Below are 72,089 nucleotides of genomic sequence, written 5' to 3' on the forward strand. Positions count from 1 at the left end.
CTTGTTATTTGGTCTTTTGGGAACCTAGTGGTTGGACCAGGTATGAGACTGGTAGTCTCATAGAGGGCTTGGGAATATTATATATATCTAGTTCTAGTGATGGATTGTAAGGAATCAGAAGATTTTGGGCATAGTGCAAGTGCAGATTCGTGAATCTTGGATTATGAGTGAAGTATCGAATTGGTTTTAAGTAAGATCTCGAGTCGAGTATCGTACGTGTTTTTTGACGGGTTTTTCATTGCAGTGGAGTAATAATTTTGGGTATCATATGCCAATGGCATCAATTGCAGGGTTTAAATGAAATGAATGGTTTAATTTTGATGGAAAATGAGCTATTGTATGGTGTCGTGGGTTGGTCCTGTCTGTGGAGGAGCCACTGTGTATTCGGAATCGGGAGAAGGTAGGTTGTTGGGGACTGGCTAGGATATGAGACTGCGGTGGGTCTTGTATCATTCATTATTTTAGTAAAGGACTTGGTGAAGATGTGTTGTGGACAAGTTTTGTCAGTCAGGATTCTCTTTCGGGAGTCGCATGGGGCTGCTGCGTATGTGTGTCTTTTGTCTCCGTTATCGAGTAGGAGTCCGGTTTTTCAGGTAGTTGGCGGACAAGTTGGGACCAGGTAGGTCTCAGTTACTTTTGTAAAGCATCCAATTGGCGGCAAGGTGTGATGAAGTGGTTTCAGTAATTTGGGATTTATGTGTCGAGTAGCTTGTATTTCGGGGTATATGATAAGCCGCTTGCAGGGGATTAAATAGTCTCAGAGTGGTTGATTTGACTATGTTGCGCAACACTCGTCTGACTCTAACCGTTGCAGGGATGGATCTCCTACTTGAAGGATTATCATGGCCTTTTGTCGAGTAAAAGTGTTTTGTAGCAGTATTTGGTCAATGACAATGTTCCCTTGGAAGTAGCGATGTGATCGGGGATCGGAAGCATTTTGTTGGTACAAAACTCTATGAGGATTGGCATATTGGCAGTTCGATGTGAGAGGTTTGACAGGGAGTCAGGCCATCAAGACTTTAGGTTTCGGACTCCAGGTAAGCGGGGTTGGTTTTTATTCGAGAGCTTGAGGATTAGTTCTTCATCGGGTTTGGGGAATTATTCTAAGTTTGGTTTCGGTAGATCTAGATAGATTATTGGTGGAAGTATTATGATTGGTTTCCAATTCGTTGAAAGTTTAGTAAAGGGTTGTTTTAGCACGGGCGAGCTGTCACGAAGTCAGGTCATTGTTGATTTCAAGTCTCAGAAGGTATATGTGGGTTGCAAGGGTTGAAGGTTTGGGTGTTATTTTTGGGATTGAAGTTTCGGTTTGAGTTTCGGCTGCCTTGGGAAGGTTACTTTGTGTGCAGAAATTCCGATCATGATCATCACGTTGACTATTTGGGTAGGAGTGTTAATAAGGAGCGATTTCGAGGACGAAATCTAATTTAAGTGGGCGAGAGTTGTAACATCTGGAATCTAGAAGGTCAATTATGGAAATATACCGTCTTTGCTAAAGGCCAACTCGTCGAGTTTTGGACTGAAACTCGACGTGTTGGAAAGATGTGTCACGCGCGTTTTTGAAGATCAAATCGATGAGTTGGAGAGAACCAACTCGACGAGTTGGCCGTGGTTTGAGAAACCCTAATTTCAGGGTTTTGCACCCTATTTAAGCACCTTAAGTGTCAGGTGATGGCCTCATTTCCAGCCTCTATTTCACCTTACCCTATTCTTAAAACCCTGGATCCTTCTTGAGAATTTGTGAGTGCATTTTGGTGTGTTGGATGCTTCTTGAAGGAACGGGAGCTTGGTGCAAGGTGGTGATTCAAGAGGGAACTTCCAGATCTCGTTTCCTTGCTCCATCTCCAACATATTTCTTGTATAAAGTCTCAATATTGCTTATCATATGCTTAGATCTCCTTGTTAGGGCTAGTTTCCATGGTTTAGCTTAGTTTGAATGGTTGATGGTTGTTGGTCGTCACAATGGAGTTATTCTTACAGATCCATGGTTCTTGGGTAATCTTGTGGCATAAAGGTGCCAACTTTATGGCCCTAAGAGTTTCATGCACCTTCTAAGCCCTTGTTTTGGTCTCTTAAGCATCATATGGCCTTGCATGGGAGTAAAGTTGGAGACTTTACATGACCTTTCAGCCTTTAGGGTCCAGATGCATCTATGGGCTTTGTTTTGTTGATTTGGTGATTATTGGGTAAGCCCTTAACCTCTTAAGCTTAGCGTTTGGGTTTTTGATATACTAGAATGGATTCTTAAAGGTAAAGTTAGAAACTTTACCCTTCTAGGTGATATTTCAGATTAATATCTTAGTGGTGGAGCTTATAGTTTCGATATTGGTGACTTAATGGGTTAAGAGGTATTGTTGAATGAAGAACTCGACGAGTTCATGGGTGAACTCGGCGAGTTGAAATGATTTGTCCCGATTCTGATGAAAAGGAGGAAAACTCGACCAGTTGAAGGGAACTCAATGAGTTGGATCGATTCTTTGCAATTTTGTGGTTTGATGAGAACTGGGCGAGTTGAAGGACCAACTCGGCGAGTTGGGTCACTTGGACCGTTGACTTTGGCGTTGACTTTGACTTTTGACATATGCGTTTGACCAAGTTTGTCCCATGGAGTGTTTGAGATAACCTGAAGTGTATTCGAGGAGAATATGGGCTTAGGACAAGACCCATATGGGATTGGGTCCAATTTGTAAAATTGAGCCATTGGTGGGCCTTTATGGATCTTATAGTTTTGGGCCTTGTCGGTTTTGGGATTGGGCCTTAGTTATGAATTTGATGGGTCAGGGGTAAAATGGTCAATTCACCCCAGGTCTAGATTATGGATCATGGTTTGGGACCCAGTTGCTAATTGGGTGATATTTTGTTATTGTTAGCTCCAAGAGTTGTCAGGGCAACAACTAAGGATTTCCTATAGTGAGCTTCAAGGCCGACCCATGTTATTTAGCGGTAGTGGTTATTTGCGAATGGGTTATCAATGTATTATGTATTTTGTATGAATACCATGTGGGGGTTCCCATGGCAGATTGATAAGACCATGTGGGGGTTCCCATGGCATATAGTTAAGACCATGTGGGGATTCCCATGGCACCCAGTGTAAGACCATGGAGGGTTTCTATGTCATCCTATCTGTTTGTATGTATGGCTTATGTGGATTCTTGATGTTGTATGTGGCTATGTTTTGGGAACTCACAAAGCTTTGTGCTTACAGTTTGTGGTTTATGGTTTCAGGTACTTCCGTTTCGAAAGGAAAGGGCCCGGCTTGATCGCGACGCATACCCCTTTGTTTTCCACAATGTGTCATCTTTGGGAATGAACTCTAATAATTTTCTTATTTGAAATACTTTAAAACGTTTGCATAAAGTTACAATGGTGTTTTGATTATAATAAAAATGAAATTTTTACCCTTGATTTTCGAGATGTTACACTATCATAACCATACGGGCCTCGCTCATGGGTCTTACCCATCCTATCATAGCCATACGTGCCTCACTCACGGTTCTTTCCCATCTAAGAGCTATACAAATCCTAAACACTGACACATCTCCAAAAATCCTCATTCCCAACAAGGAGTGGGCAATCATCACTAGTGGATCATGCTTTAAACCCTAAAGACTTTATCAGGAAAGAGCAGTCAGGGAGGATCTAACACAACCCACAAGTTGAACCTAATCACATATTCTTCATGCGCTAGTGTCGGTGCTTCATGTCCTCAAACGGGATAACCCTGAATCTTCAATCTTTGTTTCTTTGCTTACAAGTGACCACTGACATTATCCCTTGCATAATCCTTGACTCATACCTCAACTTAACTGTCTACTCACTTGTTCTTATTTATAGAGTTCCCAGTTGACCTACATTTGGAAACACTGTCATCAATTCCCAAGTGTTTCTCTCCCACTTGGATACAGCTACACTCTAACAATCTTCATAACCATTCGATCTTCCTAGTCAGCCTAGAACGCTTCCTATTTCTATTAAGAAGGTAGTATATAATGAAGTATAAATACCAAAAACTAGTGAGTTTTTTTATCATTTTTTCTCTCTTATTCTTATTTTGGCTAAATATCTTGTGGTTTTCTCTCCACCATTCTCCTCTTTGACTTGACATTTGGTGCCAACTTTATGACCTCATATGTTGCTTATCTTTAAGGTTTATTCTTTTTATAAATTTAAGGATTAAGAAGAACATATTTACAAGTGAAGACTAGAATGGTTTTCTATTTTACTCCTTCTTGGTGGATACTTGTAGATACCTTCTTCTTTGGAGCTTCATGCATCTTTTCATCAATTTCCATCTCCCATGAGAATAAAAGTCTTTAAAAGTTGTAATTAATTTTTTTGGTTGATTTAATCTTTCCTTGATATCAAAATGATCCTTGGTGGGTAATATGATTTTAGTTTGTTCAAATCTAAAATTGTTTCCGTAGCTAATCTCGTAGTTTTGACTATATATAGGCTACTTTTAAATAAAACCCAATTGAACACTCTTGCGATTCCAAACTCAAACTAGGATCCGAGAGATTTATTCAAACTTTATAAAAAACAGTTTATAGAACGTTTTGAAGAAAAGAAAGATTTTACAAATCTATTTAGAAAAGAATTTCATACGAACCTTTTTGGAAAAGAATTTATTACAAGGGAGGAAAGATGTGGTGTGAATAGTGAGTCGCAGTTTAAAAAGGAAAGTGATTCCCAAAATATCCATACTTGATATTGTTGGATTAGGTGTCTAAGCCCATAACTATAATTGGTATGTACTTGATTTGATATTAGCATGGTCCTTTTGGGTTGCCTTCACTCATGCAACTTGACAGATGACCAGTGGAGAGAGAGTAGGATTTATTATTTGAAATAATAAATTGGTACTCAAAATGATTTTATTAATATATTATAAGATTAATATATTATTTGGAAATCATATTATCAATTAGTAGTTAATCAGAAATTAATTTGATATTAATTTTGGGATTAAAGGAACAAATTAATAATGGAGGGGCTGTTTTGCAAATCATTGATAGTTGTGAAACTGGGCTATTGGACTCATTAATTAGGAGTGGACGAAATCCTATAAAGAGGCCCTGTAGATTTTGTCCAAGGCCTCATAAGGAGGAGCTCATGGGCTGCTTAAGCCTTAAGCACGAAATTAGGGTTTCCACCTGAAAACCCTAGCAACCCTCAACTATATAAATCCCCCAAGTCATAGAATTTCGGCCTAAGCTTGCCTTTACCAAACCCTAGCCGATTTTCGTTGTCTCCCCTCTCATCCATGTTGCATTGGGTGTTTGTGAATCCATTAGAGATACAACATTTAGGGCATTAAGCTTTCAAGAGTCAAGGATCTTTAAGGTGTTCTTGTTATTGCTACATAACAAGTGATGTAATCTTCTAACCCTAGTTTTATACATGATTTTCGAAAATTAAATGCTAGTATTAAAGTTATTGCTTTGGTGTTCAACTTGCATGTTCAATTAGTGAAAAACTTAGATCCAAAGCAATTAGGGTTGCATAATCACATAGGAATGCAGATATGCTCAAAACCCATCAGTGGTATCAGAGCCTAGGATGTTTTTTAATTGAATTCATGTAATGGTGAACTGTCAAAAGAACAAGAAAATCGATTTCTGATGTCTAATTAGAGAACTAGATGAGTTCATGTATGAACTCGACGAGTTCAGTGTCCAACTCGACAAGTTGACTGGTCAGTTTCCTATTTTTTCGATTTTCAATTTGGTTTTGGTTAGGATAATTACCATAATTCATTTTTTAAAGCCTAAAATCGAATTTTTTAAAAGATAACATGATATCCTTATCAAAATTAAAAGATATGGTTAAATTTGGATAATGATAAGATTATTTTCCTAATTTAAATTTAACCTAGTATTATGAAAAGTTTTAAAATACACCCTATTGGTTTTATAGTTTAAATTTGTAATTAAAAGTTATAATTTTGGAAATTTAAATGGAAGAACCCTAATATTTTTTAATAGTTTAAAAAATACACCCTCGTGGATTTTATTAATTAATTATTAAGTGTTTAAATAAAAGACAATTAATAAATCCATAGACAGGTTTAAATTAACTAAATTAAAAGTTTAATTAATTAAAATATTAAACCACCTAGTATTTTAAAAGGTTTAAAATACACCCTTATACTATATAGAATTAAAAGTCTAATATTATATATGTATAAGAAAATTCAGTCTTACCGTTAGTAGGCATCATTCACGAAGCTAGTCTACAAGGGGTGTTTAAGGAAGCGGCTTGTAAAATGACCGCCATTGGTATCCATTCTTACCCACCGCACTCTTGACTGGTGGAGGGTCGTTAGCCGAACGGGTTTGATAGGACATTAAATCTCATTAATAAGTATAATGAAAATAAAAAGTAACTAAATGCTTTTATAAATTCTCAATCTTAGTTACTTTAGGAAAATGTGAATTTGATGCTAACCCATGAACTTGCACATTTCACCTTATTGGTTGTTAGTGGAGCGTGTGTGGTTAACCGGCACACTAATATGAGACCGATATTGTTGGCAATAGGTTTCTCGTAAATTATCGTTGATTAATGGAGAGTGTGTGGTTAACCGGCACATTAATTAGATGATAAATGACATCGAGAGTACCAAGCTAATTTACATGGTTATTCACACCATGTTAGTGATCCTCGGTAGCCTAGTCACAAACTTGAAGGGCATAATTGAGATTAAACATGCCATTGAAAAGCTCAATGAATTTCAAAATATCTAGGAATTTCATTTAAAACCTAATTCACTTAAAATTTAGTTTTCATGGTGGAATTGGTAAATCGTCATTTACCTACCTTCAAACAATTTATAATTGGATTATGGCATCCCTCTTCTGAATTGTGAATTATTGTGTTGGGTCCTAGCATTAATATTTCATTTGGGTGTTACATTAAGGATTAAATCAACTCACTTGAATTTTTTCCCTTTTCGTAGATATCTAGTTCTGAGAACTATGGTCTTCCTCAATCCTTTGGCAAAAGCTTTCCTTTTGAAGATGATCTTCCACGTTTCGATCAAGGTGAAAGATTATTCCCTTTTTCGTGCATTGGTGGAACTAGAAATCATACTTCTCTTCCTCCACCTCCTCCTGTGATTCTCCTTACCCACGTTTTCATCGACTTGAAAAGTTCAAGGTCACTCAAGCCCTATTGGCATGCAAACACCGAGATGGAAGTTATGTGTCTGCACACATCTTGAAGATGAAGTTGCACACTGACAGACTGGGAATGTTGGGTGTCGTTTTCCCAAGGAAGCTAGTTGTTGATTTGGTTCTTCAATCGCTTCCTGAGTCATATAGTCAGTTTGTAAACGACTATTTATATGACAGACCACGACGTGACCCTTATTTATCTAACATATTTGCTAGTTACTGCTGAAGCAACAATTCTTTGGCGCACTGGTCAAGCAATTTTTTTTAAGATCTACCTCCCAAATTTCCATGGACATAGGCAACGACAACGATGATAGTCCAAAAATGATTTTTTTCTCCTAAGAGAGAGAAATTGGCCAAGGTCAAAAAGTTTGACCGTAAGAGAAAGGCCATATATGAGATAGTTCCACGTGTCACTCCCAAAGAGTCCATCTGTCTCTATTGCCGATTGAAGGGACATTTGAAGCGAAGCTGCCCTGATTACCTGAGAGATCTTAGAGATGGTAAAGTCAAATTATATGACTCTACTTCAGGTAATTCCACTATCTAACTCTATTAAGTTCCTATTTATAGATTCTTATTACATGATGTGTTAATCACATTTTGATGTTTTGTAGGATCGAAGAGAAATAAGGAAGCTTAAAAGAAGAGTAAGCTGAGTCTGATCGTGAAGAGATGGATTTCGGTCGCATGATTCGATGATTATATTTTTGAGCTGCTGCTTAGGAGTTATGATAGATTGCTTAGGAATATTGAGAAACATAGTTTTCATATGTATTTGTATTGTAAGGACAAGTTTTCCACACATTATCAATAAAGTAAATTGTTTTGTTTTATCTTGTTTACTTTATGTTTCCTTGCAATGGCACTTATGAAAATTGGTGTTTATATTTCTATTATTAACAATGTTGAAAATTGGATTTGATTCTTAGTTATATCAATTGTGGGAGTGTTATAATTTACCTAGTGAGGAAGAATTCTCATCACCCAAGTTTCAATTGGACAGAAACTTGGAATCGTGGGATTTGAATTATGTGATGTATGAGAATCTTGATCTTTCGTTAATTAAGACTAATTCCTTGTTCACATGTATATGTGAGTCAAGTGAAGGACTAAAGAATCTGGTACACGTTGATGTGGACTGGTCAAATCCAACACAAAAGACGACGAGCCTATTTGTCATGATTTACTAAAGGTTTAGTAAATATGGTTATGCTTATAAGATTAAGTATGATTCTGATACCTTGATAAGTTTCAAAGTATGGCAAAATGAATAAGAAGAATCAAGTAGGTAGAAAGATAAAAGTTTCTCCGATCTGAAAGGAAAGGAGAGTACTTTAGTATCATATTTTATGATCATCCTAATCATTATGGAACCATGTCACGATTCTTCCTCTAAGGACACCTTAGTGAATTTATATGTCTAAGAAGAGGAATCATAAATTGTTGAAATGATTAAATAAAGAAGATGAGTCATACTTCGTTCCAAAACAAGTTTTAGAGTCGTACTCTGTAACGACCTAAAAATCAGGGGTAAAAATTTCATTTTTAATATAACCCAAACATAGATACCAATTATTCCAAACGTTCCAAAACATTGTTAATCAAAACACTTATCATAGTTCGTCCCAAAATCACATATTACGGAAACACGGGTGTGTGCACTGCGATCAATATGAGCCCTTCCTTTCCAAAACAATGATACCTGAAACTATAAACAAAACTGTAAGCACAAAGCTTAGTGAATTCCCCAGAGCATACCCCACACACAATCCACATAACAGATATCATATCAACTATAAAAGCTATCTCTACCACATACGCCATATCAATTACATAAGCCATGCATATAAACATATAAGGATGTCGTGGGCTCGTCCCCAGGGTCTTACTCCAGGATGTCATGGGCTCCCCACATGGTCTTACACCTAAGTGTCATGGGCTCTCCCATGGTCTTTAATAGGAAGGTCATGTGCTCTCCACATGGTCTTACATCCATGTGCCATGGGCTCTCCCATGGTCTTTAGTAGGAAAGCCATGGGCTCTTCACATGGTCTTACATCCAGGTGACATGGGCTCTCCCACGGTCTTCCATGCAAGTATCACAAAGACAACTAGAATACCACATAATCACTAGCATACCACCTATACATGCATAACAGACATATAAGTAGTGAATCTACATTACACTACAACATAGTAGGAAAGCCATGGGCTCTCCACATGGTCTAACATCCAGGTGTCATGGGCTCTCCCATGGTCTTCCATACAAGCATACCACAAATGCCACTAGCATACTTCCTACCATATAACCACAAAATACAACTTCAGCTAGTGTACAACATATCATAAAATGGGCCGGCGTTGGTGCCTTAGCCCATTGGTATGGTGAGGAGACTCACCTCGCACTGCAGAAGCTTCCAGCATCAATTCCTTAGCTGCTGCCCTGCCAGCTTCCCGAGCTGTCACTAACAAACATTATACCCAATTAGCAATTGGGTCCCATACCATAATCCTTAATCCATGTATGGGGTAAAACGACCATTCTACCCCTGGCCCAGTATGATCCAAAACTAAGGCCCAAACCCAAAACAAAAGCCCAACACTATAATGTCAATAAAACCATCAATGGCCCAATTTTCAAAATTGGGAGCTGACCTTTCTAACGGACCTTATACTAAAGCCCAATATTCTCCTTAGTCAATAATCCTGACCCCAATTGGCCCACGAAGACCCATAACAACCTAATCCACGAATTGGCCCAAACCGAGGCCCACAAATATGAAGTCCATTTCTATATTGGGCCACAAGGCCCAATAGGCCCAACTATTACATTATTGGCCCAAAGATACATTCAGGCCCAACTATCAGCAAATCCAGGCCCAAAACCATTAGGGCCTAAAGGTCCGAAGTCCACAAAGGCCCAGGTCCTCCTGAGAGCGTACGCCCATCGTACCTCTTCTATACGCTTAGCGTACTGGGAAAAAGGGTTGTATGTGCAGTGTACTACATTGTACGCCCAGCATACAAACGGATGATGCACAAAACACATTAAGTGCTTAATGCTTCACATCAAGGGACCAATTTACAGACCTGAGCTTTACCTAACGTCTTAATCCATAAAGTCACTGACTTGGTGACTTATATGACCCACATGAACCCAAAATCAAAGTATAACAATCTACTTCCATTTAAAATGACCATAACTCTTGCATCAACCCATTAAGACCTCCAACATGGCAAATTTTTGCCTTAGGGGCTTAGTTAGCACCAAGGGTGGCAACCCTAAGCCTAAAAATGAATTTGGAACCATAAAGCTCCATTCTTGGGACCAAAAAGATCCAAAAAACTAACATAATAGATCTAAGTATTCCATGGTCAAGTTCAGAGCTTTATACCTTCATCTAGCTGAAAATGAGTCATATAAGCCAGATCCATAAGCTTCTTCTTGATCTCCATCTTTGCATCTAACTCCATCTTCTTGAAAATGGATTAAACACCCCAAAAATGGACTCCATAAGCTCAAAATGCCACCATGGATGATATATGATGATTTTTAGGGTTTAGAGGGGTGGAGGCTGAAGATATTAGGGTTAGGTTATGAGATAAGGAGCTTAAATAGGGTTCAAGACCCTAAAATAGGGTTCCGATCTGACTGGACTACACCCAGCGTACATATGGTATGCCCAGCGTACTCCGGGGAACATTCGCCACCATCCTGGTCAGTACGCCCAGCGTACTCCAAGGTACGCCCATCGTACTACCTTCTTCACTAATACGCCCCGCGTACTCTTTGTGTACGCCCCGTGTACTCGGTTAAGCATGAAAAATGACGAAACTTCCGTAGGCCATAACTTCTTTGTTATAAGCCCGATTCCGACAATCCTTATATCCACGTAAAGGCGACAAGAAGCCCTACACTTCTAACAACTCAACCCTTTCTTAAGACCTCCCGAACAAAAATCCATTTTCCACAAAAGCCCGAACTACCACTTTACCGAAATACCCCTAGGCTCCAAAACACGAACCGAACACCCAGATCACTTCTAATACATCACCCGCACCCAAATGGGAATAGATCTTACCTTCCTAAAAGCCATAATCCTTATAATGACTGACCTTCGACCCACGACATTAGACTAGGAGTCAATTCGGAACAGAGCGTTACATACTCTAGTTATTTCAAGTTGTAGCTTCAGCAACATGTTCTAAGAAGGTTTATAACGCCTCATGAAATGTGGAGTAGAAATGTTTTCTTACACTTGCACATTTACAATTGGTAGTTGTGATGTTTTGGTTAAAAGAAAGACCAACTAAGACCAATTATATGAAGTGTTTTCTTGATAAGAACCCACACTAACTCTTGAATATTCCTTTGTTAAGGAATGTACTTTGACAGAGAATCTTATATGTCAAGAGGTTAGTGGGAGTCTTAATGGTCTTGAATAGTGTCAAGAACAAATCAAGAATAAACCTTTTAGTAATCACTAGCACATGACCTAAGGTTTATAACCTATCGTGTTGACATATTCTTGTTTCTGTTCCCATTCTAGTTAAGTTGACTATATATATGAGTTCTATGAGTTCTCATTTGACTGCATAAGGCAAAGCACCTTGATAAGTGAAAGTACATTGATCTGTATGGGTAAGCTGCTCAATAATTTGGAAGTACTGGTAGGCCATTGTGCTGTCGGATGGAAAGAAATTAAGATTAAGCAAGTTCAGGCCACATAAGTTTGAATTTGTCATAAAGCTTGTCTTATGATAGTGGTTGGAAATGATAAATTCACATGGATAGGAACGCATACACCATAAAATCTAAGTGACAAGAGGTTTCTCTCTACTTCATGAAAATGATTATGAGGAAACGCTTTCACTAGTAGATTTTAAAGGATTGATTAATATCATTGAAGTTAGCAGTTGTAATAATTGCGTTCTTAAATTCGAGTATGATTACGGCATCCCTTTTCATAGTTCAAATTGTGAGAAATGGCAAATAGTTTGAATATTCGGTACTTATTGCTATAAGTTCTGAAAGGGTTTAGACGCACACATCAGCTATCTAATGAAAGGTGTATGAGCTTGAGAAGTATAGATAAAGACTTATCGAAGCATCTCGTATCAGAAATCTGAACTTTGGTAAGAAAGTCAATGAGTATTGATTTCTAGAAGTTCAACTGATTTCTGGGTACATGTCAAAGCTAGTTGGAGCATAAATGTTATGCTAGTAAGGATATAATTATTATGATAGTGGGAGCATAATCATTATGATGAGTGTTGCAAATTAGCAATGCTATTTATAGGAAACAAAGGTTACAATTTTGCAAAGTTGCAGAGTTTGGAAATTGTTTCGCTATAGAAAGATTTAAGGAAGAGGAACTCATACTTCATTTCAAATCTAAAAGTTTATATTGAAGTTTTAATAGAACTTAGTCATTAAAATTTATGAATATCGTGTTGAAGTGATTCAACATACGAAATTCTATATATGGAAATATTATAGCAAGAGACTGGTCAAGTATCATGTCTTTATGTAGGACATTATGAATCGAATCCCATATACTTGGGGTATAGGATCGATTGCATATACTATAATATTCACGTGTTCAAATTTTTCAAAATGCCTAGCGAATTAAGAGGGAAAAGGACTAGAACAAGATATGAATAAAGTTGTTAAACAACTATCAAGGACAATCTAAGGATTCGTTGCTTATGGATAGTTGGAAGTATAGTAATAGATGGACCATATTGACTTAATTCTGAAATAGATAGGATTCCGTTAATAATGGATTGTCATATGGCGATATGGAAATGTTTCCGTAGTGGGAATTGGATATTAAGAATCTATGTGTAAGTTAGGAACCTTTATGCAAGAAGGATGTTCAAAGGAATGTACTTTGAATTTGAGACTTCATTTCCATGGAATTGTTTTGTAACAAATCTCTAGTAGAATGCTTTGTAATATCATTCGCAAAGTCTCTGTGACTTTGGTGCCTTGATATTGCATGAAAGGTTAAACTCTAACACATTCTATTAGTAGCAAGAATTTGGTATTCTTACAATTGTAATAAGGATTTGGAATTGTCAAATGATCATCATTGGAAATGTGTCCAATTGATCTGTTTCACAAAGTAAGGACGATAGATAAACATAGTGTGCGTGCATAGGGTGCGGCATGACTAATGTTTTAATTCAAGTATTTAGTTGATTAGTCGAAATATATACAATGAATAAGGTCTAATTAATATGGTAATTAAATAATAAGTGTTTTATTTATACTCAAAAGTTTTGAGACCATATTGGATTAGGTTATTCTTGTGTTTCACTTCGCATGTTTTACTTTCTTAATAATAGGATTATTCAAACATCCACAGTCAATCACACTTTGGAAGTAAGTAATAAATTAAGACTGTCATGAATCCGACTATAGATTGTCTAAGTGCTTAGACATAGCAAATGTTTGCTGCAGTGTTCATGTGTACACTTGAAATAGGAATTTGAGTATTCGATAAACCCACGCTCAAGAATTACTTCATGAATTTTATCACGAGTAATTTTGAGACGATAATATCTTATATTATTGAAACGTAGACATATGAGTTGTTGTTTACAAGTCAGTTGTGCATTGATAATTCGTAAACGCATCAGTAACTTGATGTTATAAAACGTATTGTTTTGTGTGATTTGATGAGTAAATAGTACAAGCATATGAGTCGAAGTATATCCTTTCCTTTGACCCTGAATGGGATAAAAGCGATATATGTGGGCCCCTCGATGATTTAGTGATGACATCTAAAGCGCTTGGCCAAGTCTGGACTGATTTGATTTGTTCAATTAGTCAGTCATCATAAATCGAAAATCGGGAAACAAATCCTAGATAGGGATTGATTATAATCCATGTCTCATGTCCATACGATATCTTGTAGAACGGAGGAATATTTGATCCCTTATCTAAAGGACGCGTCATTGACTAGATCAGAGTTTAACAACGGCTTTTGAAAGCAACGATTGCTAATCAGATTCCGAATTCATACTTGCAATTATAGTTATTAGACTTATCCAAGTGGGAGACTGTTGGATTTGGTGTCTATTCCCATAACTATAATTGGTATGTACTTGATTTAATAGTAGCATGGTCCTTTTAGGTTGCATTCACTCATGCAACTTGACAGGATGACCAGTAGAGAGAGAGAGAGAGAGAGTAGGATTTATTTTTTGAAATAATAAATTGGCACTCAAAATGATTTTATTAATATATTATTTGGAAATCATATTATTAATTAGTAATTAATCAGAAATTAATTTGATATTAATTTTGGGATTAAAGGAACTGATTAATAATAGAGGGGTTGTTTTGCAAATCAATGATAGTTGTAAAACTGGGCTATTGGACTCCTTACTTAGGAGCGGACGAAGTCCTATAGGGAGGACCTACAGATTTCGTCCAAGGCCTCAAAAGGAGGAGTCCATGGGCTACTTAAGCCTTAAGAAGGAAATTAGGGTTTTCACCTAAAAACCCTAGCAGCCCTCAGCTATATAACCCCCCCCCCCAAGTCATGGAATTTCAGCCTAAGCTTGCCTTTACCAAACCCTAGCCGATTTTTCTTGTCTCTTCTCTCATCCTTGTTGCATTGGGTGTTTGTGACTCCATTAGAGGTGTAACATCCCAAAAATTCGAGCCAATTTAAAACTTCTTGATTCATTTGAAACCATTCAATTATTACAATTTGTTTTCAAAATAGTTTATACATCAGAGTTCCCAGAAATCATAATCGTAAATCGAGGAAGTGTACGGTCACGCCTTCGCCTACCCGCGGCCCTCCGCTGAACCTGAAACAATAAACTGAAACTGTATGCCCGAAAGCTTAGTGAGTTACCCCCAAATACCAACCTCATATAACCATAATCATAACATATCAACAAATACATAACAGCCATGCATCTCGAGTATACAGTGTGACTGGTCCGCTCGCACCGGGCCTTCAGTCCACCCGGTCCACTCTCTGAGTCTACAGTATGACTGGACCGCCCGCACCGGGCCTACAGTCTATCTGGATCTATCCCGAGCCTTCGGTATGACTGGACCGCCATACGGGCCTACAGTCTATCCGGACCGCTCGTAGGATATGTTGGACTTCGGCACGAAGCAGGACTGCCTCAACCCAAACATCAAGCATATAACCATGTGCACATATAACAGGTAATCAAATAACAGTCCATAGACAGACAAGCCGATCTAACAGATCATATAGTATAGCAACATCCAAACCAGGATACCGACCTAACCGGTCACTAACATAGCATCATCCTATAAACCAGGATACCGACCCTAACCAGGTCACTAAACATAATACCATCCTAATTACCAGGACGCCGATCTAACAGATCGATAAACATATCAACAATCCTATAACCAGGATATCGACCTAACCTGTCACTAACATATCATATCACCATCCTAACTACCAGGATGTACATCAGTAAGCATATCATGCAATAATCCAAATACAAACTATAAAGGGTCGACATTGGTGCCTTAGACCCTGTTGATATAGTGAGGATAACTCACCTTGCAATGTCGGACTAAACCATGAAAACACGCTCCCGAATCACTGCCCCAAACTCCAACACCTATAACCATCAATGATCCAATCATAAATACCCATAAGTTCCCAACCTTTCAAGGTACCCCATAAGCCAACTAATCACACCCTGGTCAAAGTCAAAGTCATCAGTCAAGGTCAACAGTCCATTTTGACCCTAACTCGCCGAGTACCCTCGGCTACTCGCCGAGTTCCTTGAAGTGCTTGCCCACTCGCTGAGTCACCGGAGTGACTCGTTGTAACATCCGGATTTTCAGGGACATTATTGTGTATGTTAATCTTGAGATTTAAGGAGGGACTCGATGAGTTGAGGGACCAACTCGTAGAGTCGAGTCGAGATTGGCGCGTGGATTTAATGAATGGACTCGACGAGTCAGAGGAGGGACTCGTCGAGTAGGTGCTGGGCAGAGAAACCCTAATTTCCCGGGTTTGGGACCTATTTAAAGGCATTTATAGCCTCAATTGTGACTACCTTCCCCTGAGAGCAAACCCTATTTGCTATTGTAGCTAGAGAGTGAGAGAGAAGCTCATATTGTGGTTCTTGGTGCATTCCTATGGAGAAGGATGAAGAGCTTCTTGATGGGGAACAAAGGAAGGCAGTAGATCTGTGGTATTGAGTGTTTCAGCTGCTAAGAGAAGGTACAAAGTTCTCATCTTGTTCATTCCTTGTACTAGATCTCATTTTGGGAGTTTTAGGGCTTTGCTTCCATTCTTTTGAATATATGAGTCGAATGAGACCTGGTTGTGGTTGGAAACCTCAGATCTGGACCTCCTAAGGTCCTTAGAGTCTAGATGTCTCAGCTTTAGTGGTCCAAATGAGGGTTGATGAGCAAAAACCTTCATGAAGAGCATGTATTGGCGTTTTGAAGCAATAACATCATGTATGAACGTAAAGATCGAAACTTTACGTAATTATTGAGCCTTGGGATGATAGATCTATAGTTTAGAGTGATAGATCTGGTTGAAATCGTCTGAATGAGAAATCAGATCAAAGGGACTCGCTGAGTCTATGACCTGACTCGACGAGTCGTCAGGGTTTGTCCCGATGGATTGATTGTGCGATAACTCGGCGAGTTGGGGGTCAACTCGACGAGTTGAGCTGGACTTTTGAGACTTCTGAGGATACGAGGGGGCTCGACGAGTCGCAGGAGTGCACTCGACGAGTCGGGTCAAACTTGGACAGTTGACTCGAGTTTGACTTCTGTTGACCATGGGGTTTTGGTCAACATATGTGATGGAGACCTTGGAGGGGGTAAAATGGTCTTTTACCCACTTTAATGAGTTAGAAAGAGAAAGACTCGCCTTCGATTATCTGAGTTGTGAGAAGAGTAATAATAAGAGATATTCATCCTTTGTGTTAGGAGGATACTAGTTCGAGATCCGAGCGCAAGGTTGTTTGCTCACCTGCTAGCCGAGGTGAGTCTTCTCACTATACATTACCTAGAGTGGTATCTATGTGTAGACCGAAGGGTCTTGTGTGCTATGTGTATGTATGAGATTATGTGCATTGTGATATATGTATGCAATGTGCTGTATAGACAGGACCGGAGGGTCCAACGATATAGACCGGACCGAAGGGTCCAACGATATAGACCGGACCGAAGGGTCCAACGATACAGACCGGACCGAAGGGTCCAACGAGCTACGGGACTGGAGGTTCCCGCTGAGACAGATCGACCGGAGGGTCGTACTGTAGCCTCGAGTGGCGTATGTGTTGTATGTGGTATTTTGAGGAACTCACTAAGCATTTATGCTTACCGTGTTATGTGATATGTGTTTCAGGTATCAGCGAGGGTCGCGGGAAGGCGCCGTCATGAATTATACACACTGGCAGAAGATTCGGTGTTGAGATTTTGGGATATGTTTTATTGTGATGACATTGATACATGAGATTTTGAGAATATTATATGAGATTTATTAAGTTTGAAAAATGAAAAATTGTTTTAAAATTTACGTCATTACACTCGTCGAGTTCCTTCGGTTTACGATCGAAACCCTAAGGCCACTCGTCGAGTTTCCTTCATGCAACTCGACGGTTACACGAGCATACATAAACTGGGGAAACCACAACCGACTCGCCGAGTTGTTCATACACTCGTCGAGTCTACGACAATCTTCATCGGACTCGCCGAGTTGTTCTTCCAACTCGCCGAGTTCATGCCTATCTTCATGCGACTCGCCGAGTCGACCATGCGACTCGCCGAGTCGACCATGCGACTCGCCGAGTCCCTTCAGTCCTTTTTGCCATACAGACTCATTTTAAGCCATACTAAGAGGCCATACTGCAGATCCAACTTCCCAAGGCATGCTTATCACGTAAAGTTGCAAACTTTACGTGCATGCAAGGCTCTAATGGCTCATAATGCCAAATCCAAGATTGAAATGGGGTTTTACACTTAAGGAGGGGGGTCATACTTGCCAAAGCTGATAGCTTTATGGACTCACCACTCAAAGATAGTTCAGATCTGAAGTTACAACTTCAGATCTGGACTCATACCCAAAAATAGCTTCATAACCAAACCAAGGAGCCCTAATTTCATCCAAGGAGATCTAGAAAGGAAAATGAAGTTGGGATAACAGCTTAATACCTTCCCAAAAGATGCCAACTGAATTAGATCTTGATCCCTACGAATTCCTTGCTTCAATCCACTTGTTTCCCCCAAGCTCTTCTCACCAAGAATCCTCTTCCAAAGCTTAAAACACACAATGGAGCACACACACACGTATTAAGGTTTTGTTGAACTCTCTAGAGGCTACAAAGGAAGGCTAAGGGGAAAATGATCCTTTAAATAGGGTGCAAAACCCCGGAATTTAGGTTTTCATCCTCCAACTCCTACTCGTCAAGTCCTTTCTTGGACTCGGCGAGTAGGTCACTTAAACTCGCGGACCAACCCGCTGCTTCTCGGCGAGTCGGGCCACCAACTCGTCGAGTAGACCTTGAAATCATGAGAATTTATAACCATAAATTGATACTTGGGAATCGGGGCATTACAATTCTCCCCCACTTAAACTAGACTTCGTCCTCGAAGTCTGCTGCGGTGAACAACCTCGGATAGTGCTCCCGCATCTCTGTCTCCGGCTCCCACGTTCACTCAGACTCTCTTTGGTGCTCCCACCGTACCGTTACCGAGGGTACCTCCTTGTTCCGCAGAACCTTCACCCTTTTCCCCAGTATGGCCACAGGCCTCTCCACATAATTTGGGCGCTCACCGACCTGAATGTCATCCAACGATACTACCGCCTCCTGATCCATGACACACTTTCGCAACTGCGAAACGTGAAAGATGATGCAAAACCTAACCGAACCTTTTTGAAATATCTAACCTACAAGCCACTTTGCCAACTGACAGAATCCTGATGATCCAACATATCAGAAACCCAACTTTCCCTCTTCCAGAGGCGAACCCTTTGTGCTGACAGGACAATTGTCTCTCATCATCATACAAAATCAATCCACTGAAACACGAACACTCATGCTTGGCCCAATCAGCCTCGGGCTGGAATACCAGGCGAGCCTACGACGGCTCCAATCATCCCTAGGATGGAATACCCTCGTATTCCTCACATGTTTGGCCCAATCAACCCTTGGGTTGGAATACCATACATATCAAGTCCAGTCAATAATAGGGTCCGGTCATCCTCAGAATGGAATACCCTAGATTGGAATACCTCCATGAACATAAAGCGGGTCTAATCATAACTTGAGATCCAAGAATCAATCCTTGCGTCTCATCACCGGCCTCAGATTCGTCACAACCGAGTGCAACTCCCCCGAATCTTCAACAATACATCCAATCCGAACGCGCTCCTACAACAGACATAACCACACAATCTCTATGCCCACGGTATATGACTGGAATACCCTTACGCGGTCCTCAGCATAGGTCTGGATTGCCTCTGAGCCCACAACACGAGTCTGGTATGCCATCCTCGGCCCTCAGCACATGACTGGAATGCTCCCGCCGACCGATCGACACTACTGTCGTCACTTCAGTTGCCCAACACTCCGACCCTGCGGATATCCACCTTCCTCCGCCACTCGAAGGGCGTAATCGACGCTCCTCTCATCAACGAACAACATAACCATACAAAAACTACCACCACACATGAATCTCAATACACATCACAATAACTCAAACCATCATCAACATACCTACCCGGCCACCCAGTACGGCACTCATATCTAACCCATATCACCCCCTTCGGGTTAGAATACCAACATGTCTAATCAATTCAACTATTGAGTTGAAATTCTCAGGGCTTGTTGGCCTACCGCCTCAACCCTACAGCTCCCTTCGAGCCTCCGTGCCTACGACTTACAGTCGGCCCGCACCGGGTATCTTGGCCTACCGCATAAAGCAGGACCGCCTCAACCCCATCCAAATGCCATAGACGATCATGAGAAAGATCTAACCCGGTTCCCAGAACCTGAATGACAGGATATTCTAATCCCAAACCTTCCCAAAACTGACGAATACCTATTCAGATCCACTCTCAGTCCCCAACTGGAGTATTACCTGATCCAAGAAGATGAAACCTCGGAGACACTCCGAACTGATGAGATCACCAAGATCCTTTAAACTCCTTCCGACCACTAATAACAACTTCCGATCAACCAAAATACATCGGAGTCCTCAGCCTACTCTAACCGCATGTTCAAAATTTTGGAACAGACCTATTGATTTCTATAGCATAGCAGCCTACTCAATACCCGATCATAGATCTACAAACATATACAGAGTCTTCAGCATGATTGGACCGCCCTACCAGGCCTTCAGTCTATCTAGACCACTCTCAGAACCTTCAGCATGTCTGGACCGCCTCTCTGGGCCTTCAGCGTGTCTGGACTGTTCTCCGAGCCTTCGGTCTGACTGGTACGCCCCACTGGCCTTCAGTCTATCCGGACCGCTCTAAACTGTTAAGCATCTCCCTGGATCACCCCTCTTGATGCTCTCTCCCATGCATCCTGTTCTCACTCACTTGGGGCTTCGAACTCCTGATCTACTCTGTGGACTATATCCCCAGCCTAACCCTAGGCCTCATGTTGATCGTCCATCCTCTCGGAAATCCGTGGTCTGTTCCCTGACCTGCGTGTATACCGCATATGCTAATAACCCGCACACCTGTGCTGAATGTACTGCCGAGTCCTGGCAGCTATCGAAACCCTCAACCTATCAATCCAAAACCTTCAGAGTCGAGCACACCCTCGGCCGAATACTCGGACTGGACACAATTCATGACTAGAACTCCAACCTGGTTCCCCAACTTATGCTATAAAGCACCCAGAAGACGTGTTCTTATGCTGGGGAGTTTTGCCGAACCCCCAAACAACACAACCCTCAAACCAAGCAACCACTAGGGCCTCCATTCTGCCATCGGGTTGTGAAAGTTATCCTCTGCTTCAAAACCTCTCCTGCTCTGCATCCCGGGGTAACTCTCCCCCACTTAGATTCGACTAAGCCTTCATAATACATGAAGATTTGAGGATTCCTAATCCTCCCCACTTCTCAACGATCGATCCGATGATAACCAACTCTTTCCAAATAGCACTCCTTTACTAGCCAACCTCAGATGAGCATACGCTTCTAAAAACTAGATGAACACTTCCTTTATCCCCGGGAAACCGACAGTCCCGGAAGCTCGAATGATCCCTCACCCAAATCTTGAAGTCCCAAAAATAGATGCTCCAACTAGTGTCTCAACAATAAGCTACTTCCTTTGGCGCTTTCCTCCGCCAATCAATAATGCTTACCAAAACCACTGAATCCTGACAATGATGAATAACCATCTTGTGGGACCCTGTCCATAGACCTCCCACATAATACCCTTCTTCCTAAAGCGTTCCCACAATCCTCCCGCTCTCGACTCTAGAACTCATCATTCAGGGCCTCGCACCCTGACTCACTCACCAGCTCAATCATCCACAGCTGAACTGCAGTAGTTGAAACAACCTTTGCCCTAAACCAGGCTACAACCACTCCCAAGACATAGTCTACAATCCCGAAAGTGCAATAGATCGCACAATCAATCCTTACCGTCCGATACAAGAGATCCAAGGTGAAATTAACCTCCAAAATACTTATGCCACATCTACCCACCTGTGCTTACCAGCGCTAAACCATTGTCGCCAATCCCCGGCGACCAACTATCCCCGAGTTAGAATACAACCTGATCCTGGGGTCACAATCTTGCTCACTTCTTCGAGTTCGAAAACTAAAAGGGCACAATCCTTCCCCTAGAAACGACATTCCAATCCTATCAATTAACCATTCTACTTCCAGCTGCATAACTCCAACTGAACATAATCATTACTCCTTTCCGGAGTCCCCGCGACTCACATTCCAACCTCGAGCAAAACCCCCGAAGCCTCAAATCTAGAAACTCATGTGCTAGACTCTCCCGCTCAACCTGCGGAATGTAATGAGTATCGAACATCTCCCTTATCCCAGATAACTGCAGCCCTCTGCTCATCAGAATATGTGCCAATAACAAGTCTCGATACTGGAAAGCTCGACCAGCTCCTCTCCTGCCGTCGTTACAGCTGCTGAAGCTGCTGCGGCAGCCGTCTCAGCAATGTGTGCATAGCGCTCGTCGAAATACTCAACCATGATAGTCTTGATAGGCCCAACATCTCCGACAACTGTCCCTCGACAATCTCGATCACCTCCTCCCGGATGATAGAGTCCATGTAATGCATACCTATGTGAATGAGTTGGTTGGTTCTAAGGTTTCAATGGCATTGTTCAAGGTAGTACCAACTTTAGTCGGGAGATTTAAAATAAAGGTAATCAAGTGATCGACAAGAGAATTTTCAACATTGAACCAGTTTCTAAGTCGAATCCTATTACTTTCAACAAAGCATACAAAAAAGGAAAAACTGAAGCAGTAAATTCTTTTGAATTATGTTTTATTCACTACAAGAATATGACTCTATAGAGACAAAAGCTATAGGGACGACGAATGTCGTCGCCATAGAGTATCATATAGGGACGAGAAGTCGTCACTATAGAGTTGACAAATTTAGTTTGACTGCGAACCCTAAAGCGACGACAAATCGTTTCCATAGGTTGAGCGGGAAAAAAAATTTGGTTCGCGGGCATCCGAAAAACTGTAGGGACGACATTTGGTTTCAAACATAAATAATATATATATATATATATATATATATATATATATATATATATATATATATATATATATATATTAATGTGTGTATATCCGGAACTTTGTGCGACGTTGTTTTGGGGACACCTATAGGGACGACTTATCGTCTCTATAGGGTGTGGCCAAATTAAAACCGCTGAAAACCCTTTTCCCCCAATCAGTCGCACCACAAAACAGTTTCTCTCGTGAGCTAAAGGTGAAATCGCCGGTACCTGCAAGTGTATAGGTAAATGTCGATCGTTTCTTGCCCACCGTTTCCCTCGTCTACTCCTTCAACCTTTCACTATGAAATTCTCCCTCCAGCTCTGGATTGAATTAGTGTTCTGAATTGCAGAACAGCGGTGGTCTCCCTCTTATTCTGGCGGTCTCCCTCTCTTTCCGACGGTCTCCATCTTTTCTGCTTCCGACATTCCCCACTTCGTCAACAGGTATGAACTGTGTGAATGTTTATAAGTTTTTTTTTGATCGATGATTGCTGTATGTGAAAGTTTAGAATACGTTTTTGTGCTATGAAAGCATATAATCGGTTTTTGGTTATTTGGCTGTGTTTTTTCACAAACAATTGTCTAAATGTGCTTAAAACTTTATGAAAGTTTATGGTTATTGTTTTCAATTCATGGAAGCTATGAAATTTTTTGGTTGTGTATTATTTGGTTGTGAAGTTTTTGTGCTGTGAAAGCTCAGAATCTTATTCTGGTGATTTGGCTGTGTTTTTTCACAAATAATTGTCTAAATGTGTTTAAAACTTATGAAACTTTGGTTAGTGATTTATATACATGGAAGCTCTGAAGTTTTTGGTTGTGTATGATTTGTTAATCATAAAAAGTTATAAGTTCTTGGTTATGTTTAGGATAGTATTTATGTTTAGGATACAAACTTTATGAAAATTATTGTTTCAAGCATGTTAATGTGGTTGTATAGCATTTTAGTTTTGTCCTTTTTTTGTCTAAAATTAAAGTAGAATGCTATAAAAATTAGAGCAATACAAATATGCCAATTGATTTATGTATATACAAGCTGTGAAATAGAAGTAGAATGTTTGAAAAATCGTCAACAACCTATCTCTCTCTATCACAGGTTTTCTTCTTGTCAACAACCTCAAAGAAGACCAGTTCCACCGTCAGCCATGTACTACTTGGCTTCCGGCGACCTCATTCCCTTGCATGATTAATTATGAAGACGAGGAGACTGGGAGAATTACGAGGCTACCTATGAGGTTTTTCTGATTCATTAGTTTTTTTGGTTTATAAAACGTGCAATTAATTTATGATTGTTTCTTGGATTTTAATTTCTTTGATACCGACAAGACAAGGGTTTTTAAGAATTATTTTTTCTATCTTTGATCTTTCATACAGAGGGGAAGGGGCGACGGGGCGATGAATGAGGACTGAGGACTGGGCACAGAGGTTCAAGAACATAGGCCGAGAACTGAACTCAAGATTAAAGCATTCAGGTTTCTTATTGTTTTTTTTGTTATTTTACTAGTTTAATATTCAAATTTATGTATGATCAGTTTGGTCTTGAGTTTTTAGTTTGCTTAATTTGAAATTGCTAAATTGAAGGTGCTTTTCAGAGAATTATAAAAGAAAGATTTTTAGTACTTGCTAAATTTGCTAAATTGTTAGATTAGAATGAAGTTACCAACAATTCATGTTTGTGTTGTTTATGTGTTTCTTTTTTGTTTAAATTATGTTGCTTATGATTCATTGCTAGCCTAAGGTTAAAGTTGAATTGAAGGTTTCAAAGACATCACTTTTGTTGGAATTTCTGATGCAAAGTTCATTGCATTTAGGTGTTTCCTTTAGAGTACATTGCCTTTTTCAGAACTAAGGTGTGATGTTATTGCTGTTATGATATGCTAATGCCACTATTGAGTTCTTTGTTGATTCCTAATTTCTTGAGTTTTCCTCTGTTTCAGTGGGTTCTAGACAGTTATACCCTTGGGTGGTTATATTTTGTTTGGTTGGTGTTTCGTTTGATTCCTATGATTGTGATTGTGACTGTTTGATTATATTTTTTTATAGCTAGCATTTCTGATTTGTGACATTGGGCTTATGTTTGACAGGTACAAGTACCCTGATCTTTCCTTAAACCAATTAAGAAACCTACTAGTTTTGTTCAAGGAAGAATATGCAAACCCGCAAAACATTTCATTAGATATTGTTTCGATTATGAACTTTAGTTTGTTTTGTATGAGACATCTAAAAAATTTCAAATTATGTTATTTGTATTTGGTAAACTGATGGTGTAAGATATTTTAAATCTTTGGATTGTAGATATGTAAAATGTTTTAGATTTAAATTTACTAATTTTGTTTTATTGTATACAAAAAGTTTATTCTATACAAAAATCCTGGGAAATTAAATAAATCACAGGGGCATGGCTAAAAGCTGTAAAATCTGTGTAGAACCTATAGGGACGACTTATCGTCTCTATAGGGATATGTATGGCGACAAGAAGTCGTTGCTATAGGTTCACCTACGGCGACAACAAGTCGTCCCTATAGGGGTTGCTATGGCGACGAAGGCTATGGCGACGACAATAGGATCTAAAGCGACAGAACAATGGCGACAAAGCCTATGGCGACGACATGTCATCTCCAGGGTCTATAGTGACGACTTTGCACCCTATGGTGACGACTTTTGTTGTCCCCATAGGTCTTTAATCTTGTAGTGATTATTTCAAACAAAAACATGTTACAAGTGTGTAGATATCTCAATAGGTGTGTAACCTCATGAACTAATTAAACACCTTGATTAAGTACATATGATAACAAAGATATATACAAGACTCGATCTATTATAAGTTTTTTCATTGACACAAAGCTTTGTCTGTCATCTAAAGACTTCCTAAGTGTATTGGAAATTGTAAATCAAATGGTTAGAATTGAAAGAGAATCACAAGATGTATTTGCTTGTGTTATTTTTAGACCATCCACACATTAATAAGACATCCAGATAGGACTCAAAACTACTTGCCAACAATAAGTTTTGCTCTTGCTTGGCCTTCATCAATTTGGAATTGATCACCCAAACCAAAATGAGCCATCAACAACCAAACAATGGTAATGAGCTCACCACCTTTACTGACTTGTGCTGCTTGAGTATTGGCTCGTGAATGACTTGCACCATAACACAACAACTCCACCCATACCTTGCTTATAATCAACCATTTATTATTCTTATCCGGGTCCTTCGCCTCTATCTCCATCAACTCTTTGGCCAAAATGCAACTATCAAATAGCAAAGATTTGCTTCGGTCACCCTTTACCGTGACTGGACGCACTTCCGTCGTTACTTCAAGAATCTTCATGCAAGCGTTTATCTGATCCCGATCAAATTTAGTATCCGTAGGTGTTTGAGTTTGGTGTTGCTCAACTTTTACTTCACCACCTTTTCCACTTTCGAAAAGCCTTTCGGCCTCGGCACAAGTATCTCTGAAACGTATTTGTCCAATACCTGCTACTGCTGACATCATACTTGGTTGCATGATAAGAAGATACAACATGTAATCTGATAATACTTTTGCAATATCGCGAAGATTATCATTTTTGTCATCTTTGGTTCCCGTTTTAAGTTCTTTGTTGTAGCATAACTCGGTGGCGATGTGCCAAAGAATGAGACTTTGATCATAGTCAACATCTATAACATATCTAAGTAAGGCACCCCAACCTTCTTCCACACGGATCACCCAATCGCCACGTGCTGAACTTATCTCCTTGGCAGTTTCCAAGTCATCTGCGAGTTCTGATTTTGCTTTTATTTCCTCGAATATGAAATCTTTGAGTTTTGCGGTGAAGCTTTCGAATTTGACATACTTGATCTCATCCATAAACTCACTAATCCCCAGGGTTTCATAAACAAAATTTTGTAAGCTTGGACGTGGGTGGAGGCAGTAATAGATAAGGTTGTAAGTTGAAATGGATTTTGACCACCTTCTTCTTAAAAACTTAATCTTCCATTTGCCACTTTGTGATTCACTTTTTGTTGATTGGGCATGATCTTTTGTGTCCCAAAGAGTGCCTTCGGTCATGAGTTTGAGAAATTTACTGATGATTCGAGTCTTGCGAGACTTTTTGTCAAGCTCAACATCTGGCGACTTTTGCAAAGTAATGATTGTCCAGTCTGAAAACACGAGCATGAATAGAGCGGTGAAATCCAAAACCAATGCACCAAAGAGCAAACCATAAGTAATCATGATATCAACTTTTGTAAAATTTGTTTTGTTTTTGAATAAAAATAAAACAATTGCTGAACAAATCGTTGCCAATGAAAAAAACCGGCTGATGGCTCCCGTCAAACCAAACACCACCGGGAGCTTAGTGAAGAGAACCTCATAGATGAAGTTTAACTCAATCTCAACTACTTTGAAAGCATCATTGGCAGTTCGATTAAGGAAGAAATCCCGACTCTGATTCCGTTCCTTTCGACTGAAAATCATATCAACAACAAGCCCTTTAAACGTTTCAAAGAACTGATATGCATATTGCACCTTCTCCAGCGCTGTTAAATTCCCTTTTTTAGCCTTGTTTGCTGATTTAGCTGCTCGATCTGGCTCTGGAACCATTTGGATTCTTGTTGGTAGTTTAGCCTTCTTCTTTGAAAAGTATTCTTCCATGAGTTTTGCATAGTTCGGCCCAGGATCAGCTTTTGTAAGCATGGAACTTTTGAATCTATCGGCACTAGCAAGATAAAGAGAACGTGTTCTTTCCGCATATTTGATAATTCCTGTCAAGAACATCAACATTGTGGGAATCCATAGCCGATTTTGTGGTAGTGACTGAACAAACACATAAACTGCAGCTATGCACTGGAAAACAAGACCAAGAAGATGTCGGAGCCATAACTCATTGTCTTCTAATGCAAAAGCTGTAATGGTGTCAGGACCACCAAGATGCACCAAAAGAAACGGCGCCCAGAATGCAAGGAGGTCTTCGTTTTCCACAGCCAGTCTTGCTCCTTTTTTTCCTTGGCTTTCATCAGGGTTCCCTTGACTGTTCGAGATGAGCCCAACAGCAAAGTTTGCCGCCCAATCAGCTAGCAAGTATGCCGACCATAATGGCATTATTATCCAATTGCTTTTTGTTCGTTTTCTCAAAGGAGCAACGAGAATCAGAAATGTCTGTAACGAGAGACTCAAGATGATGAACCCTCGGAGATCCCATGTATTCCATAATTGTTTCCATTTTGGAGGAATTGGAATGTCCACCATCATTCTCCTCATTTTTCTTTGCAAAAGCTTATTAAAGTTACCTGCAGAAGATTGGCAATGGCTAACTTTGATTAGCTAGCGACTGAACTGAACATTATAAAATGAAACATGTTGCTCTAACTTGTATATATTCTTCCACATTTGGTTAATGGAAACTATCATGATGAAATTAAAAGTCATGCATCCATCCATAATGTGTGATAATATAAGGTCACTAGAGTTTTGATCAACGTGGTGAAAGTTACCTACTGAACTGCGATGTTTCAACGATCATTGAACGACAGATGTGTCACCTACGACAATTCGATGTTTCTAGATGCAATTATTGATACAACCTAATTTCTGGTGTATTTGAATATTAGGAACGCCTATATATTTAATGATCGAAAGCCTAAGCAGGAGCCTCTCTTTGATCTCATTGTTTTACATTCATTTACATGCGTCTAAAGGACTTGATATATGTTGGAAAAATAGAAAATACGCTTTATAAATTTTAAATATTTTTATATATCTACTTTATAATATATGAAACAAAGCAATCGTTTTTAATTTTAATTAATAGAATATGAGAAAAAAATAAAATAAATATTAATTAACAAACTCTAGAGTTTGAAACTTGTAAGTTTCTTCAAAAAGAGAATTGTGTTTTAACAAAATTCTCCAATAGCTTATGTATTTAATGATCTTACCAAAATACAACCCAAGAAAGATATTTTACCTATATGACATCGTATAATCCTACGACTACGATCATGATTTTAACAAACTTAAGTTGAATTATTAAAAATTAGTATATAAAACATGTTTTTAGTTAAATCAACTTATCAATCGCATTTAAAAAAATCCTCATCTTTGATTAAAATGAGTGGTGATGGCCTGCACTTTCTGATTAGTTTATTAATTCTACATTTTCGATTGAATAAAATAATACAAAATGTTTGTGTGTAAGTAATTTATATATCTGCGTAATATACAAGAAAAAGAATTAAAAAACAAAGACGAAAAGAGAACCTATCTATAAACAAAAATAATAATTAATTAATTATTTAATAAATATTAGAATGAAAAAAAGGACAAAAGTGGGGTTAAAATAGTTATTTTTGACACACTTAAACGAGAAGGCTTGGCCGTAACAAGCATAGCAACCAAACATGTAATTTTTGCACAATAATCATCCATATAAAATATTAAAACTGAGACCTAAAGTGCAAACCATTACAAACCATGCGGAACAAAACGGAAAAAATGACACTGTAGCGCTATAAATTTTTACTGTTTATCCGATTTGGTCACTCAACTTTTTTTTTTTTTTTTTTTTTGCGTAATAAGCCATTAAACTCATCTTTAACCTATCAATTAACTCATTTTCTTCAAATTTAACCGGTTACCCGGTAATAAGGCTGATGTGGCATTAATAATTAATTTGTTTTTATTGTTTGGTAGCCACGTATTAATTTAACAGGTCATCCACCCTCTTTCGTATATTTATTTTCTCTCTTTTTTTATTTTTGTATGAGTTACCATCAGTGATCCAACATCATCCACTTTGAAGTGTTTAACACCAACATCTCCATTATCTTATTCAACCATCATCGTCATCCTCTACCTTCTTTATCGGGAACCACCATAACTGACACAACCTCCGTACCCATTAATCCAAACCCAACACCAAAATCCTCAGAGGAACCTCCTTCCCCCTTAGGCCTTCTGGTATGCTCATCACGAGAGGGTTCGTGGTCTACATCGCCACTAACCACGGATGTGAACATCATCCCAAGGTTTTAGTGGTGGCTAGTGGTGGAGCTATTTCGTTGATCTGTGGTGGGAGGTGGAAAGAACAGAACACCACAACCAATAAACTTGCTTCTCTCTATTTCTCTCTACTTTTCTCCACCTCTCTCTACAATTTAATTAATTAAAATATATATTTTTTTTATTTTAATAATCAAAAAATAAAACGGATATAACGGTGAGTATCCAAGCTTGTAGAGATTGTTACTTGTGATTGGTAACGGACGTGGCACCCACAACTATATACCCACCACTATAATGGTCAGTGGTGGGTAAGTACGACATGATGTCATGATTACAGCTTCAATTCATCACTAGAAAACCATCTTATCACTACTTGACAACCTCACCATCTTCAAACTCATACAACCAAACACCATCCTTATTCCTCCTTTCCAGCCACCACAAAACCACCGACGATTCTCCATTTCCACTCCATAAAACTTGTAACAAAGATATCACTGATCGATCGATCAGCCACCATTATCAAGCTAGAACCAAAATACAGCCTCTATCTCCATCCCCCGGATTACCACAATTTTTCCATCACCATTACCCCTTACAATCGATTACCATCAGTTCATACATAACCATCATTACCAACCCTTACTTGCGTTAAAAATAAAAGAAGCAAAAAACATGAGAACACCAGATACGTACAGACGCACACAAAGGGGTCCGTGATTCAGTAAATTGGAGAAAGAAATACAACAAATCAGAGCCCTAGAAGCAGCAAATCGGAACCAACTTCAATCCAGCAAATCAGATGGCTTCAAAAAAGACCCAGAAGGAGAGAGAGGGATGCGTGAAGAAGAAGCAGAGGAAGAGGCGGCACTCACTTCGATCTGGTAAATCAGACGACTTCAAATCTTACTTTACGCCAAAACTCTTCGCCGGAGAAGAATGTGGTGGCCGGCAGGTGATATTAGGCTAGAAGGTGGTCCGTTATGGAGCGGCCGACAGGATTAGAGAGATAAAGGGAGTTGGGGATTAGACGACGGATGGGTGGCTGGACCCGAGACTTTTATCATCATACATTAGTTACTTAAAAGAATGAAAAATGAAAAATGAAAAAGAAAAATAAAATTAAATTCCACGTAGGATTGGTTAGCACTAATGTAACGTAGACCTAAGGTACAGATGAGCGAAAACCACATGGACAAAGACTACAAATTATTCATTATATCTCGAAATAAATTTTTTTTAATTAACAACTATAAGGACCAAAAATGTAACCTTTAAATTAAAAACTATAATGACTGAAATTATAATTAATTCATTTCCTTTTAGATTTAAAACCTACATGTACAAAAAAATATAATTTCCTAAACTGAAACTACATAGAGCAAAATATAAATTATATACGTATCTCTATTCTAATAAAAAAATAGTTTTATTTTTCTTTTGACATGTGTCATCTTATTAGATCTCCTAATTAATGCATATTTTATTCTTCTTTTGTCAAGTGTCACTCTATTATGTTTTCTAATTAATACTTGACACTTATCAACCTATTGATTATTCATTTCAAATTTTAAATTTCTCACGCTATCTACATTAAATTAATAACATTAAAATAAAATTAATACAAATTATAAAGTGATATAATTTCACATATTTATTTAAATCAATTATTATAATTTTATATAACTAAAAAAATCTCTTAATTAATAATTTATTTAAAATAACTGATTAATAACTTTGAGTTTTTACTATAAAAGTTTAATTAATTTTGTAACCGTGGTTCCCACGGGTTATAAACTAGTTTGAGATATATACATATAAGATAATTAAAAAGACAAAGATGGAATGAGGACCTATTTAATAAAACACATAATATATAACTGGAATAGTAAAAATTGAAATGAGAAAAAGATAAAAGAGGAGATAAAAAATGTTATTTTACAGAAAATTAATAGAGGATGTTTGACTGTAGCAGCCTCGAAAATTAAGCGTGCAATTTTTTTCAACAACAATGATAATCCATCTTAAATCTTACAAGGACCCAAAGTGTAAGACTATGCAATCCACATGGAACAAAACTATAATTTGACCTTTTGTAAAACATGTTTGGTCGTAAATTACAGAACAATTTAAACCTTAGGGACCAAAATTATAATTTACTCTTTCTTTTCTAAAATGATAAAAAAAATGTAATTTCTAAATTAAAAAGTAAATGACAAAAATTATACAAAAATTATTTACTTTTAAAATGAAAAATTATAAGGATTAAAAATGTAACTTCTTTAATTTATAACTATATAGACCAAATGTGTAGTTAATTTATTTCATTTTAAAATTAAAAACTATAGACTACAAATATAATTTCTTAAATTAAAAACTATAATGACTATAAGTACAATTAATCTAATTTCGGAGTTAAAAACTAGAAGCAAAAATAGAAGTTTTCTAAACTGAAAACAAAGAGACCAAAATCACAGTGGCTCCATTTTATTATACTTAAAAGTTATATGTATTTTAGTATCATTTATTTGAATTATTTTAGTTGTAGATATATTACTACTTAAATTTATGTAAATTTTGTTTATGTAAATTGTAATATAATTTATGTTGGTAATTTTAAAGTCATCTTATATTTTAGTAAAATAAAATTTATAGATCATCAATAGATTTCAATCTGATTGTATCTACAAGTACAAATAGTTTGATTTCCATTCAACCAAAATAGTGGAGGTGAAGGGGTTGTGTCTGCTCAAAAATTAACTTTGGTAAAGAAATTATTATGAAAAGGGAAATGATTAGTACACAATAATTTTTTGTCATACATAACAATTTATGCATTATAGAGTTGTACAATACAACACTTGAAAGCACAAATTGTTGTGTACGGAAAAAAATGTGTTGTATACAAATCAGTTCCCTTATGAAAAATATTATTTTTCGAATATATATATATATATATATATATATATATATATATATATATATATATATATATATATATATATATATTATGGTTATCTTTGAAACTATTATTCCTAATTAAAGTATAAGATATGCATTAATGTTAAATATTCGATTAACTCACTTCGCAACCGCTTACGGATATATTTTGTTTGTTTTTCTATCTATAAATAACTATTGTATTATGTATACTACATATTTGTGTTATTATTAATATTAACTAATTTCTTTAAGTACAATAATAAAGAAGGTTGTAACTAGGACTTTCGGTTGAATGGTTCAGTTTTATGTGTTCAAATCAAGTGAATCAAAATTCTTTATAGTTTTTAAAAATGAGAGTTAATTTTTAATACAAGTTTGATCTATATCTAAATTTTTTAGGTTTGAGACTTTGACCACATGACTTTCATATGTTGGCTGATTTGGTCCCTAGGTTGAAAAGTAAATTACCAAATATCCATGTAATTTACAAAAATGTGCCTTTGTAGATTTTATTTACAGCAAATGGTCTATGTGTTTAAAAAAAAATAGAAAAATGATATTTGCCTATCAGAAAATTTATAGATTGCACTACTTGTAAAGCGGACATAAATAGACTCATACCCTGCGTTCCTAGGAAAGCAATGATGTAATAATTTCTAGTTATCAATGACTAGTTTCTTTAAATACAACAATCAAGAAGGAGGTTGTAACTATGACTTTCATTTCAATGGTTTGATCTTATATGTTCCATTCAAGTCAATCAAAACTAATTATGGTTTTTAAAAACTGGTTTGAATTTTAAATACTAAATTCCAATCCATCTCGAACTAACCAAATTATAATATAATTATATCAATTATTACAAATTACCAGTGTGTTGTTGTCGTAGTGAACTTTAATAATGGAAATAATTCAAATCTTGAGTTGCGAATAAAAATTCATTAAAAGAATATCAAAAAAAACTTTATAATTCTAAATATTATATATACAAATGTACATGTTGAAGCTTCTTAGTTTCTCAACTTTCTAATATAATTTTAAAAACCGTACTAAAGTAATAAATAATTATAAATATATTTAAAATAAAATTATATACAGATAAAATAATAAATTATTATATAATAATCTAGTTTTCCTTTAATCCAATCGGAAATCGAATATTTCAATATAGCTCAATTTTAATCGTCTAATTGGAGACTATATAAGTGAACTTCCCTATATTTGAGTTTCTAAGTTTTGACCCATTTGGTCACTTTTATAGCTAAAGTTTTTAATTTATTTGGTTGTTATCCATATAGCCCAAATGATTAATTATTAGACAAATTAATCTAAAGTGTTTACCTCTTGTTGCAACTCTTTTTAAAATTTAACTACTGTTGTTGTGACTAATAATTGAAATGCAAATTTGAGTTGCAATAATGCAGGATTGTAGACAAACATTGTGATATACAACATTCTTGTATTTTGTATTTTTATTCTCACCATTTCTCCAATGCAACTCAGTTTTACCAACTATGTTTCTAATTTCACAATAATTGTAGTATTTACGCAGTAAAAGCTAACCGATTGTGCAAAACATTAATCACTCACACTGTAAACCAATGAGTCAATTACTTGATAATTTTTGTTGAAGATTTTAACCGTGGAACTATGGATACAATGCAAAGAAAAGCACTAGTGGTGGATCCTCTTTCAGGCACATATTTTATAAAGTTTAAGATCGGATTAACTCACTTCGCAACCGTTTAGCTAAACTTGTAAGAGAAACATTTGAATTTGTAAACTATTAAATTGGGGTGATCATAAACAGCCAAAGACGTTGGTATATAAAAGGTTCTTCAACAAACGATATATTAATATATCATCATAACGGTTATTTTGGTTGAATCTTTTCAGAAAGAAAGAAAATATATGCAATGTATTGTGGGAAAGAAGGGTACCTGAAGAAGAAGAAGGCAGCTATGTTTTGGAATTGCCTAAAGAGGATGCTTTGTGCTTTGATTATGCCTCCATTTGGTAATCTGGAAGTGGATATAAAAGACAGACACCAAAGGAGGAAACACTCAACGTTTGTAGTAAAAAAGAGCCAAGAGCTTCAAGCTATATTTAAAGGAAAAGGTGAGTGAAGAGTACTTGGCACTTGCTTCCATCAATAAAGAAATATAAAATAAAAATGATATAAGATAAAAATGATAAAGATGACAGGATGATTTTTTACCCCTTTATTTAATAAATGAATATCCAAAATTTTCCTACTCTTGAACTATTTTGGTTTACTTGTTTCTTTTAACCTTTTAAAAATTATTATTTTCCCAATAATATTTATTTAATATAAATCCTTTTTCACAAAACCTTCTTCAATCATAAATATATATGTTTTAAATTAACTATTTCTTTTACTCTTACCTATCTTAAATGTCTTATAAATCTCTCTATGATTTATTATATTTTTGACATGTGTCATATTACCAAAAGAAAAACATTATTTGATGTTAAAATTAAAAATTAATTACAATATTACAACAAAGATATTTGAAGAAAAGTTCTAAACATATAGTCCATATATCATTTTAATTTAATCACGTAACATTTGATAATTCAAAGGTTATCGTTTGTTATGTTTTATGTATTAGACAATGTTCTAAATAACGTAAGGTGTGACTTGGCGGCAATGTCAAGCCTCAAGCTTTTCCGAGCACTGGCGAGCCACGTCGTTTGTAAGGCGCGACTTAAGGCGGCAATTTTGTATATACTTCATATTTTTATATGTATTTTCAACTATTATTTATTTTTATACACATATATGAATCAAGGCGACGTTTTGGTAAACCTTGGCGCTACATACAAGCCTTGGAGCCATGACGAGCTTTTTAGAACCTTGGTATTAGGAATTAAAATAATATTTTTATTTTATTTTATTTGTAGATTTGATCCAATCTTTCATCTCGTTCACGTGTTCTGTAACTTCATTTATCTAAGACTTACAAATATGATTAGTTTCGTTAATTAAATCTCTAAGATTGTTTGGTTCGCATTTTGAGATAGCCAATTTTTATTTTTGTTTCTTTGTTGTTCAGTCACTCGTATTATACGGCTTTCTGGAATGGTCTAAGAAGGACGCGTGGGCTGACTTGGACCCCCTTGAGACGCATGAACACCGCCCCAAGGGTGGGTGGGTGGGTTGTGACGTTGGGGGGGGGGGGGGGGGAGACGGATGAAGACAGACGTTGTCATTGGCCAATTTAATTTCAGACTGTTGCTACTCCTTTTTCGATCGTTTATGAATTAATATATATATATATATATATATATATATATATATATATATATATATATATATATATATTATTTTTACAAATTCTCTCTATATATACATTCATTTTATACATAATTTTCACTAAAACACACATATATTATTTCAAAACAAACATACACATTCAACCAAAAAATGAATAATTTTTCAGGTTCAATTTCTTCGTCATCCGAAGATGATGATTCTGATGAGGATTTGATTTTGTATACGCTGTTGTCCGCGGCATGAGACATGGTATGTGAGAGAGGCAAAAGTTCAAACGTCGAGAAGAAGCATAGAAAATGGATCAATCGGGTTCGAGATGCGGCACTTAAACTTTTGGTACGTGATTTTTTTGACATTGATAATTTATATGATCTATCGAAATTCGAATAACGTTTTCGTATTAGTAGAAAATTATTTTACTTATAGCTACAGATTTGACAAGTAATTATGAATTTTTCCAATTACGATGAGATGCTAGAGGTAAACGTGGTTTTACTACAATACAAAAATGAATGGCCGCTCTTAGACAATTGGCATATGGCATCGCCGCAGACGCATCATATGAGTATTTGAAAATGTTTGAAAGGACGGGCCGAGAGTGTACATATCTATTTGTGAGTATGTTATAGAGCTTTACTGCGACATATACTTGCGACATCCGACTAAAAACGATGTCGAACAGTTGTATGTCACGCATCAAGCTAAACATGGTTTTCCAGTGATGCTTGGTAGCATTGATTGTACACGTTAGGAGTAGGCAAATTGTCCCAGAGCGTGGTGTGGTCAGTTCACGCGAGGTGATCATGGGGTGCCGACTGTTATATTGGAGGCGGTTGTTTCACATGACCTATGGTTTTGACATGCATTCTTTAATATGGCGGGGTCAAACAATGACCTGAATGTGCTCTAAGTATCTACGATTTAGGGTCTCTAAGTATTGTTTTTATGCATTTTTATGATTTTTAGGGTTTTTTTTAGGTTTTTTGTTTTCCATAGAACCTATATATATATATATATATATATATATATATATATATATATATATATATATATATATATATATATATATATATATATATATAGGAGGTTCAATAGAGAACCATAAGGAACCAAGGAACCAATCCTTTTTTCAACTTTTAGAATTTATTTTTCATCAAAAAAAAAACCAAAAATACAAAAATTCAAAACTTTTTATCTTTTTTCCAATGATATCAAATTTGATTTTTTTACGTCAAACTCACAATGTGAATCTTTAAAAATTCACACGGTGAATCCGAAAAATATTTTTCACATTCACAATGTTAAGTTATGAATTTAGATATTTTTAGATTTTTTTTTTCGTTAAAGAATAAGCTTTAGAACTAGAAAAAAAGATTTTGTTACTTGGAGAACCAATAATTATGGTTCTCTATTGAACTTTTTTTTTTCTCTCTCTCTCTCTCTCTCTCTCTCTCTCTTTCTATATATATATATATATATATATATATATATATATATATATATATATATATATATATATATATATATATATATATATAGGTAGGTTCAAATGTTTCTCACATCTATTGTGTGCTAGAATGCACCAATAAGAATTTAGTATTAATTATATGTATATTAAATGGTATCCATACTTATAACTCATTTTTATGGAAACTAATTAAATTCGTCATTAATGTCAACAATAATATTCTTTCAGAATGAATTCATATCTAGAATAATGAGAGTGTATTTCAGCAAAATGAGAGTGTATTCTAGTAGAATACACTTTCGTTCTTCATATTCCATGCAACTTTATTGTATTTTAAGTGAGTGAGTCCTGAAACAAAATACAAACTCATATATAAAAACGTAGATGTGAATTCATTCTGAAAGAAAATTATTGCTGACATTAATGACGGATTTAATTAGTTTCCATAAAAAGAGAATTATAATTATGGATATCATTTAATATACATATAATTATGGAAATCATTTAATATCTATATTTATTTAATTAAATAATTATTTAATTTCCTAAATTCCTATTGGTGCATTCTAGCACACAATAAATGTAAAAAACAAAATAACCTAGCCCTATATATATATATATATATATATATATATATATATATATATATATATATATATATATATATATATATATATATATATATATATATATATATATATATATATATAGAGAGAGAGAGAGAGAGAGGTAAGTTCAATTGAGAAAATAAAAAAGGTTGAGAATAGGGGAATCATTCTCAGCCACTCATTTATTTTTGCCGCAAAAGTCTTCGTTGTACCAGCGGAAATGGATAAAGAATATACATGTGTTTCCAACAAAACATGTTTTCTTAAACTATTCTAATCATTACCTTAATATATACAAAAACATAGTTTTTTTCGTTTTTTTAATTTTTAAGAAGCTATTTTTATCGAAAAATGATTTTAAATATACCAAAATTCATGATTTTTTATTCTCTACAAATAGACATCCATATTGATATACTTTTAAGATAAAATAATTTTTTTTTATATTTTCAGCTATCGTTATTCATAAGTGAATAAAAATGCATCAGATTTTTGCTACAGTACATTCGTTATTCACTTATGAATAAAAATATATAATTAATTTTTTTACAGTTTAAGTATCATTTATACTACTTATTCATATATGAATAACAAATTAACTGTAACAAAAATCTGATAAATGTTTTATTCATATATGAATATAAAATATGACGACAACTAATACACATTTTATTCATATATAAATATAATATATGACGAAAGATGATGTAAAAAAATATATTTTAAGTAAGAAAATTTTTATTACGTGTCATATTCATATATGAACGATACTTAAACTATAAAAAAAAAATTAAGCATACGTTTTATTCATAAGTGAATAACGAATGTACTGTAATAAAAATCTGATGATTTTTATTCACTTATGAATAACGAGAGCTGAAACTCTAAAAAAAATAAATTTTTTATTTTATCTTAAAACTATATCAATATGGATGTCTATTTATAAAGAATAAAAAATTATGAATTTTGATATATTTAAAATATTTTTTCGATAAAAATGGCTTTCTAAAAATTAAAAAAAAACAAAAAATAAGTATGTTTTTATGTATATTAAGGTAATGATTAGCATAGTTTAAGGAAATATGTTTGGTTGGAAAACACATGTTTATCCGTTATCTATTTCCGACGGTACCTATTCTCAACCTTTTTTTTTTCTCAATTGAACCCTCCTCTATATATATATATATATATATATATATATATATATATATATATATATATATATATATATATATATATATATATATATATATATATATATATATATATATATATATTAGGTGAGAACGATGTTTATATTTGTTTAACTATGAAAGTTTTGACACCTCTACATGTTATATTTTTTTTATGAACTATATTTATTTTTATTTTTATATTTAGTTAAATAGATTAACAAATTAAAAATAGTAAATTTTTAATATTTATTATAAAGATTATATAAATTATAATGTTATTAAGTCTATGGATTAAAATGGATAAAACCTAAGTTGGAGTTTACTATAAAATTGGAGTGCCACTTAAAAAAATTATATACTCTAATTGTAGCAACTAAAAAGCCATGTAAACGGTTATTCAAATAATAAAAAAATCTCAATAAGCTACCATAGAGATGCTTAACACTTATAATAATATAAAGATTAACACTTATAATTATCTAAAGATGATAGCCTTGAATCTTACCAGATATAAGTCGAAGAACTAAGAAAGTTGTCTTAGTAGATAAAAAAAAAATTCCCGTATATCATTCTGATAAAATATCTAAAATACTATTAATAATATAATTAAATCAAGAAAATGTTTCTATATCAAAATAAAAATTATGAATATTATATGTATTAATAATCTTCAAAATAAATATATTTCATAATTAATATTTCTTATGTGTCTTTAGGGTACATATTAAAAAATCCCTTATATAAATGACTTTGAACATATAGTTAAGTACTTCTAAATAAAAAACTTGGTTTTAGAACGTTATAATAAATATTATATTTATTTTGAATTGAGATGAAAGGTGTATATAAAGGTAATTATCCTTTGAGTTTTAGAAAAGAAAAGAATTACAGTGGCTTTAGAAGCTACATACGCAAATGGAAAACAAAAGAGGAAAGTAGTTAAATCTGAAAAAGATAATAAATACTCAAAATATGCTTTGGATAATCTACAAGCAATATATTAACTCAGCAACTGCAGTGTTGTGGAAATCATTTAAATAGGATGAATTGATGTTGACAATCAAGATATAAATATATGAAAAGAAGGTGTGAGATTGATATAAAAAACCAACATCATTGTTATGGTCAAAGTGAAAGAATAAGATCGAATAAGGCATAAAAAAGGTGATCACATGAATCTCATGGTTATTTGCAGATGACACGAAAGATGCATAAGAGAGCAAAGTATCCTAACCATTGGAAAAAGCAAAAGAAAAAGAAAAAAAAAGGGAAAAAGAAAGATGTGATTTAATTGTTGGTTAATTTACTAGGAGAAGAGTTATCAGACTACAATAATGTTTTTAACAAGCATTCTTTATGGTCAATCACTGAATTTCATTCAACTTGGTGTCGCAAAATGGTTAAAGACAGAATTTAAAAAACAAAAAACGTAACTATCAGTAATCACATGTCAATCACATGTTGTCTCTGTGATTACTGATAGTAGGCATCGGTATCCTTGAAACAAATCATAGTCGTTTTAGCCTAATTATCTCACAATAGAAATTCTCCTCATTAGTACAAATAACTTTTGGTGACGGTTTTTTGAAAAGGGTTGTCACAGGTTTGGTTGATTGCGTCACTAAATAGTAAATATCATTAATAAAATTACAATAATGTTTTAATCACATATTAGCTAAAACCTGTCACCAATACAGACTATATTCACACATTTCCTCACTGGTATAAATAAAACTATGACAAATACTAGCTAATAGTTAAGATTGATTTTAACCTGACAAAATGTCATCAATTATTATATTTTTTTAATATCTAGTTTTATGTGTCTAAAAGAAAAAAATAATGATAAAAGAAAAAAAACATGTCTATTAGTATTTTATGATCAAAGTTCAATTTCATATGTGTGTTTAAAATTATTGACTTTCAATATAATAGAATAACAGATTGTAGTTATTTTTATTATAACTTTTAAAAAACAAACATTTAACTAAAAGTACTATATTGTCACGTTTTAATTTTTATGTGTATCTACAAATATATTTGAAGGTTGTCAATAAACTCTTGAAAATTCCAGTTTTCCAAATTTTCAAATCCACAAATTCTTCGTTTAAAATTTTGAGTCTCAAATTTCCATACATTTCAGTTCCCATCCGGTTTATCGTAATTGTCTTTTTTGTATAAACGATACAACAAGAATTGGTGGGATAAACCTATTTCTAAGTTGCACTCAATGCTTAAAATTTTTGAGAAGATTATCCTCAGGAAAACCCCCTAAGTGTTTATGATTATTGAAGGACAAATCAAGAAGAAGAAAGACAAGAACTTCAAGGGCAAGCCACAAGATGGCAAGGGAAAAGGGAAGAAAACTCCCAAATCCCAACCATCATATAAGAAGGAAAACATGGCTAAGGATGATGCTTGTTTTGAGAGTAGAGTTATTGGTCACTTAAAAAAGAATTTTATCTTGTCGGGTTGAAAGCCAAGAAGGTCAGGGAAGACACTTCAGGTATATCTATTTTCATGATTGAAATTAGATTATTTACCTTTACATCTAACACTTGGTTATTTAATATTGGTTGTGGAATTCACATATGTAATTCGTTTCAGGGTTAAAAAATATTAAGGAGTTGAAAGAAGACGAAATGGTACTACATGTCGGTAATGAAGCATGAGTTGCAGTCCAAGCAATAGGACATTTTGAATTATGTTTCCCATTTGGCAAGTATTTATTGTTAGTCAATGTATGCTTATTACTACTATAACAAAAAACTTCATTTCAGTATCCCATTTAAAGAAATCCAGTTTTAACTATCAATTTGTTGAAGATAATATTCACTATTCTTGACTGAAATATTCTATTTCGAGGCTAGATCAATAAATGGAATTTGTGAATTAAACTTTGATGATGCTTCAAACAATAAATCTATGTATCATGCTAACACCAAAAGGCTCCAACAAGATTTGAACCAAACATATATATGGTGTTGTCTTCTTAGTCATATAAACTAGAAGTGCATATCCCAACTCTAAAAGAGTGGACTGTTGGGGGAAAATCACACTGAGTCATTTGATATATGTGAATCTTATTTGTGTTGGATCTGACTAAAGTACGCCTAACGTACTCCCAAGGGCACCCACGACTTCCTTGCCTAGTACGCCCAACGTACTTCCCAAGTACGCCCGCGTACTAAGCTGGCCCTTAAACCTTCAAACTAACGGATGACATATCTTCTTCGTTCTAAGTCTGATTTCAACGATCCTTATATCCACGAAAAGGTACCGAGAAGCTCTACACTTCTATGAACTCATCCTTGCCTTAAAACTTTCCGAACAAAAATCCAAAATTAATAAAAGCCCGATCTGACACTTTACCGATATACCCTTTGGCTCCAAAACATAAAACGAACTCCCGGGTCATAAAATCTACATTACCCACACCCAAATGGGTTTAAATCTATTCTTCCCAAAGGCCCTAAGCCTTATGATAACCGATCTTTGGGTCACAGCCCCGAATTAGGATGTAACATCCATAAAAATCACAACCAATTTAAACATTTCAAAACAACCCATTTACTAATAAAAGTCTTTACAAAATCACTGTTTCCAAAACATTCTTTAAAATCAGAGTCTCCTAAGATCCAATCAGTAGTAAAACAAAGGATGTGTACGGTCATGCCTTAGCCTTGCCACGGTCCTCTGAAGAACCTGAAACCATAAACAAAACTGTAAGCACAAAGCTTAGGCACTTCCCCCAAAGTACCAACACACAACAGATAACATACTCAAATAACAGCATGTATTGGGTCCACAACTAAAGACTAGATTACTCCTGTCCCACAGTATGAGTGTGGCTTGTCTATCGGGCCTACAATTCATATCTGCCTTGCTCATGAGCCCACAACATAAGTCTGTCTTGCCCTCGGGGCCCATAACTTATGTCTGGCTTGCTCCCTGACCCAATTAGTCATCGGACTAGAATACCAATGTTCAACCCTCATTATGAGTCTGGCATACCAACCGGTCCTCGGATCATATTTGGAATGCTACTGAGCCCTCAATATAAGTTTGGCATGCCCTTCCCGACCCTCAGCTCATATCTGGAATGCTCCAGGGTTTGTTGGCAACAGAACAAAGCAGTACAACCTCAACCGAACACAACATGTCCACATATAACAGATAACAAACATATACAGATAATCATGCAGACAGGATCACAGGTAGTCCTACAAATCTACCAGACTAACATATCGACAACTAGCATAATCATACAGATCTATTTCATATTCAACATATCAGTGTATACCTGGATATCTATCCAATGGGCCGACCTTGGTTCCTTCGACCCGTCGGTATAGTAAGGAAAACTCACCTCGATCCGCTGATAATTAAATAACTGCTTGGACCACTGAACCGGATAACCTCACGCCAACTAACAATATATACAATCTTAATCAATAATTAACACGATAACCCAAAATACCCTTAGGTCACACTTGGTCAACCCTGGTCAAAGTCAAAGTCAACGGTCAAGGTCCAAAAGTCAATATTTCTTCCCAGCAGAGTACATCATGCATACCAAGAGAGTACGCCCAGCGTACTCTGATGTTGACCAATAGCGGGGCGCTGACCGTGTACGTGCAACGTAGCACCAGGTATGCCCAGCGTACTCATCCCAATCCCAAAACTCCATTAGGAGCTTATTCCATTAAGTTCTGACATCCAAAACTTAGATCCAAGCCCAAAATGATGTCCTGAGTCATTAAGTTACCAACTTTATGACTTTGCATGGCTATAAAGTGCTTAATGTCTAAAACCCTTAGTTCTTAACCCAATAAGACATCATAACTCTTGCATGGAATGGATAGAAGGGTCAAGGTCGCATTTTTATAGTTCATAAAGTTTCTAACTTTATCCATTAGAATGGTCCCAACAAAAAATATCTAGTCTTTAAGTCTCAAAGGGACCCAAAAGTTCATATTTTCAACTTAATCCATTAAGTACAAGTCTCCAACTTTCATATCTGAATCAAAATGATGTTTAGATGGATAAAGTTTCCAAATTTATCCATAACAAGGTCACAAACTTTCGAGATCTAAATTTTATGCACTAAAATGACCAAAAGCTCATAACATCCAAAACTAGTTAGATCTAACAAATGCATCATCAAGATTCAAACTTTATGCCTCTAGAAGATAGATCAAGGTGAAAAAAGACTAGATCTACAAGCTCTAATGTAACCAACACTTCTCCAAGAAGTTCCTTCTTCTCCAAGGTGCACCATGCATACTCAAAAGAACTAAAAAACACCTTCTTTTAGCACACAAGACTCAACTAGGGTTAGGGTTTCAGGGAAAGCGGTGTTGGAGGGGTGGAGGCTAAGAATGTAGTGGGTTTGGGAGAGTTAAGGAGCTTAAATAGGGCTCAAACCAGGAAAATAGGGTTTGGGCACTGATTTCATACACCCAACGTACTTCTGGTACGCCCAGCGTACTCAGGGTGCCTCAGTAAGCCCAACATACTCCCCTTTGTACGCCCAGCATACTCAGCACAACCCAAAACCGACCAAACTTCAAACGGGAATAAATTCTTCGTTATAACTCCGATTTTGATGTTCTTTATATCCACGGAAAGGTAACGAGAAGCTCTACACTTCTATCAACTCAAACTTGCCTTATAACTTTCTGAAAAAAAATCCAATATTCATTAAAGCCCGAACTGACACTTTACCGAAATACCCATTGGCGCCAAAACACATACCGAACTCCCAGATCATCCAAATTACATTACCAACACCCAAATAGGTCTACATCTCTTTTCCTCAAAGGCCCTAAGCCTTATGATACTCGGTCTTCGGGTCACCACCCCCACATAGGAAACGATTTGGAACAGGGCGTTACAACTCTCCACCACTTAAATTAGATTTCGTCCTCGAAATCACTCCTTACCATCCTCCTGAGAACCAACATTCTGAAAAAAGGTAACATATTCAAATAAAAGCATGTACTGGGTCCAGAACTAAATATTCGACTACCCCTGAGCCCACAGTATGAGTCTGGCTTGCCTATCGGGCCCACAACTCATATCTGGCATGCTCCTGAGCCCACAACATAAGTTGGGCTTTCCCTTGAGGCCCACAGATTATATCTAGTTTGCTCCCTAACCCAATTAGTCATCAGAATAGAATACCAATGTTCAGCCCTCAGTACGAGTTTGACATATATACCAACCGTTCCACAACTCGTATCTGGAATGCTACTGATCCCTCAGTATTATTGTGGCATGCGCTTCCCGGCCCTCAGCTCATATCTGGAATGCTCTAGGGTTTGTTGGCTACAAAACAAAGCAGTACAACCTCAATCCAACACAACATGTTGACATATAACCGTCACAACTAGAAATTTCAGGTCCAAAGACCAAGTCAAAGGACTTCTATACATGTAAAAGTTATTACTATACTACTATTATGATATGGTAATGTAATTTGTGGGAATTATACTACCCTAAACTCTTCTGATCAATGCAATCAAATATGATGTTGCATTTACGTCAAAATATTGAGCACACAAACAATAAAGCTAATATATTAGAATTCATATATTTTAATGTAATGCCCGTGTTTCTAGGCTAGGCTAACATTTGTAACTCATTTTGAAGAAATGAAAAGGAATTATGTGAATATTATGTGAATTATGTGTTTTATGCTTAATTATTAGGGTTTAATTAATTATGAATAAAAATGAGCGTCAAAAATAAATATTAGATAAAGCCGATATCTATTAAGAAACTTGTAGTGGGCGTGACAAGGATTACGGATATATAAAGAATACCGAAATCCGAGTTATAACGAAGAAGTTATGACCTGTCGAAGTTTCGTGACAAAACCGGCACGGGGCCGAATGTCGTAAAAAGTGAGTTTTTGATAAGATACTTTTTAGCCTTAGTGATATAAACGAAACTCATAGTGTTCGTTAAACCAAGAGTAGGTATAAAAAGAACGCCCAAATCTGACTTCGTATGAGGAAGTTATGATTTTTCGAAGTTTCAGCTTAGCAGTAGACAACTAAAAACTCGAATTTTAGATCGAGTGATTTTTAGCCGACACGACCTAAACGAGAATCGAAGGTCTCGTCAATAGTAGCACAACGGTAAAAAGACGGATGAAAACGGACGTCGGATGAAGAAGTTATGAATTTTTAACGGATTTCCTGTCCCGATCTGTTAAAAATAATAATATAAAAATTAAATTCAAAATTAGCCGACGAAGTCTAAACGAAAGTTGTAGAGCGTAATTTTACCTACCCGTGCATATAAAGAACGTCAAAAACGGAGCTCGTATGCGAAAGTTATGGATTTTAGAAGTTTTGGCGCAAAAATTGAGAAAAATCCCCAAAACCGAGAAATCTCGCATACGTGGACTTCGGCCACGTGTCCTCGCCTCGCATCCAACGCGTGTCCAAAATTATGCCGAGTCATCCGATCTCGTGAGTCATCCGAACCGGAGAGCAAATCTGAAGTGGTCCAATGGGTGTCCGACGCGTGCCCTTTATCACGTGTCCGAGTCTCGCATGGGGGTGCCACGTCCGAAGCCTCAGACTAGACCTCGGTCCAATCAGAGGCTGCCACCGAGACCCTTGCACATGCGAGCCATGTGCTGTGCGCCTTCGCCCTGCTGCTGCGTGTCCTCGCGTGCTGACTCCTCCCTTCTAAGCCGACCTCGGACCACTATAAATAAAGGGCTTGCGAGCCTTCTCGGATACATTTGGAAAATCACCATCTTTCACCCCTTTCTTCATATTTTCTTCATCTTAACATCCCCCAAAGCCCCGGTATTGAATATAACCCCTGGAATACGCCACGAAGTGCCCGAGAAGCCCGAAAAATTTATCTTTTCGGTTTCGAAGCCCGACCCTCGCAGAGCCCGGTTTCTGAATAAAACTCCCGGTTTTATTAGAAACGAACGTTTTAGGAAACGAATTGCTGCCCAATTTTCATCAAATCAAGTGAGTGTATAGTCACCTTCATCTTACACCTAGATATGAAGTATTTTATATAAAATACGTGCTACGTGTAATTATATTAATTGTTTAATTGAGGTGACTGTTGAAGTGATGTTTTATACAAGTTTTAAATTGTATATATATTTTTATCTACAAATATGTTGGGTAAAACATGGGTAGATAGTTGATGTGTGATGAGATAAAATGATGAGAGGCCTCGATGTGATTTGTGATTCAGTCATCTAGCGGAGTGTGGATGACGACCACGGACTTTCTAGACCGTCCAGTGGAAATGCTAGCAGGCCCGCAACCTGTAGGTGTTAATGAACTTGGGTGTTCATTCGTTGTACTCCATCCCCCTCATGGTTTCCTTTAGGACATGTATGGATGAGGAAACCCCTTAGCAGTAGTGTCCATCCCGATGATATTCTTTAGGCTAGGTCCCTTGTGATAAGTGTTTAGGGACGTAAAGTGAGGATAACGGGAAATGGGTAATCAGGGTTGTTGTTGATTGATGAACTTAATAAGTTTATTATTACTATGGGTTGAAAATCCTACATGCTCACCAGGCTCTCAAGCCTGACCCACTCAGCTTTTTATGTTACAGGTAGTGGACCCCGAGCATAGTCGGAGGACGATGAGAGATTTTTGGATTATAGGCCAGTAGTTGTAAATAACTGTTGAAAGGCTTATAATGTCTTGTTTATGCTTTTGATCTGTATCGGAACATGACATCCCGAGGTTTTGATATGAAATGAAATTATATATTTCTTAAAGAAAGGTTTTGACAAACTTTTATCATATTTTGTATTGGGGACCAATTCCGCAACATCTTTTAAAATGATTTCTCTGATTTTATTTTAAAAAGCATAAATTAGATCGGTCTTTTCTGGCCGAGAAATTAGGGGATGTCACAGTTGGTATCAGAGCATTAGTTTAAGCGAACTAAGAAATTGTAGGATTTATAGACTTAAACTTAGAATGCTAAGTGATGATTGTGAGATGAGTGTCTACCATATTTTAGACACGAGCACTAGTTTATTTTAGGAAAGATGCCTAAAATGCTTTTATGTGCTAAATGTTATATGTTTGCCATATATGCCATTATTTGTTCGGATCTATGGTCTGTTGCCGACTGGATCTGGAAACCTTATGTGTGTAGGATTCTAAGCGTATGATTACGAGATTAGAACTAACATGTAAACGTTTCGGAGTGATAAGGGAACTTAAATACCTATCGAGGATAAAACCAACATCATTGTTATGGTCAAAGTGAAAGAATAAGATTGGTTAATTTACGAGGATAAGAGTTATCAGACTACAATAATGTTTTTAACAAGCATTCTTTATGGTCAATCACTGAATTTCATTCAACTTGGTGTTGCAAAATGGTTAAAGACAGAATTTAAAAAACAAAAAACGTAACTATCAGTAATTAAATGTTGTCTCTATGATTATTGATAGTAGGCATCGGTATCCTTGAAACAAATCATAGTCGTTTTAGCCTAATTATCGCACAATAGAAATTCTCCTCACTAGTACAAATAACTTTTGGTGACGGTTTTTTGAAAAGGGTTGTCACGGGTTTGGTTGATTGCGTCACTAAAAAGAAAATATCATTAATAAAAGTACAATAATGTTTTAATCACATATTAGCTAAAACCTATCACCAATATAGACTATATTCACACATTTTGAAACATCCCAAAATACGACCCAAAAATTTTTGTTTTAATATTACTAAAATCACATCATCGAATGTCATATGTACTAAGAACCATAGAATGAGTAACTCAAAAGTCAAGTAACTGTGTCAAAACAAATACTGTATCAACCATATCAAAATATCTGAATAAAACTCCCAGGATAAAACTGAAGCTGTGGTGTGTGCGATGCCATCATCCCGAGCTCTTCCCTTTGCTAGCTGAAGTACCTGAAACCAAAACTAAAACTGTAAGCACGAAGCTTAGTGAGCTCCCCCAAACTACCACATACCATACAATAACATATAAAGCAACTACTGGGCCTTGCCCACTGCATCGGACCGAAATCCGGAAACTGCATCGGACCGAAGTCCGGAACTAACCAGGGCCTTGCCCTCTGCATCGGACCGAAGTCCGGAAACTGCATCGGACCGAAGTCTGGAACTAACCAGGGCCTTGCCCTCTGCATCAGACCGAAGTCCGGAACTAACCAGGGCCTTGCCCTCTGAATCGGACCGAAGTCCGGAACTGACTGAACATAGCATAGCATAATCATAACTACTAGCATAAACACAGATACTGCATACTGCATCAGACTGAAACCCGGAACACATAACACAAGGACATGCTTGAATCACAAAGACATCAAGCACACTCAACTACTGCATCAGACCGAAGTCCGAAACTACTGCTAACTAAACGGGCCGGCATTGTGGTCGTAGACCCGTTCCTACTGGAAGGAAACTCACCTCGTAATGCTGGTTGCTGAGATGCTAAATCTGAAACTGTCTGACTGCTGCTCCGGAACTCCCCGGCTACATATCCCACAACACTAAATCAGATACTGATAACTACTCTCAGGGTAAAATGACTATTTTACCCCTGGTCAAAGTCAACATCCTGGTCAAAGTCAACTTCCTGGTCAAAGTCAACTTTTAGTTGGCCGGACTCGCCGAGTTGGGCCGCCAACTCGCCGAGTCCTTATCATCCTTTCTAATTCTCTCCCGTTTCTACTCGTCGAGTTTGGCAAAGGCTCGACGAGTTCTTCTTCGATACTAACATCTAGTTCATCTTCATCTGACTCGCCGAGTTGTATGAACAACTCGTCGAGTCCTCCTTCATCCTATGAATGAGATCCGTCCTTGACTCGCCGAGTTGTATGAACAACTCGCCGAGTCCCTCCACTACTAGATCTGAGCCTTAACTCACCGAGTCCATTACATACTCACTGATTCCACCTTAAACTCTCAGATGGGGAAATTTGGGGACTCGCGACTCGACTCGTCGAGTCTGAAGAACGACTCGCCGAGTCCCATGCATGTCATTACTAAACAGTCGATTCTGCTCGAATCCAGTGCATTCCATTCATAGATCTGGGCTCCTAGGGCTGGTTTTTCACGTAAAGTTTCTAACTTTACGTGCATGCATGCTAATATGAAGCTCAAATACCCAAAATAAGCTAAAGGAAGAGATCTAAGCTTGGAATGGAAACTTGGCTCAATAAAGGTGGCAACCTTGAGCTTAAGAGGCTCTGGAAAGCTTAGATCTGAAGTCCATTCAACATATTAACTCTTAATTCGACCTTAAAGTCTAGAAAGGGCTCAAATCAACAAGAGCAAATTTCTCAAGAGATCTAATTGATAATAAGCAAAGATTCGAGCTTGATACCTCAAAGGGGACTGAAATGCAACCAGAAGTCAGGATCTACTTGCTCCTCTTGAATACTTCTCTTCTCTCTTCTTCCCCAAATCCCCAAGATGCACTAAAACCTTCATAAGTGAGAAAATGCTCCAAAAATGCTTAAGAACGGCTAGGGTTTCGTATGGGACTCTATGTGGGTGAGGGAGGCTGGTCTTGGGGCACATAAGATGTTTAAATAGGGTGCAAACCCTTAAAATTAGGGTTTCATCCAGACTGGCAGACTCGCCGAGTCTGGGAATATGGACTCGTCGAGTCGCCAACTTAAATCGCGTGCAAATCCTGTCTCTACTCGACGAGTCGGGCTACTGACTCGTCGAGTACCCCTTAAGAAATGAAAATTACTTTATTTAAATCACATACCAGAAATGGGGCATTACAACTCTCCCCCACTTATCTTAGACTTCGTCCTCGAAGTCTGTTGCTGCTCAATCTATAAATATCTCTGGGTAATGCTCCCTCATTTCCTCCTCGGCCTCCCACGTCCATTCTGAACCCTTCCGGTGCTGCCACTGCACCTTCACTAGCTGGACTACCTTGTTCCTCAAGGTCTTCGTTTTCCGATCCAAGATCGCAACAGGCCTCTCAATATAATTCAGGCTGCTATCAACCTTAATATCCTCCAAGGGTACAACTGCTGACTCGTCCGCCAAACACTTCCTCAACTGAGAAACATGGAAAGTGTTGTGGGTCTGGCTATGCTCTGCTGGAAGATCCAACCGATAAGCAACCCGACCCACCCGGGCCAAAACCCTAAACGGACCAATGAACCTGGGGCCCAACTTGCCCCTCTTCCGGAACCTGATAACTCCCTTCTGGGTGATACCTTCAGGAGGACCATATCGCCCACCTGAAACTCCAAATCCGAACGCCTCCTGTCGGCGTAAGTCTTCTGCCGACTCTGCGCAGTCTGCAGTCTGCTACGGACCTGCTGGATCAACTATGTGGTCTTGAGTACCACCTCTGTATTCCCCATGACTCGCTGACCGACCTCACCCCAACAAATTGGGGTCCTGCACTTCCTCCCGTAGAGCATCTCGAAGGGAGGTCGGTCTATACTGTAGTGATAGCTGTTGTTATACGAAAATTCCGCTAACGGAAGATACGTATCCCAACTGCCACCGAAATCTAGTACACATGCCCGAAGCATGTCCTCGAGAGTCTGAATCGTCCTCTCGCTCTGTCCATCCGTCTGAGGGTGGAAAGCGGTGCTGAAATGGAGACGGGTACCCATATCGTCATGAAACCGCTTCCAAAATCTGGAAGTAAACCGGACATCTCGGTCTGACACCACCGAGACAGGCACTCCATGCCGTGCCACTACCTCACGCACATAAATATCAGCTAGCTTCTCGGCCGATATACTCTCCTGAATCGGTATGAAATGCGCGCTCTTGGTCAGCCGATCCACTATGACCCAAATCGAATCAACTCCACGTGCGGTCCTGGGAAGCTTAATGATGAAATCCATGGTGATATCCTCCCATTTCCACACGGGAATGTCTAACGGCTGCATCTTGCCGTGGGGTCTCTGATGCTCCGCCTTGACCTTCCTGCAGGTCAGGCATCTGTCCACGTACCAAGCTACGTCCCACTTCATGCAGGGCCACCAATGATAGGGTCGAAGATCTCTATACATCTTCGTCGCCCCTGGATGGATGGAGAAATGAGACTTGTGGGCCTCATCCATCAACACCTGCCGTACTCCTCCCCAGTACGGCACCCAAACCCTCATATGAAGGGCCAACAATCCTCGACTGTCATAATCGAAAGAAGCTACTCGGCCCACAATCCTCTCACACTTCTGCCTCTCCTCCTTCAGGCCCTCGACCTGTGCCTCTCTAATCTGCTCCAACAATGGAGTAATCACCGTCATCCTCAGACATACATCCCTGATCGGGGCTGCTACCGCCTTGCGGCTCAGGGCGTCGGCCACTACGTTGGCCTTGCCCGGATGATAAAGGATCTCACAGTCATAATCCTTTACCACGTCCAACCATCGGCGCTGCCTCATGTTCAGATTCGGCTGATCCATGAGGTACCTCAAACTCTTGTGATCCGTGTAAATGATACAGCGGACCCCATAGAGGTAATGTCTCCAAATCTTGAGGGCGAACACCACTGCCCCCAGCTCTAAATCGTGTGTCGGATAGTTAGCCTCGTGAGGCTTCAACTGCCTAGAGGCGTAAGCTATTACATGGCTTCGCTGTATCAAAACCGCTCCCATACCTGTGATCGAAGCGTCACAGTAGACTACAAAATACTCTACTCCCTCTGGCAGGGTAAGAATCGGCGCCTCGCACAATCTCTGTATGAGGGTCTCAAATGCTGCCTGCTGCTCAGGCCCCCAGCGAAACACCACCGACTTCTTGGTCAGTCGGGTGAGCGAAACTGCTATCTTGGAGAAATCCTGGATGAATCTCCTATAGTACCCTGCCAGTCCTAGGAAGCTTCGAATCCCAGTTCGAGACCTCGGGACCTCCCACTGCATCACAACATCTATATTGGCCGGATCTACTAGTATACCCTTCTGTTTGACAAGGTGACCAAGGAACTGCACCTCGCGCAACCAGAACTCGCACTTGAAGAACTTCGCGTAAAGTCTCTCCCTCCTCAACGTCTCTAGCACCTCTCTCAGGTGCTCCTCGTGCTGCTCCTAAGTCTTGGAATAAACCAAGATGTCATCAATGAACACTATCACAGACCGATCCAGCATCGGTCTGCATACGCGGTTCATAAGATCCATGAACGCGGCTGGAGCGTTGGTGAGCCCAAACGGCATCACCACAAACTCATAATGACCATAGCGGGTCCTAAAAGCGGTCTTCTGCACATCCTCGCCCCTGACCCACATCTGGTGATATCCTGACCGTAGATCGATCTTGGAGAACCAAGATGCTCCCTGAAGCTGGTCAAACAAGTCGTCTATCCTCGGGAGTGGGTAATGGTTCTTCACCGTTACCTTGTTCTGCTCCCGGTAATCTATGCACATACAGTGCGACCAATCCTTCTTCCTCACGAACAGGATCGGGGCTCCCCATGGTGAACTACTCGGCCTGATGAAACCCTTGTCTAGCAGCTCCTGCAGCTGTGTAGACAACTCCTGCATCTCTGGAGGAGCCAACCGATACGGTGCTTTGGCTATCGGAGCCGCACCCTGGACCAGGTCAATCCGAAACTCAACCTGTCTCTCCGGAGGTATTCCAGGAAAATCCTCTGGGAATATGTCCGGGTACTCTCGTACTACTGGCACATCGTCAACTGTCGCCTTACCCTTCTCCCGGGCATCTATGACATAGGCGACGTACCCTGCGCAACCCTACTGAACGTAGCGCCTCGCTCTCGCTGCTGAACACAGAATCGGTCCGCGTTGTGGCCTCTCGCCCTGAATCACTAACTCTCCCTCACTAGGAGTGCGAACCCTCACTAACTGCAGTTCACAATCAATCACTGCCCCATTGGGGCTCAACCAATCCATACCCACTATAACCTTATTCCCTCGCAGGGGAATAGGAACCAAGTCCACTGAAAACTGCTCATCAAATAACTGCAGCGAACACGCCCTATGTACTCTCGCGACCCTGACGGTCCTGTCATCAGCTATCTCAACCTCGAGTGGACAATCCAGCTCCCCCGGAGCTCTTCTAAACCTCTTGCTAAGCGCAAATGAAACAAATGATCGGGTGGCCCCCGAATCAAACAATACTGTAGGTGAAATGCCGTTCACTATGAACGACCCCGTCACCACATCAGGAGTCGCTCGCGCCTCCTCTGCTGTCATCTGGAAAGCTCTACTCTTCGCCACTGGCTCCTCACCCCGGCCCTAACGGCCATCTGTAATCCTCAATGTAGCAGGGGCAGGTGCCGCCACCTTCCCTGTTGCTGCCAAACTCGGACACTGAGACTTTTTATGTCCCCTCTGATTGCAATGGAAGCAAATCAGATCAGATGCTGCGGTGGTGGTGGTAGTAGCTGTACAATCTCTGCTCATATGCCCGGTCTGGCCGCACTTGTAGCAACCAGGACTCCCTGCCTTGCACGCCCCATCGTGAAATCTCCCACACTTGCCACACCGACTGTGGCTCTGCTGTCCTATAGATCTGTGATCCGATACCTTGGGATTTTTGCCCGAACTCCCTGTACCAGAAGCCACCTCTAGCTTCCTCTTCCTCTCCATCTCCAGATCTATCTCCCTCTCACGAGCCCTCACAATCATATCATCCAGCGTTTTACAGCTGGACCGGCTCACAAACTGGCGGATATCACTCCGCAACATCTCATGATAACGGGCCTTCTTCATTTCCTCATCAGCTGCGTACTGAGGAACAAGAAGATCCCTCTCCCTGAACTTGGCGGTAATCTCCACCACTGTCTCTGTAGTCTGGGTGAGATCCTGAAACTCCCTAGCTAACTGCTGCACCTCAATAACCGGTGCAAACTCGGCTCTGAACCTGGTAGTAAAATCAGCCCAGGTCATCGCATCAAGAGATGCGTCATCTCCGATAACATGCCCAATCTCATCCCACCAATCTCATACCCTGTCCTTCAGAAGACAGGATGCTAGTCTGACCTTGTCCCCCTCGGGATATCTGCGGAACGCATTGGCGACATCCGCCAACCACCTGGTACTCGCTATGGGATCCCGTGCCCCATGGTAGTCTGGAGCTTCACAAGCCCGGAACTCCCTGAAGGTGAGTGTGTGCAACCCCATCATGGTCGCCACCTCGGCACGGAAGGTGCTCAACCTCTCATCCATCAGCTCCAAAACACCCTCCTTGATCGAACCAAAGATCACAGGAGTCTGCTCAAGTATGATGCGAGTAATCTCTGAAGAGAGAAACTCCCTAGTCTGCTCGTCCAAATGCTCGGCCCCCGAGCCTGATCCTGATCCCTCCCCGGCACCTGAACTACCGACTGCTGGTCTACGGCGTAAAACCACCATTCGGAAAACACATCATAATAAATGTCAGGAACACTGATATATCTCGAGGGATCACTACTACTACAAGTTTCCTGGTCTCATCTCAGCTTTCCTTGGTTCCAGTACGGATCCTCTGCTTTCAGTAGTACGGGCCCATACTACCTTCCACATCTATCCGTACTTTCCTCAAGAACTTCCTTGACTCCGCCAAGTCACTTCTACTGCTACAGATCTCTGCTACTCTCATCTTAGGCTTGCCCTAGGGAAATCTCTGACCCCACTCCATCCAGTCCTCAGCTGCTGAAGGCCTCCTTGTAATGCCAATTAGCCATCACCTGAATACCATCACATGTGGCGAGGCTCAGATAATCCTTCGAGTAAAAGACTCGTCCCTATAACGGTTAGAATCAAACAAGAGCTGCGCAATAGGGCCAAATCCAGCACTCTGAGATTATTCAACCCTGATCACATGTGACGTGACGTATTCACCTAATGGCTAACTCCCATCACTCAGAGTCCCACAAAGCACAAAGCAAGCAGCATTCAGACACAGGAAACTACTCAAGCAATTCTATCCTCATAACAAGAAACTGTACTAGCATACAATGCTAAGCTCATACTATTAGGCATAACCTAAACAGGCTATCCTACTGCTGTCTACTCAATACTAGCATCCATTTCTCATAAAGCTGAAACACATATAACAGGCATATAAGGCATCCTCCTAGATCCTTAGTCCTATTCTAGCATGCTGTTCTAATGAAACTGGAACTGATAATCATAACATAAACTTGTATGGGTAATTTGGGAGTACTTACTTGAGCTCGGCTGATCGCATGCACCACACCCTTTTCTCAATTTCAAAAACGCTTTTCCTTTTTAAGTTTTCTTTTTCAAAAATTCTTTCGAAAACATTTTTCTTTTGAAAATCTTTTTACCATTTCCTTAGTTTGAGTCCAGTCACACCCGAGAGTGTGCCTGACTCCCTCAAAACAAGGCTCTGATACCAACTTGAAACATCCCAAAATACAACCCAAAAATTTTTGTTTTAATATTACTAAAATCACATCATCGAATGTCATATGTACTAAGAACCATAGAATGAGTATGTAACGCCCCGATTCTCAGGTATTGTTTAAATAAGAATTTAATTGGTGTCAAGGCCTACTCGACGAGTTGGTTGCCTTACTCGTCGCGTAGCAACGGGTTTGTACGCGTGTTTAGTGACCTACTCGCCGAGTCCATGAAGGGACTCGACTAGTAGGAGCTGGCAGAGGAAACCTTAAATTCTGGGGTTTTGCACCCTATTTAAGGAAGCATAAGCCTCCTTTGGCTTCTTTGCAGTTCTAGAGAGCTCTTAAGAAACCCTAATTCGTGTGGTGCTCTATTGTGTGTGTATTAAGCTTGGGAGGAAGATCTTTGGAGAAAAGGAACTTGGAAGGCAAGGGAATTGGAGCAAGGAAAGTGTGGGAATCAGAATCTACCTCAGTTAGCATCTTCCAAAGGTATCAAGTCGCCACCTTTACTTCTTTACCCTTCTAGATCTCTTTTTGGTTGAGTTTGGGGCTTTTATGGATCTTTGAGTTGATAAGGTGGACTATGGGCTAGATCTGAAGTTGTAACTTCAGATCTGGACCCTTCTTAAGTCCTAGAGTCATAAAGTTTCTGGTTTGGGCGTGAATGAAGCCTTCCTTGGGTAGGAAACCCCATTCTGGGCTTGGATTGGACATTTGGAGCCTTTATAGCTATGCATGCACGTAAAGTTTGCAACTTTACGTGAAAAGCATGCCTTAGAAGCTTGGATCTGTAGTTTGGAGCCGCTGCATGGCTCAAATGAGTCTGTATGGAAAAAAGGACTGAAGGGACTCGGCGAGTCGCATGGTCGACTCGGCGAGTCATATGAAGATAGGCATAAACTCGACGACTTAGAAGAACAACTCGGCGAGTCCAATGAAGATTGTCGTAGACTCGACGAGTGGATAAACAACTCAGCGAGTCGGATGAGGTTGCCCCAACTTATGTATGCGTGGGTAACTATCGAGTTGCAAGAAGGAAACGAGTGGCCTTAGGGTCTCAATCGTAAACCAAAGGAACTCGACGAGTCACTCAGGTGACTCGGCGAGTGGGTTAGTGCTTCAAGGAACTCGGCGAGTAGCCGGGAGTACTCGGCGAGTCAAGGTTAACATGTACTGTTGACCTTGACTGATGACTTTGACTTTGAACAGGATTGATTAGTTGGCTTATGGGTATGATTATACTGTGGTAATAGGTGGTGGAGTTTGCGGCAGTGATTCGAGGGTTGAAGTTTATCTACCGAGTCGACATCTGCAAGGTGAGTTATCCTCACTATATCGATAGGGTCTAAGGCACCAAGGCCGGCCCTTTTAGTTGTTATCGTTATGGGATGCTACATGTGGATATGATCTGTTAGATTAGAATCAGGATAGACAGTATGTTATGCTTTTATGATCCGTAGGGATTGATATGTTAGTGACCTGTTAGGTCAGTGCTCTAGTTATGAGAGATTGCTATGTTTGGTAATCAGTAAAATAGATATGTTCGTTGTTTGTATATGCCAGTAAATGTCAGTTATGCGCACATGGTTATTTGTTTGTTGCTTGGGTTGAGGCGGTCCTGCTTTGTGCTGAAGGCCAACACACCCTATGAGCGGTCCGAGAAGACTGTAGGCCCACGTGGGGGTTCAGTCATGCCGAAGGCTCGGTATAGATTCAGTTGGACTGAAGGCCCTGTAGGGCAGTCCAGTCAGGCCGATGGCCCAGTATGCATGATGATTGATTGATTATTACGGATATGGTATTATTAGTGTGGTGTGGGTATTTTGGGGGTAACTCACTAAGCTCTCGGGCTTACAGTTTTCAGTTTATTGTTTCAGGTACTTCAGGGGGTAATGGCAAGGCGAAGGCGTGACCGTACCGCTCCTCATCCTTATGATCTGGTTATTGGGACACTCTGATGAATAATGATTGAAAACATTTTTGTAAGCAATTACTATTTGGTTTTATTTATGATTGAAAAAGTTTAAATTTGGCGTAAAATTTTTGGATGTTACAAGTTGGTATCAGAGCCTTGGTTTGAGTGAATTGGGGGAAACACACGTGTGAACCCAGTCTCAAATCAAGGAAATTTTCGGAATAAATTCTAAAATGGTTTTCAAAATAAAGGATGGAGGATGCAGAGGGTACGATCAGCTGGAGCCTGTAAGTAAACCCCAAAATATCATACAGTTATTATGATATGTTAGAACAACATGCTAGTACTAGGCTAGGGATCTTCAGGAATCGCATGATAGACTTGCCTGATTAATCCATTAAGTACAAGTCTCCAACTTTCATATCTGAATCAAAATGATGTTTAGATGGATAAAGTTTCCAAATTTATCCATAACAAGGTCACAAACTTTCGAGATCTAAACTTTATGCACTAAAATGACCAAAAGCTCATAACATCCAAAACTAGTTAGATCTAACAAATGCATCATCAAGATTCAAACTTTATGCCTCTAGAAGATAGATCAAGGTGAACAAAGACTAGATCTACAAGCTCTAATGTAACCAACACTTATCTAAGAAGTTCCTTCTTCTCCAAGGTGTACCATGCATACTCAAAAGAACTTAAAAACACCTTGTTTTAGCACACAAGGCTCAACTAGGGTTAGGGTTTCATGGAAAGCGGTGTTGGAGAGGTGGAGGCTAAGAATGTAGTTGGTTTGGGAGAGTTAAGGAGCTTAAATAGGGATCAAACCAGGAAAATAGGGTTTGGGCACTGATTGCATACACCCAATGTACTTCTAGTACGCCCAGCGTACTCAGGGTGCCTCAGTAAGCCCAACGTACTCCCCTTTGTACGCCCAGCATACTCAGCACAACCTAAAACCGACCAAACTTCAAATAGGAATAACTTCTTCGTTATAACTCCGATTTTGATGTTCTTTTTATCCATGGAAAGGTAACGAGAAGCTCTACACTGCTATCAACGCAAACTTGCCTTACAACGTTCTGAAAAAAAAATCCAATATTCATTAAAGCCCGAACTAACACTTTACCGAAATACCCATTGGCGCCAAAACACATACCGAACTCCCAGATCATCCAAATTACATTACCAACACCCAAATGGGTCTAAATATCTTTTCCTCAAAGGCCCTAAGCCTTATGATACTCGGTCTTCGGGTTACCATCCCCACATAGGAAACAATTTGGAACAGGGCATTACAACTCTCCTCCACTAAAATTAGATTTCGTCCTCGAAATCACTCCTTACCATCCTCCTGAGAACCAATGTTCTGAAAAAAGCTAACATATTCAAATAAAAGCATGTACTGGGTCCATAACTAAAGATTCGACTACCCCTGAGCCCACAGTATGAGTCTGGCTTGCCTATCGGCCCCACAACTCATATCTGGCATGCTCCTGAGCCCATAACATAAGTTTGGCTTGCCCTCGAGGCCCACATATTATATCTAGCTTGCTCCCTAACCCAATTAGTCATCAGACTAGAATACCAATGTTCAGCCCTCAGTACGAGTTTGACATATATACCAACCGTTCCACAACTCGTATCTGGAATGCTACTGAGCCCTCAGTATTAGTGTGACATTCCCTTCCTCGCCCTCAGCTCATATCTGGAATGCTCTTGGGTTTGTTGGATACAAAACAAAGCAGTACAATCTCAATCCAACACAACATGTCGACATATAACCGTCACAACTAGAAATTTTCAGGTCCAAAGACCAAGTCAAAGGACTTCTGTATATGTAAAAGTTATAACTATACTACTATTATGATATGGTAATGTAATTTATGGGAATTATACTACCCTAATCTCTTCTGATCAATGCAATCAAATATGATCGTACATTTACGTCAAAATATTGAGCACACAAACAATAAAGCTAATATATTATAGTTCATATACTTTAAGGCCATGAACATTTCCCTAGGAAACTCGTAAGGCCGTAAACCCTTCTCCTTGGGACATAGTTGGTCGTAAACATCTCTTAGTGGGCCACTTTGGCCGTGAACCACCCTAAGCCACCTAGTCTAGACCGTGAACCACCCTAAACATCAAAGGAAGGACCGTGAACACCTTTAAGGAATAAGGATTGACCGTGAACACCTTTATAAGAGAGGAATCTTGGCCGTGAACTCCACAAGGGGCCACCATTTGGCCATAAACTCTTGTGAAAAACCCATTTAGGCCGTGAACCCTTTTAATTTCAAAGGTGTTTACAGTTGTCTTTCGCCATTTCCGCATAAAAATCTCAGTAAAACATGTATTAACCTCTAGTAATAAGACATTACCCATCAGTAATCCAAGTAAATATCCCATCAATTCTCTATTCCTTATGAGGAGCGTAAACCCCATATCTCATTTCACCAAACTCACTTTCACTTTCTGAGAACTCCGTGAACCCTCCCAAGAACGCAAGTCAAGCTTCAGAAACCATTTTCTTCACCATTCCTTCTAGTTTCTTGTAAGTAATTCATGCCTAACTAAATGTTTCGTACATTTAATTGTTGAAATTCTTTCTCCTCACACTTAAAATTCATGTGTTAATAACCTTAGGCTAACAAAATCTTCAAGGAATACATCCAACACTTCAAGTGTTCTAGGCTCCAAATATTCATATCATCTCTTAAACCACACCTTTCCTCTACCCAAAGTGAGCTTCATACCTCTATTTTTGAGTTTCCATTATTTTAGGTGAAGATACAAGTCAAATGTCTTGTGAAATAATGGTATATTTTCTTGTTATGCATGTATGTTATATGTGTTTAAGGTAGATAAGCCTATGTGTTAGTCCAAAAACTCGAGATTTGTTTAAAGTCTCAAGAGTTTGAACTCACCTCACATAACAAGTTACAAAAATAGAATGTTAGCACTCTTATGAGTAATTTGTTCATATATTATATGTCAAGAACCACAAAGTTTAAACAATAATTTTAGACATAAAATTTTGAAGATGTAAAATTATGAAAATTATATTATTTTGGACCATTTTTGGCCAAGAATATATATATATATATATATATATATATATATATATATATATATATATATATATATATATATAAGGTCATTTTTGAAACATTGGATAAATTTGAGTTATTATTGAATATTTCGATTTAAAATGAACCAAAAATGGAATTATTTAAATAAATAAGGACCATTTTGGACATTTTCTTAAATACGAGTCTAAATGAGTATTTTAGAAGAAATTAGTCATTTTTCAACAATTCTAGTATTTTTGGATCACTCGTGACACTTTTTGACAATTGTGGGTCTTATTTGATAATTTATAAAAATAAGGGCCACTTTTGACACATCGATAATATTGGGTCGTTTTTGACAAACATGATTCAAAATGGATTATTCTCAATAAACGAAACGAAAACGAAATATCTAGTCAACGAGCAGAACTAATGTTATTTATTAAATAAATAACAAAATTAAACTATTAGCGTAAATATATGTTAGGATTCTACTGAGACGCACCTTCACCGTACCTATATAATAGTGTACATCTAAAGTCCTATAAGAGTTATAACCAGAGTCTCCTGGAGGGAGAACGGGAATTTGTATATAGATCTATACGGGGTTGACACCCCGCACCTTCGATGTTCGCTACAGCTAGACAAGCCAGTCTAGGGTGACAAATGTCTTCAACAAAACCAACGCCTGAAGAACGTTAAGACATGCACTCCGTCATATTAGTATGGTTATAACGACTCACTTAGAATATAAAAATATTATTTAGAAATTTATGCGGATATACTCAAATGAAATTTTATCACACAGATCTTAGGGTTCTAAGACCACCACTTTTGTATATCAGAAAATATGGAATTTTTTGGGGAAAATGATTTCATACAATTTCGAAAGATGATAAACTAAAGCACACACGCAACTATACTTGATATGGAAAAAAGACTACAACTATTTTAACAGAAAATATTGGATTTTTCCGGGTTTCTAAACTATGACAAACTTTTATATAAAAATGATTATGAGCTCACCAACATATTATATGTAGACGCTTTTCAAACGACTTTTATTCTCAGGAAATCAGTAATCAAGTTTATGGATCGCGGATTCTGGATTATTTTGCTGTAGTTTGGAATTTACTTACTAATGTCTCTTTTGTGTAATTTGAGAAAAAATACACGATGTAAAACAATGTAAGTTGATTAGCTTAATGTATGATGTTTGGATTTACTATGTTTCATTTATATTCAATTGTTATGGTACTACACAATGAAGTCACCCGCCTCCGGATGTCTCCGCCGTCCTGGTCCGGGGGTGTGACAGATTGGTATCAGAGCATTGTTTATAGTGAACTAGTATATCTACCCATACAAGATATAGAACTATAAATACAATGGCACTAAACTACTCTTACTAAAAGAATACAAGCATGTGTACATGTTAGAAAGAACATCCTATCAATCAAACAAATAAAAGTCTATAGAAGAGTTGGACATCGGATTTAAACTCGGGTAGTTATGTAATCGTATTGGGAACAAATATAGCCTGATCAACTATACTTGTTCAAAATAAGGCCAACATGTGCTTAGGAATAAGCGTGGTGGACAATGAATCTAAAACATACCAACTAATTATCCAAAAGTTTTAAGTAACCAAACCTAAACAATTAAAAATACTACAGGAGTATTTTGTCTTTTCGTGAAACTTCTTGCACCCTTCTCATGCTCCTATTCTCGTACAAACGACATGGAATGATTTCATTTTCCACGCGATCCCTGTTTCCCTAACCAGTGAAATGGAGGGTGGATCAAAGAAGACGCAGAAGAAGATCCTATGGAAGAACTTGAAGAAGAGGATATCAATGAGGAGGAGGATGAATAAGAAGAAGAGGATGACGTGTCGGACGTCGAGTCTGAAGTCATCGACCCTCCCTACGTCAATAGGGTACCACCACATCGTCAGGTCCCCAATGGTCCTATACCTCCCTGGGCCTTGACATCGAGAGATAGAGCAGCCATTAACAACAGCAACCTCCTTATGGGATAGATCGAAGATTTTACGATCTTCGTCAAGGAGGACCCGCTGACCGCGCTCTCCCAGTCGTGGTTCGACGAATCGGAGATATTGGCGACCAAGCTCAAGTGACCGCCAACCAGATGGTGCAAATGCGAGCTGCCTCGGATCAAGCGAATGCTCGTATCCAGGACCTTGAGAGAGACTATTTTCCGATGGAGCGTCTGATTGAAGATCTTGCCGCTGCGCGAGCAGAGGTAAGAGAGTATCAGGTGCGACACGCTGCTCTTGAGGAAAGAGTACGCATCGCCGAGCGTCGATTAGCCGAATTTCAGGGCGCATCCTCATCCTCAGCAGCACCACCAGATTCTTTCCTCCACAAGTAGGATCTGCTCTATTTGCTGCCGTTATTGATGGAACTCCCTTTTTGCTTATGAATCTAGGGTTAACTCTAAAAAAATTAAGTAACCACACTCCCCGTAGAGTCATTATGTTAGCAGATTTCACTTCCTCTATGTACCGAACGCCTTTCGAAGGCAAATTTTCATGCGTGTACTAAGACATTATCGTTAATGAAACAGATTTGTGTTTTATTTGTGATGTTATATGCTATGTTTTCTATTATTGGTTAATATTGCATGGTTTCAATTATAAGCATAACCGAATCACCACAACCCCCAAACAATCACCAATAACCGAAATCATTATATACTCATCGTTCCTCTGTTCCATGACAGAAGATGCCTAGGAGAGCGGTTCGCAAAAATAACAACACAACACTACCGCCGCCGCCTCCGCCATAAATGAACTTTGCTGTTTTTCAAGCAACAGTATCAGCTGCAGTCACGGCAGCCTTGGCTCACATTCAAACCGAAAATAATGGTGGTGGAAATGGCCAAGGAACAGGAAGCTCCCACCAAGGGATGAATCAAGGGCTTGCAAAGGTTTGTACCTCAAGGACTTTTCTAATGCAAAGCCCTGCACATTCAACGGGACTGGAGGAGTCATAGCCTTGAAGTGATGGATAGAAAAGTCCGAGTCGGTTTTTGAGATATGCAAATGCCCTGAGGGGAGTAAAGTGAAATTTGCAGCTTGCACGTTTGTCGACGAAGCACTGTCATGGTGGAATAGTCATATTAAGGCTATGACACTCCCAGTGGCAAATGCCATGCCGTGGGAGGAACTCAAGGAGCTGTTAATGGCCGAATATTGTCCCCGTGGGGAAGTATAGAAACTCGAGCAGGAACCATGGAACCTTGTAGTACAAGACTCAAACATCGATGGTTACATCTCAAGATTCAGTGAATTAGCGCTCCTGTGTCCAGGTATGATCACCTCAGAAGGAAAGAAGATTAACCGGTTCATTTGGGGATTAACATCTCCAATCCAAGGAAATGTGATTGCCGCAAACCCATAGACTTTTGACAGTGCAAAACGGCTAGCTAAGAAGCTTTATGATCATGGCAATAAGAAAGGTACCAAAACTACTGAGGGTGAGGTCAAGAAAGAAGGAAGTAACAAAAAGAAATGGGTGAACAAATGAAAAGGACGACAAAATTCAGGGTCGTCCAAGAAACCACAGACAGTAGCAGTCCACGCTGCTACCACTCCAGTCGCACCAGCTCCATTCGCCCCAGCCACAACCACACCAGCACCTGCAAGGTCATACATAGGTTCTAATCCAAAATGTGACAAGTGCAGTTACCACCATACCGGGGCATGCAAGGACTTCCAATGCATGAATTGCAATAGAAGAGGGCACACTGCCCGATATTGCAGGATGCCCCCGCAGGAAAGCCAACAACTTAACGACAACAATAAAGGAGCCAGCCGTGCATGTCACGGCTGTGGAGAAACTGGCCATTTTAAGCGCAATTTCCCCAAGAACAACAATCAAAACACAGTAAGAGTCCTAACGATGAGGCAAGGGGAGGCGGTGAAAGATCCAACTGTAGTGACTGGTACGTTTCCCTCAACAACTCTTATGCGTGCATTTTATTTGATAGTGGGGCTGAACGTAGTTTCGTGAGTCAAAAATTCAAACACCTACTCAATCAAAATCCCCAAAAATTGAACGAAACTTTTGCGGTCGAAATGGCCAATGGTAAAACAAAATCAACCGACGATATCTACATAGGGTGCATGTTAACACTAAATAATCACTCCTTTCCAATCAATTTGATGCTTGTTAGTATTAAGAGCTTTGATGTGATTGTTGGCATGGATTGGTTGAGCCCCCACTATGTCGAAATTATGTGTCACGAGTAGGCAGTTCACCTTCACTTACCCAACAATGAAACCCTAATAGTTTATGGTGATAAACCTGGAACAAACCTTCGACTCATTTCTTGCATCAAATCACAAAAGTGCTTGCATAAGAAGAATCACGCATTTCTCGCTCATGTTGTGGATAAAACAAAGGAGGAGAAAAACATCAACGATATTCCAGAAGTACGCGACTTTCCAGACGTATTTCCCGAGGATTTACCAGGAATACCCCCCGAGCGTCAGGTTGAGTTCCGAATCGATCTCATACATGGAGCCACTCCAATCGCCAAATCACTTTACAGGTTAGCTCCTGCCGAAATGCAAGAGTTATCTAGCCAACTGAGCGAACTTCTATACAAAGGATTCATCATGTAACGACCCAAATTTACTTCCGTCGGCGACATCAACGTCCGTTATTCGAATAAGTGTTTATGCAAATGATTTTTGGTTTTAAGGTTTTATAATGAAATGAATTAATTAAAAATGGTGTTATTTAATATATAAAAGAATTACACAACAATTAAGAAGAAATAATTTAACTAATTAATTTGCGGTGGGAGTATTTAGAGTAAATATAATTTATGTAAAAATTGTAAAGGTTGAGGGGTTAGAATGTAATTTTAGAAAATATGAAACTTTAAAATAAATTAAGAATGGGTTTATTATGGATTAATAAAGGGAAGACAAGGGACTGTAAGTGTAATTTGGGAATTACAATTACATGATACCTTCAAGTCTGAAACCTCCGTCGATTCCTCGCTCTCTTTTTTTCCCTTCGGTTACATCCTATGCATTCTAACCAAAATAAATATGTCGTCGATATTCGTATTTTGGGGCTGCTACTTCACGAAGGGAGAGAGACAGTGAAGCGAGAGAGGAAGTCGGAGAGAATTGAGGGGAGGCCGACGGGTTTTTCTTTAGTGATGCATTGAAGCTGTGAGAACCGAACCCAAATCTCGTAAGCCTTGAACTATCATCTAGCAGCAAGAACGGGAGTTGAAATTCGTGGTAAGTATCCATAAAAAAAAGGCGTGCTGCATTTTATTATAATCTGTCCCTAGGCATCGTTGCGCTGCTGCGTTTTATTTTTCTTGGACATCCTTGATCCAACAGTAAAGCAGCGGGATAGAATAAACCCTTTTATCTCACCCAAACCGCATCAATAAACTCATGTGCATAGTCAATTTCATTTGTTTATGTACCTTTGATCGAGTATCTGATCAAATGGGATTCTTGACATATGACTGTTGCTTAACCTTGAACTGCGATAACCTAGTGTGTTCTAAACCACAATTTTACAATAAAAACTAGATACAATAAAATATGGATCATAGATGAGATACTTAATCCTGACATTTAGTCTTTTGAACTTGTTGTGATGGTTACGTAATAAATGAAAGTACTTAATAAAAACAATAAAAAATGAAGTTTTCCATTTTATTAATTTGGGAGAAACCATGCAGGACGAAACAAGGAGATATTGCACCATGCAACTTAACTTTTGCAAAACTTATTATTAAACCACATGAGACTTAGTATACTAGATCTCATAATTATCACCATTTTTAATCTTGTAGTTTCTGATTATATTAATAATATAATTACATGTTTAAAATTTCACCACATGTATTGATCTTAAAGTAAATGGTGATTTTTGGTAAATGTCCGGAGTCTCCACAGCAACATTAACCTGTCTTCCGGGGCCTGTAGACGTCATTCAGGCCTGAGTTACGAAATGATCTCAAGAGAAAAGTTGTAGGAAATCGAGTCTAGTTTTCATAAAATCCCGAATCAGCTCAATCGGAGTTACGGATTTTGTTTTATGAATTAAACACTGAACGGGGGTCGGGCTGGGAAATTATAAAAAAAATAATAATATAAAAGATAGAATAATATAGTATTTTTGAAACATATACTTTATTTGTTAATTGCTTGTTATGTATGGTGTTTAGGTGGGGCCTTGATAATTTCAAGTAAGTTTAAGACTTGGAATAGAAGGAAGATTTCTACAAGGCTAAAGGTGAGTTCATAGTTTTAACTCACTAAGGTTGCATGATTGAAACGTACAATCCGTAGATGGTGATTTGATTCACTTTAGGATGACCATGACATTACTTGTGCTTGATGATGATACGATATTTGTGATGCTGATATATGCTTTGTGCTAATGTCATGTTATGACCAAATTGCTATGTTGCTTACACTTTGATGAACTTGATGTATATAGCATGCTAGCTTAAGTTGCTTGAAATATGATGTATGGTTGTGTTTTGATGTGTTGGTTATGAATACACATGTTTAATACACATTTATATGGTATGCATTACATGCTTTACTTAATGTATAAATGACATTGCGGGGTTATGCGTAGTGGGTTTGGGTAGTTTGATGACCTTTGCCTAAAACCTTATACGGATCATTGAGGGTGCCTACTAGGTTGAAAGAGTACATATAGGAAGAGCTATAGCCACATCGGTTGTTAGTTGCCGGTCTTTCTAAATGACTGTGTGACACATGGTTTGCGGGCACTTCGGTGTTCGTGCGGTAGAGTGATGTTGGTCCCTATTTCGCGGCCAGCGCAAACATCATGTGGGAATCGGGAGGTGTATCGGTAGAATTGACACCGTTTGTACCGATCCTGAACGACACCGCGAGGTACTTGTACTCTGCAAAGTCGGAGTAGCGAAAGTGGATTCACAGGATTGGTGTTTCTGGTGGAAGTCATGAGCCACTTAGAGCATTCGGCTGGCCGTGCACACAAGTAATGAACGGGGTGTTTCTCTTGGGTTAGGTAGCACTAAAGGACACTTTTCTATCAATCGGTTGGATAGTTATAATAAAAAGTTGAACATGTAACAAAAGGTTGGTTGCATATTAAAAGGTTGAATATATAACAAAGGTTGGTTATAATAAAAGGTTGAACATGTAACAAAAGGTTGGTTGCATATTAAAAGGTTGAATATATAACAAAGGTTGGTTATTAATAAAAGGTTGAACAATTAAAGGTTTCTTATATATGAAATGTGATTATTTATATGCTATGTGGTTGCTTATGTGGTATTTGGTTGATCATATATGTTATGTTGTAGAATTGTGGTTAAACATATATGCATGTACGTGGTTGAATATGTGATTAAATAATTATGGTATGCGGTTGTTTTCTAAGTGATACTTATCTATCATTTCTATACTTCATCATAAAATGAATGATTGCCCATTTGGGGTTTGTATGTTTTATGTGCAACTTTATGAACTCACTCAGCAGGGGCTGACACTTGTATCTTTTCTCTTTTGTGCCTTATGATTGGTGCAGACAATTTAGAAGATTGACCTTGGTGAGAGGGGTTCTTATGAGTAGTAGTTTTATATTAACGATACCATTCTTAGACACGTTTTTGATTATTTACTTTAGTGTACTTTTGTTCACGTTTTAAACAGATTGAAATTATATTTGAATTTTTGAAGTAACGTTGCGGTTTTGAAAATGTTTTGAATTAAAACTAAGTCTTCCGCTAACATATTCTGTTAAATTAATGTTTTAAAAAAGGAAAAAAAAATTATGGTGAAAATCACAATGTTACACATCAGGCCGAGCTTTTCACCTTGGGGAGCTCCGGTCCTGTTTGTCAAAAAGAAAAACGGATCTTTCAGAATGTGCATCGATTATTGGGAGTTAAACAATGTTACTGTCAAGAATCGATATCCACTCCCTCGGATCGATGATCTGTTCGACCAGCTTCAAGGAGCCAGCTATTTCTCCAAGATAGTTCTGAGGTCCGGATACTACCAACTACGAGTCTGAGAAGAAGATATTCCCAAAACTTATTTCCAAACCCGCTATGGACATTTTGAATTCGTGGTCATTCCCTTTGGTCTAACGAATGCACCCGCAACCTTTATGGACCTGATGAACCGAGTCTGCCGCCCATTTCTTGACAACTTCGTGATTGTTTTCATCGATGACATAGTCGTGTACTCTAAGAGTAAGGAAGAGCACAACCAACATTTACGGCAGATTTTGGGAAATTTGAGAGTGGAGAAGTTATACGCAAAATTCTCCAAATGCGAGTTCTGGATTCGTAGAGTGGAATTCTTCGGACACGTAGTCAGTGAATAAGGGATACATGTAGACCCTACCAAGATCAAATCTATTGAGGGCTGGGCAATCCTAAGAACACCAACAGAAATCCGACAAATTTTGGGCCTTGCTGGTTATTACAAAAGGTTCATTCAAAATTTCTCCAAAATCGCCAAGCCTCTCACCACTCTAACCCAGAAAGGTGCACCTTTTAACTGGAATGATAAACAAGAAGCTGCTTTCCAAACCCTAAAGTAAGCACTCTGCAGTGCTCCAGTGTTGTCTTTGCCATAGCGGAATGAAGATTCCGTAGTGTATTGCGACGCTTCAAATCAAGGGTTAGGCTGTGTGCTTATACAACGCAGAAAGGTGATAGCTTACACATCCAGGCAACTAAAGACCCATGAAGCAAACTATGCCACCCATGATCTCGAGCTGGGATCTGTAGTCATCGCCCAATAGATTTGGAGGCACTACTTATATGGTACGAAGTGCACCATCTTCACAGACCACAAGAGCCTCCAGCACATCCTGAATCAAAAAGAACTAAACATGAGACAGCGACGATGGGTCAAGTACCACCCAGGCAAGGCTAATGTAGTGGCCGATGCCTTAAGCAAAAAGGAGTACTCGGGTTTCCGAGTAAAGACAATGGCGATGACCATCCATTCCCATTTGTATTCACAAATCAAGGAGGCTCAGCGGGAAGTCTTGAAACCAGAAAACGTCGCAAATGAGGCATTGCGTGGAATGGAAAAGATTCTGAGGGTCAAAAAGGACGGGGCCTATTACCTTATAGACGTGATAATGAATGAAGCTCATAAAACGAGGTACTCTGTCCATCCGGGTTCTGATAAGATGTACCTGGATATCAAACAACATTATTGGTGGCCGAACTTGAAAGCGGAGATTGCCACTTACGTGAGCATGTGTCTCACTTGTTCCAATGTTAAAGTGGAATATCAGAAGCCCTCGGGTCTACTGCAGCAACCTGAAATACCCGATTGGAAATGGAAAAGGATAACAATGGATTTTATAACCAAGTTACCCAAGACAACAGACGGATTGGATGCTATCTGGGTGATTGTTGACCGATTAACCAAATCCGCCCATTTCCTGCCAATAAAGGAGACGTACAAGATGGAAAGACTAACACGGATATACCTGAAAGAGGTGGTGATACTACATGGAGTAGCCCTATCTATTATCTCTGATCGATACAGTAGATTCACCTCTCGATTTTGGCAGTCGCTCCAGAAAGCTTTGGAAACTCAACTGGATATGAGCACTGCCTACCACCCCCAGACTGATGGCCAAAGCCATCGAACCATTCAGACGCTAGAAGACATGCTCCGAGCATGTGTAATAGACTTTGGCAAATCTTGGGATACCCACTTGTTCCTAATCGAATTCTCGTACAACAACAGCTACCATACGAGCATAAGAGTTGCTCCATTTGAAGCCTTGTACGGTCGAAAATGCACATCACCTCTTTGTTGGGCTAAGGTGGGAGACACCCAGCTAGAAAAAGGGCAAACTCCCAACAGCACACTCACCGGACCCGAGATTATTCGAGAAACAACGGAAAAGATAGTCCAAATCAGAGCACGGCTCCAAGCATCGCGAGACCGACAAAAGAGTTATGCTGATAAAAGGCGAAAGCCTCTGGAGTTCCAAGTACGGGATCAGGTACTATTGAAGGTCTCTCCTTGGAAAGGGATGATACAGTTTGGAAAGAGGGGAAAGCTAAACCCACGATACATCGGACCTTTCGAGAACCTTGCCCGGATCGGTTCGGTAGCCTACAAGCTACAACTACCCTCAGAACTCAATAATGTACAACCTGTATTCCATGTGTCAAACCTAAAGAAGTGTCTATCAGACGAAACCCTCGTAGTTCCACTAGACTAGATTGAAGTGAACGAAAACCTCCTATTCGTTGAGCAGCCTATCGAGATTATGGATAGAGAAGTTAAGCGCACAAAACAAAGCTACATCCCCATTG

General features: G+C 38.4%; 1 protein-coding gene across 1 annotated transcript; it reads right to left on the reverse strand.

The window, feature by feature from the left end:
• Positions 1-25,807: 25,807 nt before the first annotated feature.
• Positions 25,808-34,909, reverse strand: LOC145167386 (uncharacterized). Its single transcript, XM_079086584.1, has 2 exons — positions 34,792-34,909; positions 25,808-28,194 (listed from the first exon to the last, which is right to left on the reverse strand). Exon 2 carries the CDS (start codon positions 28,163-28,165, stop codon positions 25,913-25,915), a length of 2,253 nt encoding a protein of 750 aa, XP_078942710.1. The 5' UTR covers positions 28,166-28,194; positions 34,792-34,909; the 3' UTR covers positions 25,808-25,912.
• Between the last annotated feature and the right edge of the window lie 37,180 nt (positions 34,910-72,089).

The sequence above is a fragment of the Lactuca virosa genome, chromosome 1 (genome assembly GCF_052849685.1).
Source record: "Lactuca virosa cultivar CGN04683 chromosome 1, Lactuca_virosa_CGN04683_v6, whole genome shotgun sequence".
Taxonomy (NCBI): Eukaryota; Viridiplantae; Streptophyta; class Magnoliopsida; order Asterales; family Asteraceae; genus Lactuca; species Lactuca virosa.

What these genes read in the sequence shown, in the direction of transcription:
- LOC145167386 (XM_079086584.1), bottom strand. Translation starts at nt 28,165, where the DNA reads ATGAGGAGAATGATGGTGGACATTCCAATTCCTCCAAAATGGAAACAA.